General features: G+C 36.3%; 5 protein-coding genes across 6 annotated transcripts in view; all 5 read left to right on the forward strand.

Annotated features, from left to right (window-relative positions):
• Positions 1–11,700: 11,700 nt before the first annotated feature.
• Positions 11,701–18,844, forward strand: LOC110830752 (uridine diphosphate glucose pyrophosphatase NUDT14). 2 transcript variants are annotated; one of them, XM_022066021.2, is made up of 6 exons: positions 11,701–12,723; positions 13,402–13,445; positions 14,438–14,502; positions 15,418–15,625; positions 17,066–17,142; positions 17,234–18,844. In XM_022066021.2, the coding sequence occupies exons 1-6, from the start codon at positions 12,592–12,594 to the stop codon at positions 17,383–17,385; spliced, it is 678 nt and encodes a 225-aa protein (XP_021921713.1). In that variant the 5' UTR covers positions 11,701–12,591; the 3' UTR covers positions 17,386–18,844. The 2 variants fall into 2 exon arrangements, with proteins under 2 accessions (XP_021921713.1, XP_087204723.1); XM_087348597.1 differs by lacking the exons at positions 11,701–12,723; positions 13,402–13,445 and adding an exon at positions 12,730–12,973.
• A 698-nt stretch (positions 18,845–19,542) lies between these two features.
• On the forward strand, positions 19,543–28,858 carry Atg6 (Beclin-1-like Atg6). Its single transcript, XM_022066029.2, has 7 exons — positions 19,543–20,021; positions 20,962–21,274; positions 21,747–21,804; positions 23,982–24,169; positions 25,220–25,493; positions 26,257–26,471; positions 27,970–28,858. The coding sequence occupies exons 1-7, from the start codon at positions 19,910–19,912 to the stop codon at positions 28,094–28,096; spliced, it is 1,287 nt and encodes a 428-aa protein (XP_021921721.2). The 5' UTR covers positions 19,543–19,909; the 3' UTR covers positions 28,097–28,858.
• A 1,145-nt stretch (positions 28,859–30,003) lies between these two features.
• Positions 30,004–44,788, forward strand: LOC110830761 (tryptophan--tRNA ligase, cytoplasmic). The gene is made up of 7 exons (XM_087348596.1): positions 30,004–30,415; positions 31,622–31,850; positions 32,030–32,212; positions 33,974–34,184; positions 34,979–35,152; positions 36,045–36,185; positions 36,818–44,788. The coding sequence occupies exons 1-7, from the start codon at positions 30,265–30,267 to the stop codon at positions 36,974–36,976; spliced, it is 1,248 nt and encodes a 415-aa protein (XP_087204722.1). The 5' UTR covers positions 30,004–30,264; the 3' UTR covers positions 36,977–44,788.
• A 2,459-nt stretch (positions 44,789–47,247) lies between these two features.
• Positions 47,248–54,986, forward strand: LOC110830766 (pre-mRNA-processing factor 17-like). The gene is given in 11 exon segments (XM_087348595.1): positions 47,248–47,412; positions 48,474–48,690; positions 49,017–49,177; positions 49,180–49,221; positions 49,789–49,882; positions 50,133–50,347; positions 51,613–51,721; positions 52,261–52,415; positions 53,044–53,177; positions 53,795–54,016; positions 54,604–54,986. Coding segments are annotated over 11 exon segments (1,548 nt in total). The 5' UTR covers positions 47,248–47,391; the 3' UTR covers positions 54,782–54,986.
• An 11,038-nt stretch (positions 54,987–66,024) lies between these two features.
• LOC147873893 (uncharacterized) overlaps positions 66,025–66,435 on the forward strand; it is a 7,586-nt gene continuing 7,175 nt past the window's right edge. The window contains exon 1 of the mRNA XM_087348614.1: positions 66,025–66,182. The gene's annotated coding sequence lies outside the window, so the exon portion shown is untranslated. The remainder of the gene's footprint in view (positions 66,183–66,435) is intronic.

Genomic DNA, 66,435 nt, shown 5'->3' on the forward strand with positions numbered 1-66,435 from the left:
CAGAAAATTAACCTTCTTTTGAGGATTAATATTGTGTAGATACAAGGGAACTACTGGGCATGTAGCTATAATAAGATAAAGAATACATATAGAACTTGTTGAAAAAAAGTCCTCTTCGAATACCGAGAAGGAGATGAAAGGATATCATTAAGATGGATTACAGGAAAGTTTATTTAAGTGTCGAAAGCGAATCAACTGCCTTAAGATCAATTCAAGTTGTATTAGCGGTGACAAACCCTCGGATTTAGTTAGTAATGATTACTGCATTTATACAACTTCAGAAGTAATTATGAAAATGTTTCTGGGAAGAACAGTGCACACAGAACTTTATATTTTTAAATAATGTAGCTCTAGACCATTATCGGTCTTCCCACGGTGTGAAATGTAACAACCGATGGGGCAGGTTCTGCAAGGCGTGTAACATTCCAGCGTGGCTGACGTGTGTAATTTATGTGTATTTTAACAGATGCTACAATCATACAAAATATTTATTTTCCAAAACATTTTCCTCTTATCAGATCGTGTCCTTGTAAATCAGTCTTTATGAAATGTCCTCTCAGATATTTCATAGCCGGTATTAGCTGGCATTTGATATGACCAATTTTTGCCTCGTAAGCGGTTATCCTAGCTTGTTGAAATGTTATGAAATATTACCTATATAAAACTATAAGCTGTAGTCGTTTAAATTCTGAAGTTATCTTATAAGAAAGCTAAGTTTATGTTAGATACACATTTTATTGCGAGGAGTTACGTGAGAATCATGCTTAGATAAAAGAAAACTATTTTTATTGCCCCCAATCTACTGCTGCTTACACATTCGAGCAAATGATAGCTGCGAGAGAAATTATATACGATATTTTATTTCAGTTTGGTGATGCTGCTGATGTCCGGGGGTGCAATCTGTGCTCCCCCCTGTGTAACAAGGATCTTACGGTTCCTTCCAAGCTGGTGGAAGTATATAATTTACAACAAAAGTGATATATACCACCCTGCAGAACAAATTCTACAGTAGTTCTCAGACCGAAAGTTGTCTACCCTTATGTTTTAATGATTTATTATCTACCACACAAACGAGTTATTATCTATTGGACTGTATTGCAATTCTTTCATAATTTTTCAGCAGCAAGAGCTACATGCTGAGTTACATTTTTATGATTTTCTATCGAAATGGGCGCATTAATATGCCTTCATCCTTTGTCGAAAAACTATTCCCTTAAATGGCATTAAATATAATAAAATAACTATACCGATATTCTGGGTTGTTTCAGCAGAAATTTACGTCTGAGAGGTCCATGCTGCCTTCATCGTCATCTTCATATCCGGAGCCGTGAGAACCTCAATTCTCACATCATGGTGATAATAAGCTAAGTAGAGGAACAAAGTGTCTATGTAGGCCTACATTCTTTACGCTGAGGTACTCGATGAAGTGTCTCCGATATGCGGCCCAAAATATCCCAATTTTAATAAATCGTAAATTTTAAATGCATGTCAAATAGCTACTTGTTTTATTTTTCAACGTAACAGAATGGAAATGGGCTTGAGTAAATTCACACTTGTGGGTACTTTTGAGAAAATGGAAGAACAACAATTTTTCCAAACTTAAGCTTAGGCTTAGAATTAGTATAAGTAGGGGATATGATTTTCCCCACACATCTGATGACCCCTGGAAGTGTCCCTTTGTATTATTTACGTCCACTCTTTCTATATAAAATCATAAACGCAATTCTGAATATGTTATTCTGGGCATGTAAATTAGTTTTAATACATAATGGCATTAAACTTTTGATGACTCGTGACTAAAATCTGTTAATCTTGACTGAGGCATTACATCAGCATTCATTTTATCTCCCACATACAGTCAAGGACGGTACAGTTCTTTCAGATAAAAAAATAGAGAGACAATGCAAGTAATGACATTCTATGAGTTTGTGTTGTAACAGCAAGAACTAATGGAAATTCCTGAACAGTTTTGATAACAAGTTTCATGGTATTCTTCCCAATTAGCTATCCGCTTAAGAATTAGGATGGGCAACATATATATAAAAGTAAAAAAAGAGAACAGCTTTTTAGCTATAACTTTGTTCGCATAATTATTTAAAAGACTAATTCCCTTTGACTATATAAGTACAATTTTGCCTGAGTTTTCATGGCTTAAGCGCATTCCTTTCCTATGAAAGAAAACTGCTTTTTAATGCACGGAGTCGTCATAGCAACACACCCAATTAATACCTCTGTGATGAGTTTTACGTAAAATAAAAATTACCCTAGTATTGCTAAGTTTAATTACATCAGATTTATAAATTAGCACAAATTGATTTCACTGCTCTTCAGAAGTTAAAGAAGAACTTAGTGTGATCGAAGTCAGAAGCAGTTAATTTATGATTGATTCTTTGGTCACTTATTTAATTCAGAAGTTACGTAGACTACGGGCTCGATCCCCGACAGCAGCAGAGAACTTTTCCTCTAGCCTCTGCGTCCAGACCGGCTCTGGGGCCCACCCAGCCTCCTCTGCAATGGGTACCGGGGTCCTTTCCCGGGGGTAAAACCGGCTGGGGCGTGATGCTGACCACTCACCCCCATCTAGTGCCGAGGTCAAGAAAGAGAGGCGCTATACCTCCACTCACCCTAAGCGCCTACATGGCGTATAGTGGGACAAACTTTACCGTTGATTGAAATGGCAATATAATAGTGAATGCTGAAGCGATACGAATTTAAAAGGAGGCGGTGAACAATCTCGACATTTGCTTTGCAGTTTAGTCCCCTGCCAAATTTCAGATCTTTCGCGTAAATTTTATGTCATAATAAAAATTATAATTGACAATTTTTTGTACAAGTCGTTTTCTGCAATGAAATATTTATTTCGTTTGCTTTCTACGATGAGATAGCTATTTACTTTTGATTTTACATTTCATCAAATTGTGTTTCATGGTTCAGTGTGTAGGTCCACTTACTGCCTTCTTATTTCCATTTGGAGCTTGGTATTTAGTTAGCACAGGTGGGCAGGTGAACTTGATTTTCTTGTCTTGTGTCCTTGGCGCTTAACTGGCAATTAGAAAAGGATAATAAAGCACTTCACTTCTACATTTTTAAAGGAAATATTTTAATGAGCGCACATTTTCTGAATGGATTACTGGTTTTTAAAGAAGAAAAAAAATAAGTTTCTTTGAGAATGCGGGATTGGTACTGCTTGTAGGATTTTCCCAAAGAGTTTTCAGTAAATATGCTGAAACTGGTTCCCAAGTATTCTCTGAAGTCATAGTATGCTGTAGAAGATCCATTTATACATTATCCATTTAGTTTAAATTAGACATAATTTTAGCACAGTTTCACACATGAAGTAATGCCTGTTCAATATTTTAGATGGAAATTGTTTGGTGCAGGTCTGTGTTAAAAATGTAAATACAATTTGTCTATTTCTCTGGCTTCCTTTTAATTGCACACACAAACATATGAGACCAGTTTACTGTTCCAATTAGCAAGTGCGCATTTAGCATAGTTAGGCCCAAGCCTAGGCGTGTTTAAAATATGGGATATGTATAAAATTATTTTATCTCAACAGTACTCTGAGAGAAAAAGGTATGTGCTTCTATAATTTGTCGTAAAAGCCACGTTTTAAGTTTGTCGACCGAGGATTCGGATAGTCACTGACGTACAGATGACGTAGCAGAATATGTTTCTTTCACAATTATGAGATGTATAAGGAGTTTTACATGGATTTCTAATAAAAACACAACAATTTTTATTTGCGAATACGCATAGCTTGATCAGTATTGCTCTTTATGTGGTGCGTTGCTGACTAATTTATTTTATGTATAGTAATTATTTAGAATCTATTGAGACGAGAGGGTGATCATGGTTTGTCCTTTTAAAGAAATCTGCACAGTGCAGTCTTTAGTGCTAATGTCCTTGTATATCTATAAAAGCAAGAGCAACGTGTAAATTACACCATTAATCCTCCAGTTTTTTCACCGAATCTGATAAATGATATTTTCTGTTATCGAACTCAAAATCTGTTCATTCGACATTTCCCAACACTTTTATGGCGCAGCCTTAGACTGAAAAATATACACTCTACAAGGTCTTTGTAACTAGGTGTTTCGTGTTCATATTAAGGGAACTGATTGTTTTAGTCATCTGTATTTTTCCGATATATCAATACCATTGCAACATTCTATTCTCTTTCCTCGGTGATGTTATGTTGTAGCACATTCTTTCTCCGTTTTACGTCATGTCCCTATTTTACCCACTTCAACTTAAGCATGTTCAAGAATATATTGTTGCTCATTCTAATATATATTTCCCATTAGTTTAGTGTCTAGCATTATGCCTTATAACCTAACCTATCTAAGTATTGTGCCTGCTTGTCGCAAGATGTCTCACACGTTGGCCAGCCTGACTAGGCATGAGGAAGGGGGGGGGGGGAGCATTAGCGCATAAGGCTTCTTCCTATTTACATACTTATTTCCTTTCTTAATGTAACATAGGTTAGGTGGCAGATATTCTAACACAATATACGTACTACATGGTAGTTTATTAAATGTTTGTAGTCACACGTCTAGTCTGGAAATTCCTTATTACCGTGTTTACGAGATTCAGCCTCTGATTTAAAGCAAGAATTTGCCGAATTTAATCAGTTCTTAACTTCGTAAATGTAATTTTGACTTCTTCTTGTTATTTCCAAATAGATGACGTGATTCTGTCGTTTCCAAAAAAAATTACATGGAAATTGAACGCATTTTATGCTAACTCCCTGCATCAATATGACGTAGGTTTTTTAAGTCTGTAAATACTAACGTCACTCTTTCAATTGTGAATCAGTTTTCAGGGTAGAAAATTTAGACAGGTTGGTTGTTCCCGCATTCCACGAAACTTTGTTGGTTAATTGGGAAGACATCTGGCGGGATCTAAATCAAGTGTCAGAGTGTCCAGGTCACCTTGGGCCGGCCCACTCGTGTTATTACGTGAGGCATCGCTTCATTAGTTTACGGATCCCAATCATTTTTTGTAAAAATGCGGGACATTCTTCTTGCTGTGAAACAAATATAAAACCTGAGATGTAGAAAGGCGATATATCCCCACCAAACAGTTTGATATTTCACGTGAAGCAAGTTAAAGTGGATTAAAGCTGTTCCTGGCACTTATTTAAACATCGCACCATACAGAGGCATGGGGAGTGGAGGTTTAGCTCCGCGCATTCTTAACCTTGGCAACAGCTATTTTAACCCCGACGAAAGAACCCCTGTACCCATTCGATAGAAACCTGGATGGGCCTCAGTGTTGGTCTGGACGGTGTGGTAAAGCAAAAATGCTGCCCAGCCGAGCATCGAACCCCAAATTTCCAGCCCATGCAGCGGTAATTGACTAGAAGAATTCGACGTCACTGGTGTCATTCAAGAAAGCAAAATGAGAAATTCTGATAAAAGCGCCAAACTTGTTACACTACACGTATGTTTCCTAATTTGTTTTATATTGTGACTGTGGGTGATAAATTTGAAAACAGCTGAAAGGGAGCTGTCGTTGCCTGTCCGCGTGGATGAACACCACGAAATACCCCAGTGATTATAACCCGTTTTCCAGACTGAGATTCAAACCGGATCTTCCTAATTACGAAGTAGGAGTGCTTATAACTACCGTCTGTTGGTACCACTGCAACAATCTATTGTTTCCCTAGAAATACAAATTCAATTTTATTTTCATTTTTCGCGTTCACCCTAAATCAGCAAATGAGTTATAATTGACCTTGGCCGTACGTAGAACTTATCCTTGTCTTGAAAGAATATAGTAAATTTGTAGTATTTGTTGACATAAAACTGCATTTACAGATTCGTTAATTCTTTCGGGCTCTCAAAAGAACAAATAGCTCCGCTTTCATATTTTTAACCATCTGGCCTCAACAACCATCCAATTAACTTCTTGCGCAGCATTCTTGAAGAAAACATGGCATTTCTATTAAGAAAAATTGTGCCTATCCATTGAACTGGTTGTTATTCCTTTTGTTATGTTCGGGTTGTGGGTTGTTCGTTGTACGTATCTGAAGCAGAATGAGTCAAGATTTATACTACTTTAATATGTCCCTGCATAAAGGAGATACGTTGAAACAGAGCAAGAGAGCGGAATGTACACTCCAGTGGATTACGCGCATTTTTTAAATGTGTCCATAGTGATTTTACATACGACAGAAGTTTCTATATTGATTTATTGCAAATACAAACCTATTGTTGGTTTCATAATTACAGAGTACAAATATCACTGCGCAGAATGAGAAATATTTTGTCTTCTATTTTTAATATAGACATACATAATCAACATATCCAAAATGTTTCCAGAAAACCTATAGGCTATATACATGAATAAGACATATTTTTCATTAAGTGTCAGTATTTTAGAAACTTAATTTCAGGTTAATGTTCAACACTGGTTATATTTGACCAACACAAACCAAAATTAAACTCACTCTGCTACTTGTAGCATAAGAACCTTATTACCAAATTTATTCGAAAGTCCTTAGTAGTTTCGGAAATGAAACTTGCGGACGATGGACAAATATGACTTTTCCATTATGATTTAATTTTATGCATTTCATAGAAATAACGCATTAAGACATCAGATAAAAATCCATTTGTCCCACATATTGTACGTGTACCGCTGAAGACAAGCTGTAATGAGATTCCTCGAGTAAGAGTAATATTAAACCATAAACTGCAGATGCAGAAAAATAAGCTTTCAGGATGTTAATCGGATTCAACCGGCTAAGAGATCGCATTTATGAACTTTGAAGTCCCACTGAACAACGACCTATCTGGAACGAACAATTAAGTACCGAGAGATGAGTTTATTACAGATTACATGACGAAGCAACAAGCTTTTCCAATTGTACGTCGTTTGTACCCTTTTCATGTACATATCTTGATGTTATTTGATATTAGTAATTTATTTAAAACTGAATTTTAAAATTGTTAAGAGAAGTTAGTTTAATCTGGCGTTACTTTTTCAACGTCAGCACCAAAAGTGCTCAGTTAGTTGACAGCTATGATGTTGTACCTTTTAGTTTGGTAGATACTAACCGACGTTTCAGAGGATCTTACTGCCTCCATTATCAGAGCGATCAGTGTTGCTAAAATTATGCAAACAAAACAAAAGATGGCAAGCAGGCACTAAGTCTTGTCTCGATGAAACGTTTATATTTATGTGTCGGAGCTACGGAATTAAACCCCCATTGTAAGATAACAAGAAAATATGCTTCCTAGTTATGCAAGATTTTATTTTGTGAGGAAGATACCAGTTTTATTGTTGTTGTCATATACCGAAGCAAAAGTGTATTGTTAAGTATTCTAAAAAGACGTCGCTCATTATTACGCTTGGGGGTCATACAGAGCTATTTCGAAATAGGTCTTAACTGCGTGTTAGGGAGTTGAAAAATATTGTAACCATATATTTAAAAAATGCCAAGTAACTATAAATAATTCACACCGAAGCCTGTATCAGGAAACATAAATGCAGCAACATTAATAATTTATTTGGACAGGATTTCCTGAATTCTGATTGGTGTTCTCAAGCTTTCATGACACACACTAAATTGAATCTGAAGTGCACCACATTTCATTTTCTCAAATTCAGTTGGAGATGCAAAATAAATAATTCCCTGTTGAATTTTAACTTACACTTTCCACTACTAGAAAATAATATAGAAACAGTAAATACCCAAAAATTATAATATCAATACTACCTCTATTTTCTGTTTTTTAAATTTTTATTTATCTATATTTGGCGGTTGCAATTTTTTATATTATTATATATAAGAATACATATTTATTGTGTATCGTGTTAATATCTGAATAACGCCACGCACCAGATTGATTTTTCACGTCGTAAAATGCTTTCTACTTCTCTAGTGTACGTAAGTAACGAAACGAAACGAAACTTGGAGAAAGTTATATAAGTCCTTCATGCCGTGAGCACCGATTATTGTGATTAGGTTTGTGGGGCGGACAAGAGGGGATGACCAATTAAGGCATACCTGTCGATGTGTCCTGACATTCCATGACTGCAGTTGTCACAGATTTCAAGGGGATCGGCTACTCCTCAGGACACCCTCAGGGAAAATTCTCTGCGAAAGAGAACTCCTGTTCGCCCTGTGACTGCAGCGTGAAGTGAGGCCATCAATTAGACCTGGTATCAGAGCACACGTGAGTACGAGGGAGCGAGCGACACACGGTCAAATGTGTTTGTTTCTTTTTTCCCCCTACGATGTTGATACTTTCTAATTTCCATAGGCACATTTTTCAAACTTACACGAGCGCCTAAAAAAAATGACATCTGCTTCTCCTCATAAAATAAGTCCTCTGTACTTTAAAATGTGCTGATCACAACAAGCGTCAACATGGGATAGATTGTGGGTGGTACTATTATCCCCTGAACTTCTAGATACGGATTCGAACCGAGTACCTGACTTCAACATTTGGTCTTTTAAAACAACAGTGGACTGAACGAAGGATCTGTGATGAGAAAACGTAAAAGTAAGTGGGGGGGGGGGGGGGGGGGCAACGTGGCACTTAGTGTATGCAGTCTCCAATAGATGTCAGAAGCATACAGTCACCAGCGAAGCAAATATTTGCTGCTGGTTCGAATACTTAATCCAGTTATAAGCCTAAAAACTATCTGCCTCATTCACAATTTTTATTGAATCAGCAAGCAAATTGCCACAATCATCCTTTACCAAATTGGTCTGGGGTTCATATCCTTTCTTAAAGTTATTAATGCCTCTGTACAGGTCTCTGATATTTTTGCCTTATTATTTGTCTCAAGTTCAACAATTTTGCCCTTCAGGTATTCCCTTTTCTTATTCCTAAAGGTTCTACTAGCCTGACGTCTCACGTTACACAGATTATCCGCATTTGTTTTGTTTGGGTCCTGCAACCAATGAAATTTTGTTTGCTTCCTTCGATCTATTAATTTGGAACATTCGTCATCAAACCACGGTTTATTTTGTTTTCTCCTGTAGTATCCTAGTTTCTCTTTCGCTGAAATTTTGATGCAGTTTCTGACATTTTCCCACTCCCTGTTGATGTCCACACTTGCATTATCTTTATCCGTCTCTAAAATTTGAAACCTATTCGAAATTTGAACTTGATATTGTTCCTTCGCCTCTCCCTCACTTAATGTTTTCAAATTAAATCTTTCTGTGTCGAAATTCTGCTTAGTTCGTCTACTTACTGAAAGCCGCTCCCTCACTTTTGCTACCATCAGATAATGACCAGTGTCACAATCTGCTCCTCTGAAAGGCCTCACATCAATTACATTTGTCTGTCTTCTATTATCTACTAAAACATGATCTATTTGATTGTGTGTGTTCCCTTCTGGGGAAGTCCAAGTGTATTTATGAACATCACGGTGTGGAAATTTTGTACTTTTTACAATTAAATCTTTTGACGTAGCAAAGGTTACTGCTCTAACACCGTTATCATTACTAAGTGCATGGAGACTCTCGCTGCCTATTGTGGGTTTGAAGATATCCTCCCTCCCAATTTTTGCATTGAAATCTCCTAGCAGAATTTTCATGTGATACTTGCCAAATGTATCAAATACTGATTCCAATTCTTCATAAAAGCTATCCTTGATATCATCGCTTTTGTCCTCAGTTGGGGCATGGACAATGATGTCGCACCAACGTCCTTCCAAAATTACGTAAGACAACCGGTCACTAACAAATTCTACTCTCTTAACCGCTGCCCTAATTCTGCTATGAAAAAAAAACCGTCCCTAACTGATGATTGTCATTCCCCTTTCCATAGAAAAATGTAAAATTGTCCACTGGGATCGTGCCCTCTCCCTCACATCGCACTTCCTGCACTGCCACCAAGTCTAACTTATAATTCTCTAATTCCCTACTCACTGATTTCAGTGCCCCAGTCCTATAGAGGCTCCTAATGTTCCAAGTACCAAATCTCGTGTCCTTTTTCAATTGTCGTGGTCGTGCCAAAGAGTCCATCCTGATCCGAGGCTTGGTTAATGTGTTCGTAACAGCGCTCTTTTTTGCGGTGAAAGGTTGTTAGCCTTACTCCCAACCCCCAAGCTGGAAGACCACCCCTCGACCGCTGTCCACGACTGCGTATGCAATATATTCACAGCTAACCTCCTTATCTGGTGGCCGTCCGTCTATCCGCAACCTGTCGACGCACCATGCGGTGGTAGGAAGGGTCCCCCACCAAACGTAGTGGATAAGTGAACTGCCGCGCCATATATTAGCGGAGGCATGAACTAATGTAAAGATACGTGAACTGCCCCTATTAACTAATGGACCCGCGAACATTACAGAACATCAGGCTTCAAGAAACAGACACCTTGGTTAGCTTCGATGTAGTCTCCCTGTTCACCAAAGTCCAACTGGAGGATACGCTGCAGCTTTTAACACAGCATCTCGAAAGCTCTACCTTAGCACTCATTAGGCATTTTTTCTCCACCACATATTTTATGTACAATGGCTCCTGCTACGAGCGAAAGGACAGAGTGGCCATGGGGTCGCCATTCTCACCAGTGATAGCCAACCTATACATGAGTCCTTTGAACAACAGGCTTTAAACTCGGCAACCAAGAAACCAGCACACTGGTACAGATATGTAGACGACACCTTTGTGGTTTGGGAGCATGGAACAGAAGAGCTCCAGAGTTTCCTCGGACAACAACAAGATATGTGGACCGCAAAAGAAAAGAGGCTGTCGAGATCAAGCTCCACCCAAGCAACTTCAACGGAGAATGAGGCTTCAAGCTTGGGAGATCATGGGATCCGGTAATCAACTTAATCCGGCAGAATAGGGCTCCAGCAGCAGAAAGACAACACCCCCGGCACGCCACACATTCAAAACTCCCCCACCAAACGCCTCTCGGTGATCTGCACGAGCCCTGGACATTTAAACCAGTTCGCGTTATGAGCCACAGTCAACAACAACCTTGAAAATGAGGACAGAAATGGTCCTCGAAACGTCGGTGATTAATCAACATTTAACACGGCTGATAGCCCGAGCAGACTTTATCAATGTTCTAACCCGTTTACCCCCTTTGGTATCCTGTAACCCGGATAGAAACACCGAAAACTCAAAGGTAGGTGACATGCTTCGCCCTCTATTGGCAAAGACATGAACTGATATAAAGATAAGTGAATTGCCGCGCCATCTGTTGGGAAGATATTAACTAATATTCCCGCGAACATTTTCTGTCCCGTTTACTTCCTTGAGTATTCTACAACTAGGATAGAAATACCGAAAACTCAACGCTAGGTGACCTGCTTCACCCTCTATTGGCGAAGACATGAAGTATGAAACTTTTCTAGTATATTCGTAATTATAATTCTACCTGCTTTCCCGTTTCAAATTGCATATTACTAACCGTATTCTCCCATTTGCATCTAATTTTATACAAGTATTTTATTATATCTTCATTCTACAGCATTAGTAGAATTTATTATTCTCTTATAAGCTACCGCTTCATTAATAACCGAGCCATTTTGTACTCAAAAATTGTTTCCTCCACGTCCTCGTTTCCGCATAGTAGAAAATGGCTTTGTTATTAATAACGAGGTGACTTATAAGAAAGTAATAAGGTGTAATTATGCTATAGAGTGGCCGCACACGCTCCAGCTTGTCGGAAGGCCTGCCTTCCAAGTTAAAGCTGGAAGATAAGCCTCAAACCTCTGAGAGTCCACACACGTACAGACTTTGTGGTAGGTTTGTGCTCAAGTATTTTTATTCTTCAGTCGATGCTACAGCACGTTCAGTGAGGACGATGCGATTTTAATCGGTCTGGCTGTTACTTTAATGTTGAAAAAGGAAAGAAAGTTGAAACGTTTTAAGTGGGTCAGAAGTTGGTTAGATGGATCAAAACATTCTCACATAAATTTGTTGAATGAAATTCGATTAGAGCCGACGGACCGGCATAACCACCTGCGAATGGATGAGGACACATATTTGGAACTGTTAAACTACGAGGATTTTAAGTTCTCGGTGGCTGATTGAAATGATTAAATGCTACAAGACTTGCCTTTACCTTCGTCTCTGCCCACACACGTTACGACTTGTAAACATTCAGTAAACCTCGAAGCAAGAAATCAAGCGACTGCAGATTTATCGGAGGCTCGGTTTCCGGCCAAACCCTCCGACCAAATTCACTACACACGCTCCGGTTTGCCTTCAGAGACGTAAGCTTTCCGGTAAGCCGGAGCGTGTGGCCACCCATAGAAAAAGACAGAAAAATATGTGTATAAAATTAGATGCAAATGGGAGAATACAGTTCATAATATAAAAGCTGTCTTGCTGCATGTCATATAGACTCTTTAAGGGGGAGAAAAGGTATAGAAAATTATTAATATGCAATTTTGGAATGGGAAAACGGTGTAGAATTACAGATATAAGAATAGACTGCATATTTTAGGGGAGTGCCACTGTTGAGAGTTAGGCGACAGCAATTCTTTGTGTAGAGAACTTGACTTAAAGAATATAGTCAGATTCTTAGCCTTTCACAGTGATAAATACAAAGCAAAACAATGATCCATCAAGCAAAGTAACGCAGATCGTTGAGATGGTTATGTTGGTATAATGTATGCATATTATATTGTGTACTGTGCGCAAGAACCTTCCGAGCAGAGGAAAAATGGACAGGGTGCAAGAGATAACGTTGTCGTCACTCTGTGATTCAGATTTTGTAAAGCCGTTTAGAATGAATTACACACAGGTATGTAAAGCATCAACTGCACTTCAAAGTGGATTAACCACTTTCACTGTGAAGCATATTTACGAGGTTATGTTCATATTGCATTTTGGAATATATACCCCCACCCTGTAAATGTTTGAACGTTCAGAAGTTTTGTGATGCTTGTTATGCAGTCATTTTGTTGCTAGTTTATTGAAGTTTTAAGTTAGATGTCAGATTCTTTCGGCGGCAACTATGAAGATGACTGTCCCAAGGAATGTAGCGCCCTAACGTAAGTAGAAATTGACCGACGTTTCAGAGGTGGTTACGGCCTCAGTCATCAGGACGATGGGATGCCCCACGGCAACATTTCAGCAGACAGTCATCTCCATGCAGTTGTAGTTCATAACCATTTTGATATCTGATCATTTACAAATGGTGGTTGCAAGTAATTCAGCTCCATTATCAACATCAGGTGTGCCCAATGTAAGGTGGAAGAAATGCTTTTGCCTGATGACTGATATTGGACAAGTTCATCAGTTCAGTTTGTTATTATTTTTAAATATGCCAAAATATTTGCTATTCAACATGAGACAAATTTATTTTTGTCTTTTACAGAATAGCATTCAAAAAATTTTAGACTTGACAAAAATATACAACATGTAAGGAGTACCACTATTTCTCGTGCATGTTAGCTTATGATCTTTTAATTCTTTACAGAATGGCATTGAAAAAATATGGGACTTGATAAAAATACATAACAGGTAGGGGATGACTTATTTCTCTTATATATCAACGAGTGAAGTTACTGAAATTAATTCCATACTTCTCTTACTTATTGGCAGGTGTAGTTACTGAAATTAATAGTTTAATTTGTTTTAATTTAGTAAGATGTAGTACCTATTTATAAATTTGTTGTGGGCCATTGTCTTAGATACAGACTTCACTGAGGATGCTTCACTCAGAACTTTGGCACTTTCATATGGTGCTGAGGAACTCAGAAAGTAAAATTCAGAATAATTGTTATTTCATTCCCTGTAATCTTTGACTTGAGCTTTTGAGATTTTTATATTACAAGTGTGAGAAGACCAACTTTTATATTATTCCATATCTACATTTAGGCCTCCCATGTGACATATTTCCTTTAGAGTTTCTGATAAATGTTGTATGCATAAGAAATTAATATTTGCAGATATGTCAAATTATTTAATTTGGAAATACTGTTAAAATTTGAATATTTATTAGATGGTTTAGAGATGCCTTAACCATTACCAACACATACATTGTATTATTTATTTATAGTTTATTAAACACTTTCTCAGTAGCTCAGAACATTATTCTAAGTACATTCAGTACACTATAATTAATTTGTCATAGAATGTCACTTATGAGATACAGTCATTATAGGAATTACATATAAATTCATGATTGTCATTAAGCAGTGTTATTTTAAGCATCTGCTAATTTTTCTCAGGGAAGAAGTGTTGGGTTAGCTTCAGTTAACTGCAGGCTTCATCCCATGAAAATTCTTTCATTATGCCCAGTGATTATCAAGTTTGCTGGATTCTAGAATTGACCTGTTCATGTTGATGGTTGGATGTCCTCTGCTAGAATAATCCATAATCATCTTATGCCAAGTCAGTTGCCTTAACCCGTTAAAGCCTAGTTGTAAGTATGTACATCACCTGCTTTTAATAATGAGTAACTGATGTAAGTAATATCTTAGACCAGTTATTAATAACTCTTTCCTTTCCAGTGTTTCCATTTTTATATACAACACTACAAGAAACGTATTGGTATTTGTAAAACAGTTTCGACCAGGTATGTTAAAAAGCATGTATTTTATGAGGTTGTTTCTTTAGTTGCTCATAATGTATGGTACTTGAAGGGAATGTGGCTAATCTAGGAAATATTACCAAGCCACTGTAATGCTTGTACTTCCACAGATTGTCAACAGAAATCAACACCATTAGGTTACAAATATTGGCCGAGCTGTTTTAATGAGACGGTTGCGAACTGTGTAGCATTACATGTTATCAGAAACGTGTTAAGTGTCAGGATAACAAAAGAAAACAATGTGCATCAGACTTTCAGAATATAAGTAATGTTTCATTAAATGTATTCATTTACTTAGAGCTTAATTTAAAGGGAAATTTATTTGCTTGTATACAATATGACCAGATTTTATGTAATTCTTTAGATCTTCTGCCAGAGGTGAAAATAAATATATGAAGTGCAGGTTATATGGCAGTCTTACCCAAAAACTATACCTGTTTATCATGAAAGATTATTTTGCTTAACACAAATAATTACTAACGGGATTAGATATCATGGAGAACCTGGAATAGATTTACAATGTTAACAAAATAAGAATATAGGTTAAAATTCCTCAGTTTGTAACAAAGATTTGTCACTTCACTTTAAATTAAAAATAAGAATTGTCCTTTTGATGCTTTCAAGTTAAAAACATAAAATAAACCATAATAGTGTTTTAAAACTTAATGTCTTCATTTTTTTGAATTGTTTGAATTTACATATCTTTTATTTTTCTGTGGATCTCATGATAAAAAGCAAAGGTCATAGTATTTTTGTAACTAAATGTGTCCTGTTGTGGGTGCATATATTGCATTTGTTCTAAAACTTTTTTTAACATTGTGAAAGAAATAGAGAAGCTTAGCATGGCCTTATTCCCTTCAAGTACGCTATCTTTACTTCTGCTTTCCTTTGTCTCCACAGCAGTGTATCTTGCCAGCATTCCTGAACATGATCGAGGGATGAAAATTGATACAAGTAAATATCCACCAGAAAGTGGAATTACTCTTGAGCTATGTGCTGGTATTGTGGACAAGGACTTACCTCTTGAAGAAATAGCAAGAACTGAGGTGCTGGAAGAATGTGGTTATGATGTTCCAGTCTCAAAATTTGAGAGAATTATTGCATATAGGTTACTATTGTTACTATTATTACTATTATAATGAATTGAATTGAATTATTAGTTCAGGAAACCTAGCTATAAAGCCAAAATTCATATTCACACTACATATATAATCACTTAATCATTTATAAAAATTGGCCAAAATATCTAAAAGCATGTCTAAGTTTAACAGATTCATACCAATCCTCATGAAACCACAGACATTTATATTTGCAAATAATATCATTATAAACTTCTTTTCAATGAAAAAACTTCCATATAAGGGAATCTCCTGTAAGTATTCATGATTTAAAAAACAAGGTATATATTATTGTTAATTTATCATAAACATAACACAAATGAATATAAACACCCTTTCCAACCAGGCTTTCACATTCATCCTCTTGAGAATATATGCACTTCATGTACATCTAACTAAACTAACTTCATGGAGCAGAGTTCTTCTTGGGAAGCTAATAGTATGCTCAGAGAGTCAAGAAATTCCCTGCCTCTTACAGGTGCATTACTTGATGCAGAAGAATGCTACCACCCCTTATCCTGAGCCAGATTAATCTGATTCACACCTTCCAATCCAGTTCCATTAAATATCATCTTCCCATCTATGCGTAGGTTTTCCAAGTGGTACTTTGCAGTCAAAATTTGTTGGTAATGTCTTGTCTCCCCCATGCACAATACTTACCCTGCCCATTTCCTCATCTTCTATTTGATCATCCTAATATCAAATCATTTCATAAACAAATGGAGAGTGAGATTTTAAAGTGGTTAAGAAATCATTTAATGGATTAATGAAATGTAAAATCATTCATCAATCAAGTAACAGTCCATGTTGATATTAAATGAGAATCATATGAATTGGTCAGAACTTTGCACTGTATTCTCATCGTATATGATGGTCACTAGAAATGTTGTGAGTCATGGAGTTGGTCTGGCAAGAGATATGTAACTTCCCGTTACAGTTCCCTGCTGTTAGGCCAATACATGTCATCAGCTCACTAATCCTAGTGTTGCAGGCGCTCATTAGATATCATGTAGTTGGATAAGTGTGTCTTTTTCATTTCATCAGTTTTGTTTGACTTGAATTGAGAAAGTGTCTCAAATTTGTGAGGCAGGCTTTTCAGGACATGCTCCATTATGCTCCAAATTTGTCTTGTAATTTTGTAACTGAGTAAAGGGTAGAATGTCTGAAGGATGAAAACAGCATGGACTACTGACCGCAAACTCAAACCCTGAAAAGATAAATAAAAATAGGAACTTCCTCATGTACCTTGAAATAAACGGCATAATTTCTTCCTGAGATGGTGCAGGAGGTAGAATGATGGAATGAATCCATTACAGAAACTGAAGAGTTGTTACTGTTAGATTCCCCATGTCTTAAAAATTTTCTGGTTGTCTAATATATATATAATCAGGTAGAATGTGTTACTAAGCAAGATTCCTTTTGTTTTGTAGGTCAGGAATAGGTGTCTCTGGAGATAAGCAAACCATCTTCTATACTGAAGTGACTGATAACATGAAAGTTGGAGAGGGTAAGGAAAACAAATTAAAATTGCTGATGGATTCTGTACACTTTATGATATCTATATAAATGCATCTGAAACATTTTAATTAATTTTTCAGGGGGTGGAAATCTAGAAGAAGGTGAGTTTATTGAGGTGGTAGAAATGACCATTCCAGAAGCAAAGAAGTATGTGGACAAAGGCACAGTACAGAGCCCTGGTGCATTTATTTTTGCCTTATTTTGGTTTTTCCAAAATAAGTGTACTTCATAATGTGCAATATATAATGTTAATTACTATAAGTATAATTGTATTTTGTACACAGAAAAGCAACACTACAACCATAACAACAGAAGACGCAACAAAGTACCTTGCTCAAGCAATCCCTAAAACCTTTCCAAATTAAAGTCTTTTGCCCATGACAACAAATGAAATTAAAAGTATAATAAATTCCCTGAAAAAAATTCATGTGGTTATGATGAAGCCAATAAACTCATTAAATTTTGACAAAACAAATTTCATGAAATTTTGTACAAACAACAGAACTTGTGTAAATCTAAATATAGGGTATGATGATAAAATAATCAAGGAAATAGAAACAACTAAATTTCTTGGCCTACAAATTGACAACAAATTAAACTGGAAAATGCATATTCAATACATTATCCCTAAACTAAGCTAAGCATGTTTTGCTATGAGGGCAGTTGCAGCACTCATGAAAACAGAAACTTTAAAATTAGTTTATTTTGCTTACTTCCATTCCATCATGTAATATGGAATAATTTTCTGGGAAAATTCAATGGACAGCAAAAAGTATTTTACATTCAAAAGAGGATCATTAGAATAATGGCAGGCACTAAAAGGACAGACTCTTGTAGGGGATTATTTAAGAAGTTTAATATTCTTCCACTACCCAGCGAATTCTTGCTCTCACTCTTTTGTAGTGGATAACATGGAAAACTTTCAAACAAATACAGATATCCACAATATAAGAACAAGATACAGATACAACCTTCATGTGCCAGTTCCTAACCTCAGTAAATATCAAAAAAGGAGTTTGCCATACTGGAATTAAGTTATTCAATAATCTTCCACCTGCTATAAAAAGTTTAAACCAGATATAAAAATGTTTAAGCCAGCGTTAAAAGAGTATCTCCTATCTCACTCCTACTTAGTAGAAGAATTTATAAATACATGTAAGAAATAATGGCGATGGTTCTCATAATTATTTTGCTGTGATACTGAGGTTCCAAAAATCTGTCAATAGCTGTTATAAATATGTATTTATATTTGTACTAGAAACAAGTATTGTTTTTGTGCTGTGACCTGTTCTACATCCTTGGCTAAGGCCTAAGAAGGATCTATGGAATGTAAATAAATTGTATTCTATTCAACTCCTGTGAGAAGATGATATTTTATTGACAGTGCTTAAAATAGGGTTATGTATCTAGTGTGAGAGTAGTTATAAAGCAGTAATGTAACTAGAGCTGTGTAATAGGAGGAATTTTAAAAATATTTTAGTTGTCTAAACATGGAGAACTATTATTTTCATAAAATATCATGTAATCTGTGTTGTAATGATAAGTTAATTTTCCTTTCATCGCCTAAAATGTTGATTTCTCTACCTGCATGTGTGTTCTTCATTCAGTCGTCGTCGTGTTATTATAATTATACTGTTTTACTTTTATTATTATAATGAATTTATTTATATTATATTTTATTCTATACTGTTGTCAAGCATTTAAATAATTGAATTATTATTATCCCATCTATTCACCACTTTATAGGGTATTTACTTCCATGTACCTGAGACAAACCTTGTCCCTAAGGTACATAGTGCAGCAGCTATTTCCAAAATACATTTTGTTATAATAGGTGTTACATGCATCATCATCCTTCTTTCTTTCAGGTAAATTTAGTTCCAACTTGATTTGTGGTTGGCTGTAGGTGAACTTTCATAGTTTATCAAATTTTTCTAACTTTGGGTGTGTGCTAGAACATGATGAAACCTCATGATTTGTAAAGTAAAATATTTATTATTAATAAAAGTAATGGTAGGTGAATTAATTCAGCTTTGATTGCCTCATTCAGTTCAGAATGTATTTTTGTGGATACTTCTTAACCTTGAGCCTACCAGCACATGGTAATATTTATATTGTCCAATTCTAGACAGACGGTGAACTCAGCCCTTCCCTACCCAAGGCATTAACGTCCTTGTTACCCTGAATCCTACACCTAGATAACAGGAAGTTAGACCAGGATTTATGACTTAAATCTCCGATCTAGGTAATTGTGAGTGGTCAGCTTCACGCTTCGACTAGTTGCACTTTCGGAGAAGAGCCACCGGTACCCAATCAGTGATGCCTAGAGTCGATCTGAGCGTTGTGGAGCACGTAAAAAATCCCCACCCTGCCGTAGGGTAAATTCCTTGGGTTTCAGCAATAGTCAGTCACTGTACTGACTTTACAGTAATTTGTGCTAACAGTTATCCGTTTGATTAAGAAGTGGTGGATAAGTTCTTGTTGTGTGTTTGCAAATATTACAGAATGATATAGGGAATATTTAATTTCATTTGTGACATCCCTGTTTGCGTGACGTCAGACATCGGCTTTGTCAGCTGTTGCGAATTATAGTTGTGCTTTGAGGCCATAGGAGGCTGATACAAGCAGAATTCTAGTCAAAAGTTATATTTCTTTGATTTTTATACGTATAGCAGCAAGTTTCTAGTCTAAAATAAACACGTGTGATATAGTAATATAATAAGACTTTATAATGCGCATTACCAGTGTCCTGTAAAATGGCTGAATCAAAGACAAGTGTTTCATTTGTGTGCCAAAGATGCCTACAGCCACTAAAACTCGATTCATCCTTCGGAAACTTGAGAGAACACACACTGGCAGAATTATCTCGTATGTTATAAAATATATTACACGCGTGAATGTAATCTTCCATGTTGTTTTTGTTGACAACACGATGTATCTATGTATATCCTTTCAGCTGTCCTATTAGAAATTTGTTTATGTCAATGTTTCTGTGATTTTTTCAGTACATTACTCCATTAAGCGCTACAATGCCAAAAATTCGGTTCTACCAATCACCTGATGTGTGAGAAGTGTTTAGTTTTAAAAAGATCAACAGACAATGTTTATAAACTTAAGGTTTCAAGCCTCAACATTGTTTTATATATATAGACATTGTGTGTTGTCAGTTTAAGAAACAAGGCGCTCACACACTAGCTGGATGTTCTCTATCTTCGAATTTCATGACTTTAATAACTCTTCTATATGGTGACCTATAATTAAGGACTTTTTCCCATGTTGCTGAGATTGCCCATAATTCTTGGACTTCCTGTAAGTGCATTTTTGCAAGGGATAGCAGCAGTAAGTTGAGACAGCAATACAAATTTTATCATTGTTAGTTACTGTTCCGTGTTTCATTCAGAATTACTAAACCTCAGCAGTTTATTATTATTATTATTATTATTATTATTATTTAGTGTTCTGTCTGACGACAGGTCCATATGAACAGGATCCTTCCATCCTTTTCTCGGACTGGGACCTGTTCATATACGTTCTTGGCAGATGATCCAGAAGTGGTTTGCCATTGCCTTCTTCTGTGTGTGAATGGAGTAATTGTTGGGATGCCACGGAGGAAAACTCCGTGTTGCCTAGACCACAGCCTTGCTCAACACAAGTTATAAATTCGGGCACCGCCGGGAATCGAACCCGAGACCCCAGGATTACAAGGCCAGCGTTCTAACTGCTAGACCACCGTGGCTCTCAGCAGTTGATACAACAGTAAAATTATTGACTGAACATAGAAGTGCTTATTTACTTTTCATGCTTCCAGTTCCAATTCATGCAGCACCAGAAGTCGACTTAGAATCACAGGCTGGCAGCTTGGACCGATATGTCCCAGCTTTCCGTTTGACTGAGTCTGGAAATGGTGCCAATGGCTTTATGCTAGTTGATGATGAAGGTGAAACCAAGAGCTTGAGTCATCACATAGGGGTGACTGCAAGTTTGTTTGATATCCTCTCAAGCAACTCACATGTGGACCATCCTTTGTGTGAAGAATGCACTGATGCATTACTGGACCTTATGGATCAGCAGCTGAAACTTACGGAAGATGAATGGAATGATTACAACCAATTTCTGAAGAGGTTGTGCTTATGAATATTTTGAAAAAGTATTGACTATCTGCTAACTATTGCAATCAACTTCTTATGATGCTGTTAAACTCTGTTTTGATCAAATATTATGATCAAGTAGTTAGTACTCCTGATTCATATTTTAGAGGTTTCTTGGTCCAGAGACTGACAATGCTGGCTGAGATTTTTCATGGGTTTTTTTTCAGTCCCTCCAGGCAAATGCTCTGATAGTGCCCTAAATCAAGCAATGACTTTCCTTGTATATCCTTTCCCATTCAGTATTCATTAATCGTCCTATCATTGAACACTAAATAGTCTGGTAAAATATTTCTGCAGTAATTGAAAAGTTAAAATGTTTCCCTTATTATGTCATTACTTTCACATTTATGTAGTATAGTAACATGAAAGATTTTATTTTCAGTTTAAGTTATATAAACCCAAGGAAGTCATAATTAATCTTTTGTTTGTGTTTCTTATTTTGCAGATTAGAGGCTGAAGACGAAGATCAGGGTATTGAGTCCTTGGAAAAAGAGTTGGGAGATGTGAGTTGGAGTATTTTTATTTAAAGTCTGTATTTATAGTTTTGACCCTCTTCCAGAATTCTGTTACATGGGTACATTCCCTTGTACAATTTACTGCTAATACTTTTGAATGGATGACTTTTAGATCATTGAAACAAAAATTTATTAATATTTTTTCAATTGTACAATTATTTTATGAAATGTTATATATGTAAGATTTGAGGTTTTCACAACAGTGAGTATGAAGATTTCTGTCTTCTGGGTTGTTGCGCTGTGTAGTCTGGTCGATGTTAACCAACGTTTCAGAGGTCATACTACCTCCGTCATCAGGGCGATGAGTATGAAGATTTCTGTCTTCTGGCTTGTTGCGCTGTGTAGTCTGGTCGATGTTAACCAACGTTTCAGAGGTCATACTGCCTCCGTCATCAGGGCGAGGCAGTATGGCCTCTGAAACGTTTGTTAACATCGACCAGACTACACAGCGCAACAACCCAGAAGAGAGAAATCTTCAAATGTTATGTATTCTGAAATAATGTCACAAACAGTATTTTATAAATCCTAGGAACAACAGTAACAACTATACAGCATTAATTGATTTTAAGAATGTTTTCTGGCAATCTTGAATTTATAACGATAGTAGACATCAGAGTAAAGTTTGTCCCACTATACGCCATGTAGGCGTTTGGGGTGAGAGGAGGTATAGCTCCTCTCTTCCTTGACCCCGGCACTAGTAGACATCACATGTTGCAGTATTTCTTGCATTCAAATAGGTTATGAATCATTAAGTTTTCAGTAAACAGATAACACAAATTAATAAGTAATTCAAAGACAGTTGAAATTAACCTGTTGACGCGGAAGTTTAAATACCCAGCATATACCGCTGTTGTGCTGTTCCGGCGGTAGTATTTTTTAAATGCCCGTTTAAATTTTGCTGTAAAATACGTTTTTTTCCATAACTTTTGAACTATATGAGATATAATTATGAATTTTTCACTGAAATCCTCTTAAAAGATGGTTTTGTAATCTTACCTTATAAGATGAGCACTCTGTGTGTGACCAATGGGAGCAAGTGGATCAGAAGTTGAGTTTTGTGTGGTAGTCCTTGAAACAGCCATCCATACACAACCCTGCCTCACACTCACTACACCAATAAGTCGAATCTTTCCTTCTCCCGCGTTTCCTGCACACCACACATCTTCTTTGAGGTGTTGCCTTCCTTCCGGTGGCAGGAATACGCTCCGGAAAATGTCTTTCTATCAGTCTTTTAGGTGGCGACTCAATTGTCGGACGGCCGTGTACAGGACGAGGAACACCAGGACCGTGTTTTTCTACGAGGCCTTGGGCTAATGAAAGTCTGAATTTCAAGGTGTCTAAGGTTTTGGTATGTGGAACAGACCGGTACATGACCATTGCGTTATGTATCGATACATTCAGCAGTCTCTTGAACAATGTCATGTACCACTTTGTTCCTCGTTTTCGTTCCAGCAAGTACGGCTGGAGCATCTGATCTTTCAGATCAACTCCCAGCATGTGTTTATTGTAGTCAAGAACTACCAGAGGCTTTTTCTCTTCTCGCTTGGCTCTGTTGACAGTCACACACATATCATCCTTGTGGTATGTAGAAATCATCAGCATCAGATAACACACGGCTGCTTGAAGGGTTCTCCATTGCAAAACTGAGGCCAGTCGTTTATTTTTAGACTCCCAGGTAGTCGCTCAAGGGATACTCAACAGGGTTGCCGGATCTTCACACACAGAAAACTTTCCACAACAGAGTACTACAAACCTCATTGCGCTGGCATTAATCGTTACAAAGTTATGAGCTGAAGAAATTAGGCTTAAAGCCGGACGTAATATTACGCCCGGCCGCAATCCCGAGAATTTAAATGCCGGACGTAATTTTACGCCCCTCGACGGTGAGGAGTTAAGAAATAAATTGTGAAATGAGATTTCACCACCTGTAAAGGTCAATAGACTAAAAATTTAAGAATGTTGTATGTGTTTTGCCCTCAAGTTTGAATCAGTTATACAATGAAATCAACCTGTACCCATACATTAGTCATGATATTGTGTTTGAGTAAAAAAGAAAGCAACTAACTCGTTCTTGTAAACATTGTAGTGTTTTTTTCCAGGTTTGTTTTATTATTTTCTTATAGTTTGCAATATTTATATGTTAATACAAAATGGTTTTTTACCAGTTGAAGGCTGAAGAGCAACGCCTCCTGCAGGAGTTAGCAACACTTCAAGAAGCAGAATATGCTACCAAGAAAGCTATTGCAGAACAAAAAGCAGAACATGAAAGGTTGGATGGTGAGGAGGATCGTTATTTGCGTGAATACACCAGGCATCGACATGACCAGATGTTAACCGATGATGAGATTGTAAGGTCAGCACAAGTAAAAGAAAAATAGTGTATGTTTACACGTTGCATTTATGGAATACTTTTCTCTTCAGAATTCCCATTTATAATGCAAAATTAAAAGAAGACTTAGAGGCATATTAAAAAGTTAGACTGTGTAAACTGTTTTATGGTCTCTTCTGATTCAGTTGAACTATGTAATTAATTAATATATAGGCTAGATTGAAATTTATAATTAACTGACTAGTGTGAAAGGATTCATTTACAAATAATCTGATTACCTGTAAGTTAAAAAATTGCATATTTGGACTGAAATGTTTATAACTTGTATGATTGGTGATGCACTTGTGTCTACCAAGGGCTGTCTGTATTCACCTACTGTTTATTTAGGTTTTACCTTTTTCTCCCCAAATTGTAGGAAAAATTCCAGGGTGATTGACTGTGGACTAGATGACCAGGGTTCGATTTCTGACAGTAGCAGATGATTTTTGCTCTATCCTCTGTATCCAGACTGGTTCTGGGACCAACCCAGCCTCCTGTCTGATGGGTACTGGGGTCCTTTCCCAGGGGTAAAGCACAACCAGGGTGTAATGCTGACCACTCACTCCTATCTAGTGCCAAGGTTAAGAATGAGTGGGAGCTATGCCTTCTCCCCTCCACCCCTCCAAGTACCTACATGACATATAGTGGGACAGCTTAGCTTTTTAATTCAAAGGGTGTTTGTCTTTTCTACCTTAGTCATGATGGCCTTCAGCCAAAGCAATCCCAATCTTCCCGGGATCAGCTCCTAGACATCCATCCAACTGAAGTTCTCTTAGCAAAGGACAAATCATCCTCCCACCAGTAGCAGTAACCCATAGTTTGAATATGTCTCACTGTTTTCCAATTCCAGTTTGCTGTTCATGTTGTATGAGTGTTGTGTTGATAGCAGGACTGCATATCACCTTTTACATTAATTATTTTGGGTATAGCTACTTAAGAACAATCTTCACACATTTAATAAAATTTAGTGCCTTTTTGTGTCTTTTAATTTGAAGAACACCCAGTTCTGACATGAAATTCTGTATTTAATTACAGTTTGAAATGCCAGTTGCATTATGCCCAAGCTCAACTAGAGAAGCTGAAGAAGACAAATGTTTTTAATGCAACGTTTCACATCTGGCACAGTGGTCATTTTGGTACCATCAACAATTTTCGCTTAGGACGTCTGCCTAGTGCACCAGTGGACTGGAGTGAAATTAATGCAGCTTGGGGTCAGACAGCTCTTCTACTCACTGCTCTTGCTCGTAAAATGAATTTGACCTTTCAGCGGTTCCGTCTTGTGCCCTATGGAAACCACTCATATATTGAGGTATGATTAACCCTTTTGCTACACATTATTTCTTCAATTGTTTCCTGAAGGAATATAATTTTAAGACAAAAATTTGAACTCCTGATGAGTATTAGGTTATTATGTATGTATATAATAAAACTCACAAAAATTACCAACACTCTTATCTGTTATCAATTTCAAGGCACCTAATGTTATAGTTAAGCAATAAACAGGATGATTTTGAATAGGTTTAACAAATGTGATGCTGATGGTGTCCTGATAGAGGCCAAAATGCATTTGTTATGTTTTATTTTGACAGCCAATTTCATTGGAAGTTTGTTGGTATATCAAAAGAACATTTATACTAGCAGCCAGTGATTATTTTTATTCTTCCTTCTGTCTGCCTGAATGTGCTTTAAAAGAATTATGAGTACAATGAATGAAATACTTCTTGTTATTACCAAGTCTTCTGTCATTGTAGCAAGTGCTTCCTCCTATTTCAACTTTCCAGTCTTTATATTTTTATGCTGCCTCACCTGTCTTGTATAAAAATACTGGAACTTTATGGAAACCTCTGATCTAGTTAGAAAAGAATTATTATACGACACTTTAAAATTGCTGTCAGTAATGATGGGAAAAATCTGAAGATGAATAAAAATCACCAGCCGGCACACACATTTATGATTATTCTGTAAAATAAAGTCATGGCCTGTGAATCTGTGTTGTTCTCCAGAATTATGATTTCATAATAATATTAACTTTCTTTTTATATTAATCTTTCAGAGTTTACCTCTGTTACTAGGTACTGGCTGAACACCGTGAATTACCATTGTATGGCTCAGGTGGTTTTCGATTTTTGTGGGATACAAAATTTGATGCTGCCATGGTTGCATTCCTTGACTGTCTGCAGCAGTTTAAAGAGGAAGTTGAAAAGGGTGACTCTGGATTCTGTCTCCCATACCGCATGGAAAGAGGCAAGATTGAAGATTCTGCCACTGGAAATTCATACTCTATCAAGTATGTAATATTTAAGTAGGATTTGAGGTTTTCATGGCGGTAAGTCAGAAGATGGCTGTCTTCTGGGTTGTTGCACTGTGTAGTCTGGTAGAAGTTTACTAATATTTCAGTGGTCCTTGCTGCCTCAATTATCAGAGTGATGGTGGTGGCAGCAAGGACCTCTGAAACATTAGTAAACTTCTACCAGACTACACAGCGCAACAACCCAGAAGACAGCCATGTAAGTAATATTTACATAAGTTATGGATTTAGCAGAACAGAGGTAACATTGAAGACAAGCCTTATTGAGATGTTTGGGAAGTGAATGGTTGTAACATGTGATATTTATATACATAAATATGGTTGTGGTATTTATGTGATAGAACAATACACATATCAAAGTTGTTTTTATGTCTGAATGGGCAGAAGAGAAAAATTACACCCTGATAATTCCAACTAGAGGGTACAAATCTGAAGACTCATCAGCATCTTGTTAATAATAAATTGCATAGACCAGTTGAGTAATATTTTAATGACTTTTACATTGCACGTTTGTTAGTGGTACATTCTTGGAACCATGGAGTAAAAATAATAATATACCCTTAATTGTCTGATTTAACTTTAATTATATGGGTGCGGGGGATTTAAATCTCTAGACTACTAGACTGTTAGCTAGACTTAACCTCAGGGGTTAAAAGTTTATCAGTACGCTACTGTGCCAGCTGGATTGCATACAAACAGTGATGCATAGTTGATAAAGTTTAAAGTGCTCCTAGTAGGAAGGTTAAAAATACATGATAAAAACAGAAATTGATTAAAGGATGATATTATTGTAGTGTTTCGCACCTGACTTGCAGTTGGTATATCTGGATTTTGTACCATTCTAGACCATTTCTCCATAATTTATTAATGAGCTTTATATACCTATCAAAGAATTTATAATCTTCTAACTTTTAATGTTCTCTTGTGCCTGACACATAAATTCCATACATTAAAGTCTAAAAAGCTTATATATTGTTATTATCTGCATTTACACAACAAATTATCATTTAATGTCTTAGTATTCAGTTCACAACTTACAGCTTAGAATCTCTCACTGAACAAGTTAACACAATGACAGCATCTAAAAATTTACATCTACTGAGCACCTGCCTTTTCTTCACAACTTTGACAACGCATAACATGGATTTCTTCCCAAAGCACAAATATGGCAGTGATGGTGATCATCTGCCTTGATTTTATGCAGAGGGATCCTAACATTTTAAATATATTTTAACATTTTTAATCATAAATACTGCAGTGTATATTATTGAACCACACAGAATTTAACTAGTGATGATAGAAAATAGTGTATTCTTTCGTACCTTAGACCCTATTAACAGAAGATAACAGAATATTACTGTATCACTCTTGTAATCTTTTGTTGTCAACTGTAGAGCAAAATGACAAGTTCTTCCTGTGTTGCCTGCCTTCATGGATTCTTTGTTAAAACAGATTTATAAAAGTTATTTTGTTACAGGATCCAGTTCAATTCAGAGGAACAATGGACTAAAGCTCTTAAATTCCTCCTGACAAATCTCAAATGGGGACTTGCTTGGGTCAGTTCTCAATTCACCAAGGATGAGGCAGATACAGTACAACAATGAATTGTGTTTGTATTACCACAAAAAAAAGTTTAAAAATGCATAAGTACAGTGCATTCAGTGATACATATAATTGTCATTTCCCAGCACCTAGCAGGAACTCTCCGTTCCTGTTGGATCCTGGTGTTGGTGCTTTTCTTCAAGATTTACGAGATTTTCCTGACATGAGCCAAGTATCACAGCACAGAAACAACAAAATCATTTACCTATATTATGAGAGGTTCTGAAAATGATGTCCCTATACTCTCTGTACCATTTAAATAAGTTGAAATTCTTCTCAGGAACTTCCAAATTTCTTTATGTAGATTTTGTTCTTCAGTTTACATGATGAATAAAAGTTTTATGAGATAAGACAAGGTGAGCGTCATGGTTGTAAACCATAGTTTATTATATTTCCTCTAGTTTTACTTAAGTAAGCACACAGCATTTTCTTAGCATGTTGGTTGTCCAAAAATGACCCAGTAGACCTGACTTTATTAATAATATTATAAAGATTAAATTTTCTCCAATTCTTTGTAGTAGGACACTTCATATAGAAATCACACTGTCAACACACAACAAAAAACAGCACTTAACATGATGTTCAACACAGTTGCACTGTCTGTGAATAATTTTAGTGATGATTGTTGGTGTTTGTCAGTGAGTCATGCAGTTCCTGCCAGGAGCTGGGAAGTGATTGTTAAATTCTGATTTATTATCAAACACATCATAAAATTTTCAGTTTTATAAATTGTATATTAGTAAATAAAGTGTGTATTAATGTAACTAGAACCCTCTATTCTTTGAATTAAAGATGCTAAACATGTAATTGTATGAACATCAGTAAGTAGAATATGTTAGTCCATTTGAACCCTATTTATTTATTGGGAAGGGCAGAACATTTTTACATAATTTTCAAAATAATGGTTTCAACCCATATTTTAATTTACTCGTGCCCAGAATTTTATATTTAAAATGTACTGCAAATTGTGGCATGATGCTGAGAATCAAAACTAATTCATGGAGGTGCAGCATATGTAAGTGTAAAATGGCTTTGTAACAACAATAATAATAATCCGTGGCGTAACAGCCCTATGGCCTCGCGTTCACATGCATAAGCAGAGGTGAACGATCATCCAACCAGATACAGGGTGACGTGTGGTCAGCATGACGAACCCCCAGCCATTGCTAGTTTCCATGACCAGGGCTTTGTAACAGTTCATGCATAATGTAAAGTTTGGGCTCCATATGACTGGATGCCTCACTCCACATGCCATGGTAATGCAGACATGTGATTGCTGCATTATTAGGACATGTTTGCATTGCATGATCAGAGGTGAATTTGATCTTCAATTGCAGATCATGTTAAATGAGCATGTTTTGAGCATGAATAATAACTGCATATTGTGGACCTGCAGAGAGAAAATGCTGATCTGAACCCCTATCCCCCAATCCATTTAATTTCAGTCATACTTGTATGCTGCCAGAGATTCTACTTGATTCTGAATTGTGCCACTAGGACTTGTACTTCCTGTGGTGGGGTAGAACAATTGAGGACTCTATCAAATAATTACAGAACTAAAATTCCAGATGCTTGGCTGTGGAGCCTAGTTGTTACAACAGCATGCAAAATGTTAAGTACTACACCAAAGTTGGTGTTTGCAATGATATATATACCTATTTTCAATTTACGAACTTTATTTTGGCAACAATGAAAACCAACTTTCGTCCGAGGTTCGAGCATCCACTCTGATCAACATCATCTGCACTTTCTTGTCAAAACCGTAAATTTACCGTTATTAAATAAAACTGTTTTTTATTATCATTGATTGTTATGCGAGAGCTAATGGCCTCGAGTAACGGTCGGAGCGGGAGATGTTGGATGTTATCTATGGTCTTGAGTAATGCGCCAGTCGAATTGAAGAAGGTGTGAATGAGCGTAAATAAGATAGTTCGTGACCACAGATTATCGCTGCAATCAGCTGGGAAATTTCTTCGCGATACATTTGTATGAAAACAATTGAGAGTCTGATCGTGACATCTGAGTACAGATTTTAACAACGTAGCATCTGAGAATCATGTTGTTGTTACATAGAAGGTCTGATTGCTACTTGCGAATGGTGCTGGTGATACGTTTAACGTCATTTTGAATACGGAGTAGAAGCAGAAATATATTATTGTCTGCCCAGAATATGGCGAACGAGGTTGTTACAGAAGTTAAACGGTTAGATATAAATAATTTTAATATTAATGATAAAGGTGGAACAGAAGAGGAAGATATAGTGAATCCATGGAACGTGGTTAGCAAGTCTGAAACTGGAATAGATTATGATAAATTAATAAGTAAGTATCATAGTAAAATATGCACATATAGAAAGTAATATTATATGTATTGTCAATATGACTATGGATGTTGCGCCGTGTAGTCCGACAGAAGTTTACCGGCGTTTCAGAGATCAGTTGCCCTGATGATGCAGGCAGCAAATACCACTGAAACATTGGTAACCTTTAACAGACTACAAGGCGTAACATCTCAGAAGACCGTCATCTTCATAATTGCTGCTGTGAAAACCAGAAATCCCACAAATGTTGTATTATCTGGGAGTAAGGAATTGACATATGGTTGCGTCATTCCATGTTGCATTTCAATTCATTAGAACTTAACCTGTGTATACATTGAACGAAGTTTGACCAATGCACAGCCAATTTTCCATTATCTGCAGACCACCAATTTTTTTTTATTTATTTACATATTTTTCCTTTGTAGTGTAGATACCCTACTGGTATGCACATTTGCCTGATCTGAAATATTTTCACTGCCATCCACTGCAAATGAAGTATTAGACGTTCATTCAGCCTCCAAAAAAAACAAGAACTTTTTTGTGTGTGTGTGGTTTGTTGATTAAGTCAAATGAAACCCATTGCTGGGAGTGGAATCTCAAAGGACTACAACTTCCTATCTTTGAGCATTTAATTCTTGGGACCACAAAACAAATTTAAAATTCATGTCTAATTAATCCTGTAAAGCCCAATGGTAATTATATATACAGCCTGCTTTAATAATTGGTAACTCTGCATTTTGTGCAGAGTGTATGTATAGCTTTAGTATGATAGAGTTAAACAGTGATTATTCCCTTAAACAACATTAATCATTTGATCTTTGAAATATAAATAGGTTGTGTTTTCTTTGTTGTACATATTGGCTTTAAATGGTTAATTTGGTCTGTGTTTTAAACAGGTTTTATTGAACCCATATACTTTGAGACATATTTTTCAAAGCATTTTCCTGTTTTGGAAGAACATGGTTGTTACCATTTTTAAGAGAATTCTAACTGACTATAGAAGATAATTCATGGTGGCTATTTTAGTGTACCATTATGCAAATTATGCTAAATGTTATCTATCTCCATTATTTGGTTAAGGTGATGAGATATTTTGTCATATTGAAGGCAGACAGATACCAGTGTCTCAGAAAATATCCATTTTTATCTGTATCCATATAGAACTCAGCATTGTAAACAAACTTCTATACTTCTCTTCTGATTTCAGAAAGGTTTGGTAGTTCTAAGATTGATGATGAGTTATTGGATAGATTTGAGAAGGTGACAGGCCATCCTATTCATCATCTGCTACGACGCGGAATATTTTTCTCACATCGAGACATGCACAAAATTTTGACATTGTATGAACAGGGGAAGCCATTCTATTTATACACAGGACGTGGCCCTTCATCTAGCTCAATGCACGTTGGACATCTCATTCCCTTCATTATAACCAAGTAAGCTGTCAACTGATGATTAGTCTAATGCTGAAGTTTTACAGTCTTTGTAAGCATATTCATTAATGATGTTTGACCCATACAGACATTTCATTTGCTGAGAATTTTAATCCTAAATTAGAGTGGAAACATTATATCTTGACTCTTCTTTCTGAAAATTCATTGTTTTGTTGTTTTAGATGGCTGCAGGATGTATTTGATGTTCCTCTGGTCATTCAGTTAACTGATGATGAAAAATTCCTGTGGAAAGATATGAAATTAGATGATGCAAATCGGTTGGCTTTTGAAAATGCCAAAGATATTATTGCATGTGGGTTTGATGTTGAGAAAACATTCATCTTCTCTGATTTTGATTTTATTGGGTAAGCTACACATTCAGATAGCTACTTATGCTTTACAAATTTATTAAATATGTAAATAGTAATAGTAATAATAATAATAATAATACTTTATTTCCTGTATATTAAAAATACATTGATATAGGATATGTCAATCTATATTATACATTATCAAAATACAATAATGATTATGATATAATCCGATTGGAGATATAGCATTATACACATTAGATTATCAGTAGCCAATATTTGAAAATTCTTCATTAAGATAGTCTTCTAGAGATTAGTAACACCCCTTAATAAGAAAGTTCTTCAATTCCTTCTTAAACTGATTGTTATTTCTTATTTGTTTTATTATGGTAGGCAGTTTGTTATAGAAGAAACAAACTGCTACTGACAGTTTGCTATTATAAAGTTCTAACTTATGTACATATTTATGATAATCATTATTATTTCTTGTGTTATATGTATGTACTTGTTTGTTTACAGTGCAGACACACTTTTATTTTGCATATAAAATGGTTTCTTGAATGTATAACGAGCATACAGTTAATATCTTTAAATGCCTAAAACTATCTCTGCACGATTCAATTGGTTTTAAACCTGCTGTGTACCTTACTGCCCTCTTTTGAAGAGTAAAAATTCGTTGAGTGAGTACTTTAGCACTCCGTCCCCATACAACGATTCCGTAAGACAAAAAGGGATAAATCAAACCATAATACAACATTCTTCTTTCATTTAGACTAAGTATTTTGGAGAGTCTATTAATTATAAATAGGTTACGACCAATTCTACTACACATTCTTTCAATATGTACTTCCCAACTCAGGGTGCAATCAATCACAACTCCCAGGAAGTTAGTAATTTTTACTTTAATTATTTCCCTGTTCTTTATTAAAAAAATTTGATTACTTTCCTCCCTACATTGTTTTGTCTGGGAAAAAAATGTAATGTGTTTTAGTTGGGTTTATAAATAAATTATTTATCTAAAAATACTGCTTAGTGACTTAACCAACTTTTGGAAAATGAACTGTAAAGGGTTCAGACAAAGGTGTTTTACACTTAGGATTAATAAATTATATTAAGTTGGGCCCAATAGAAAGAGTTAACCTTAGTCACTGGAGATTAAATGCTATTTTTTAGCTGTTAACTCAGAGTTGAATTCCAGCCAATAAACCTGCAGTTTAGGGGTTCAAACCCTTTGTTCCCATTTGGTAAAGGTTAAGGTTATATTCTGACATTTATAATAAGGGTTATAAAAATCCAGTATATGAGTATGGACATGGTATTTGACTTAGTGAAATGCAAATAATGTATTACCATGAAGGAAACTTTCCCTTACTATCTGGTAATAATATATCACATTGAGACTCCAAACTGTAATTACTAATTTATTATTAGGGTTGTGGTAATTATTTCATTTGTTTAATTCTTAATCATTATTTCTTTTGTTAATTATGAGGTATTCATACAGCTTCAGAATGTTAAATATACTCTTAAGCATTAAGTGTCTTTAGATTCAGTGTAACATACATTCTGTTCACTTTGTAGTGCAAAGATAAAATTTTTTTCATTTATTAATTAAAATGACAAAGATTTTATTTGTTAAAATGTTAATCAGCATTTGTATTTATTGTGTCACGTAATTTTTATTTTGTGATAAAGGCTTTAAAATGTATCACTTTTTATACTGTCCAGGACTTTTATCCATAATTTTGTTTTGAACCACATGTAGGTGAACCAGTCTTCAATTCTATTGCAGAAATGTGTCGCTATTTGTTTCAGACAGTGTCCCGCCTTTTACCGTAACATGATTAAAATAGGCAAATGTGTCACCTTCAATCAAGTGAAGGGTATATTTGGGTTTGGTGACAGTGATGTAATTGGAAAGATTAGCTTTCCAGCAGTTCAGGCTGCACCTTCATTTTCGAGCTCATTTCCCTTCATTTTTGGAAAAGCAAATTTACCCTGTCTCGTTCCCTGTGCCATAGATCAGGTAAGTGTAAATGTGGGTTACATAATTTATAAGGGTCATTTCCAAATCTCTGAGTCTCAGATATTGTTAGAAATGTTAGGAGCAAACAGTTACAAGTTCAAAATGTGAATTAAGTTTTTTGCAAGTTCTGTGTTAAAAAATTGTGGTTGAATCAATTTTTGTGAAATTTAATATTGACTGCCCTTAATAAAGTAAGTGTTCTTTGTTGCATTATGGTTCGTTATGAACAACTCAAACTTTTAAATTTATACTTAAAGAAATGTTCTTGTTCTAGTTACATCTTCAGTGTTATCATGGTGTTTCCATAGAGGTTCAAGAATAATACTAGCCAATGAGAACTGCCACTTAATTGAAGGCTGAAACCTTTTTTTGTGCATATTTTATTCACTATTCACCAGCTATGAAAAATTTGACCCTTGTGAAATAAATGTATATTGTTTTTCTTTATTCATTGTGATGAGTCATATATTAAAATATGGCTGTTGAAATGAAAATTGATCTTAATGATATACCTTCTAAGTCCATCTAATAGCAGTATTAAGAAAAATACCTTGCTGTTGCTATCAGTAAGAATTAATTTTCTCATTCTTTGTTTATAAAATTAAGTGACATTTTGATGTTTCATTTCTAATGTTGAAGTTCAGATTTTTACACATCCCTCATTAGATCTTTCAGGTAAATGATGTGGAATGTTGCAGGATCAGACCATTTTCATTAAATTTTTGAATTTAGTTTCCAGGAAAACTGGTTATCCTTTTGACCATGGTACTTGTAAAAATGACTTTACTTTGCAGGATCCATATTTCCGGATGACACGTGATGTGGCCCCAAGGCTTGGCTATCATAAGCCAGCACTTCTGCATTCTTCATTTTTCCCAGCACTGCAGGGAGCACAGACAAAGATGTCTGCTAGTGATTCTAATACGTCAATCTTTCTTACAGACACACCAAAGCAAGTCAAGAACAAGGTATGCAGAAGGAGACAAATTTTTCAGGAATGAAGGCTGTAACATTGTACCACTTTTCTGCTTTTACTTCAGGATATTCTATATATTAGGCACTTATGACCTTACATTTTAAAATATGAAACCATTGTGTGTACCCCAGCTGAAATTAATATCTTTTGAAAGTTCTTTAAAATTAGTGGAAAGGGCCCATTAAAATAAGTGATTTTTTTCTTGTCCTCATCCCTCATGCACTTTATTTTCTTTATCCCTTTGTTTCTTTTTCCTTAACATCCTCCCTCCCTCCCTCCCTTTCACACTAACTTTCCTTTTTTCCATGTTACTTTCCCATGCCCTTTTTCTAAACAACAATGAAATTCTCATGCTACATGCTTTCATTACCTATATTATAAGTGACTTTAAAAGCTGCCTAATGGTAGAAGCACTTGTAAAATATAATTTTTGCGATATAATGTCATTCCATAAAACGTTTAGGCTCTTTTGAGTGCATCCAAATACACAGACTGGGTTTTCCATCATAAAAGTGCTTCTAAATGCTGCCTAATGGTGGTAGAACCTAGCATGATTGTTGTTCTTGTACTGTGATAAGATATCTCAGTGATACTACAACCTCTCACACGTTCATTGTTTATCCTCCAGATGGTACATGAATGAATATGGAGCAGTGGTGGAATGATATTGACAGGGAAAAACTGAAAACATGGACAAAGTGTTGTCCCAATGTCACAGATCCCACTGGACCAGCCTGGCACAAACCCAGGTTACTGTAGTGAGAAGTTGGCAACTAACTATGCAATGAAAATTTTCCACCGAGTTCTAAAGTTTTTGTCATAGACATGGTAAATTTTAATGAAATTAAGAAAGTATGCTAAGAGTACACTCACTTTGTCTGCAGGTAAATAAGCATGCTTTCTCTGGAGGTCAGGCAACAGTAGAGGAGCATCGAGAAAAAGGAGGAAATTGTGAAGTAGACATTTCGTATCAGTACCTACGATTCTTCCTTGAAGATGATGAAGAACTAAAAGCTATTGAAAAGGTCAGTTTTCTTGTTTTTGCATAAAATCTGCCCCCCCCCCCCCCCCCCCAATATTATTTGTTATATTTGATAAGTGTTGCTTTTCAGCGTGGTGTGACTTAAGTTTAATCAACAACTGGAGCATCTGTTTAATAGTTTAAAACTGAAAGTAATAAATACATAATTATATTTAAACTGCAGTTTAATTCTAGTTCTGGCAACCCAATTTTGCATAAGGAAAATACGGGTGGGTTTAGTGTTTGGTTTTCTAACGGATTCTTCTTAACTAACCAACACGCTTCTTTAATTTGCTACATCAAAATAACAGTTTTGCTTATGATGACTTTAAAGAACGTAATTGGTAAGAAGATTTTTGAAAAATATTTGCAGACTATACTTCAAGGCACTTAGGATTAAAATTTTATTACTGAAAAAGATATGATAATGGCTTGCATGACTTGTCATAAATGTTTGTGGTGAACACATCATGTTATGCCTGCTTGGTAAGTTAAGAAAACCATTTCTGAAGTGGTAGCACCTATAAGCAAGGTTCTGCTTTTCTGGCTGCTTGGATGATGGTTTGCATAAGTAAAACCAAAGAAAATTTCCCCAAATTGTTGTAATTTTTAGTGTAATATTTTTTTATTTTACAGAATTACACTAATGGGGATCTTCTTACTGGAGAAATAAAAAAGAAGCTAATTGAGGTTATTCAGCCTATAATTACTGCACATCAGGAACGTCGAGCAAAAGTTACAGATGATGTAGTGCATACTTTCATGACTCCTCGAAAAATGAAGTACAGTTATTGATAAATGGATAAATAACGAATGTCTTGTTCAACAAGGTACTCCGTACGTTTACCGTTAATGGAAGTAAATAGAGTACAGAGCACGAGAGAATGGAAGGAGATTTATTTTGCTTTCTTCCTTTAATTTTTGAGGATTTTATTTGATATAAGTCCTAAGAATTTATGACTGCGATTTTGCACTATCCATAGACTTGCCTACATAATCCTGTTTTCAAGGATATATTCAGGGATTGAGTGGGATGATAAGTTTATTGAATTTAACTTTACACATATTTTTTACAATGGTGTCTCAGTGGCCACTCAACCTCATCTGGTGTCAAGGTTCAGAATGAGTATGAACTGTACTACCTCTCCCCCCAAGTGACTACATGGAATATATTGGGACAGCTTTACTTTTACTTAGTGTCTCAGTGGATCATTGGTAGACGAATTAAATTTGAATGTAAAGTATGAAGACCTCACGATTACTGGTAAATCAAAAGAGATTCCAGTCAGACATCTCCCATGTACCGTGAGGCACACCAAGCCCAGAACCCTTTTATGACAAATCGTTTATTTTACAAACTATGAGTTACAACCTATGGATTACACAACAGTAAACAGTCATATGAATAAATACTGACAGTTAACAAAGAATGAAACACCGTCCAGTGCCGAGGACCTGTGCTGGTTCTCTGCCCCCAGTTTTCGATCCATAAATACAATTCCCAATTTGGTCCAAAATAAATGGAGGCGACGTGGAAAGTGCGACCATCAGGCAGAGAGTGACTGGGGCTGGTCCCCGTTTGATCCCCCCCCCCCCAAAAAAAAAAAAACAGCAGAAGACCTGGACACACTCTGGTGGAAATGTAATGAAGGTTGGGAACAGGTTGACAGAAAGGATGGTAGGTAAGGTACAGGGTGACAAGGAAGGAAACGTCTCAACAGGGTTAAGTCTTGCAGCAGTCTGCTCAGTAGCTGATGTGGACAAAATGCATATGACAACCGTTCTCATCAATAAGTGTTCTCTCTGTTTATCAATAAACATCTGGGAATTGTTAGGTCTTTAGTCTATAATTACTAATATGCAATAAATATTCCTCAGTCATTGACCTCTGAAACAAGTAGTTTTAAAAATATTTTTCTTTAGTTTTTATAACAGTGTGCTTTCCATTTTTTGCTCTTATAGCAGTACAATATGAAAACATTAAAATGATATGTGTTAAAATAAATTAAAAAGTACCATTCAAGATTAAACACGCTGTACAAAAGCACTACTATATTCAAAATATATGTATTTCACAGCAGTGCAAATTTCATTAGTCAATCAAAAATCAAAACCTTTCTTCTCTTTGCTGGGGTTTCCACATCTGAACTGACTTGATAAGAGTTTTAAAAAACCTATAAGTAGCTGCAGAATTAAAAATCAATGAACCATTACATTGGCAGCTACTTCTCAAACATTCCTGAGCATCCAAGGAAAAAGAAGAATTCAGCAGCTAAGTTTGAAGTTCCAGTGAAGTGTGAATTACATTTGTTGATTTCAGAAAAGTAGTTCAGATTTAACAAATTAAATGGTAATGGGAATAGTCACATCAAGAATGCTACATCAGGTATTCTGTTACAAACCAAAAGAGAGGTCACTTTGAGAGACATCTAACAGTGGTATGAGACAATTATGCAAAATGTGGCTGATTAACATTGTCAGTTTGGAATTTTCATTGAATGACTGAACAGCATGTCATATTTGTGTATTTTTTATGCATAGAACATTATAAAATATTACATGCTTGCCTACAAGACCGGCTAATAAATAGGACAGGTAATATTTAGAAACTATTAAACACATTGTAACAAAGACAAATGTGATTTACTTGTTTTGATACAAACTTCAGTTTAAACATACTAAAAACAGCTAACTGACCACATATATCCAATTTTTTCCTGACCCAGTCTTCAAGTTAATGTATTTCAGTTATTTTCAGATATGTGTACACATTAGAACAATCATAATCCCCAATTTTTTAAATTTTCATTATATTCAAGTTGCAGTATGCCTTAAAATAAGTCATTATCTATTTTTTACACCCCAATTCACCCTTCATAAAGATTTCTCAACCTCTCTAGTCACATCATCCTCAGGTAAAGCTTAAATCCAGGCTTGAGAACTGCGCTTCAGAATTTAATTTTGTGATTAATTTTGGGGGGAGCGGGAAGTGAGACAATATGGAACTGTTTTATACTGTAAAACTATGATAAATTAACTGATGTGAAAAATTAGAGATAAGAGAACCTGTGTCATCACCAAAACTTGATACTGCTTAAAATGTATCACACTGAAACATAATATCTGGATTTTCATTGCCCTGTACTCTTGAAAAAGTTTACAGTGGTGATAGTCAAGACAGTGGATTGGTAAATTACACTGCTGGACAGTGTACAGTTTGTGTTTTACTCCTTATGTTGTTTATGCTTTTAAGTCATAATTTTCTGTTACTAATTTGTGAAAGGTAGAAGAAAGTAAGAGTAAAGGGGCAAAGTCACAGGCAGTAATTTCAAGAACTGTGGAACTCAGTGGTAAGAATACGGCAAAATAATTCCTTTACATATTGTAAGAATATGACAGAATAATATTATTATAAATGGCGTTTAATTTACAAAGACATGCTGCTGAAGTTAGATTCAATATTAGTGCAAGCATCAACAACAGTTTTGACATGCAGTACAGAGCCTGCAATTAGCCATTCTCTGTTATTTTTTTTTTTGCCATTTTCAGAACTTCTCATAACACACATCATGTCAAGAATTGCTGATTTCTTCTTTAGGTACACCTTGCAAATCATCATCCTCTAGATCAGGAAGAACTTTCCTCCATGATCAGATCAGCATTACTGGATTCATGGAAGACCATGCCCAAGATATGCCATGTATAGCATTCAACACCATCATTTTCTTTCCAAAATGCAATTATGCTGTCATCTTCATTGGCAAGAGTTATGAGGTCAGTCCAATAGTGCTGTTTCAGGGATGCAATCACTCCTTGATCCATTGTCTGCATAATAGCTATGATATCGGGGGTCAAAAACTTTACAACAATGTGCCACTGTTGAAAGACAGTACACGCTCTCTAGCAGCAACCATGTTTACTGTGGTAATCCATTCTCTTTGAGGAAAGCCCAAACTTCTGTAACAAAGTGCTTGTGGAACCAATTTTCATAAATTTCCCTATCCATACTCCTTTCCAGTTGTAATAATGAGCAGGAATGCAGTTTGCTTTAGTACCCTAAAAAGTTTTGTGGGTTTTCAGCTTTCCAGTCACTATAAGTTTCAGATTGTGGTTTCTGGATGCATTTCTACAACACATGACCATAAATGTTCTTTAGATGCATCATGACACCTGGAACAAACTTCCTCTTCTTGCCCCAACACCAATACTGAACATAAATCACTGAGAAAAGGTACAGTTTGACTATATCTTCCGCAGACCCACCCAAAACCAACACCTTCGCCCGTTATGAAGCAAACAGTACAGCACAGAAAAACTTTGAATACCTATTTCACACATATCTGCATTTAACAATAAAAACTGTGCACAAATAATCAGGAAATTGCCTAAGAACAAATTCTCTCAGAATAAAACAAAACTGCAAATGACCATGATTCTTAAGTATGAAATCCTGCCTACCAACTAGAAAATGGTTGTAAACAGAATTGGGGATTCTAGTAGCAAGAGTACATGCAGTGAGAAGTAAAAAGACTTCTCTTCAATATGTAAATCAACTTAAAATTACTTGCAAATAGCAGCATAGAAGATAGAACCAGTTTTTACGAAACTGTGCAAATCCATCCATCCAGTGGCACTACACTCTGAGTCGGGCCTTGGCCTCCTCTTATGTGGGAGGTTTCCTAGTCCAAAGTGTGCATCTGTGAGTAGTGAGTGACAAGCCCACTGCCTCTGCACAATTTCTACTCAATTCTGATTTGTCTGCTAGAACCATCTAGTACAGAATCAGGAGGAAAATGGGTGAGAAATGGCCACTGATTTTGGTTACAAAACATCTCATTCATGCTCGTAAGGTTCTTTTACATCCCGTAAATCTATGACACGGGACTGCCAGCTTTACTTCCCCTCCAAAGGGATTTTTTACGCTTAAGAATCCATCACCTGCAAACCTTGGGTCCAGTGGTGAGCATACTAACAACTAGTCCACCAAGGGCAACAACTGTGTAAATCAGTTAATGTCTTTTTGAAAACATGTAAGAGACCTGGCTGTTAGACAACAAACATAAAACAAATGTCTTATGAAGGAAGTTAAAAACAATTACAAATGCAAAGCATTACATATAATTGACACAGACAGTGCTGACAGTTTCATAGTGACCAATATCTGTATTAGTAAGATGTTCCTGCAGTTCATGTCACTATGCATCAAGACATAGGCAGCTATTTACTGCTCCTGAAATAATTCAGGCATGATCATTTTAAGCAGTCAGGCCAATCAATGAGGTGCTGCATAGCCTAATATTACACAACCCAGAAGACAGCTATCTTTATGCTCACTGCCATGAGAACCTCAAACCACTAACAAGAAGACCCAGTTGATTGTTACCCTCCAACTTGGCTCTGGCTTTGCAGTATAGTGGTGAACCCACCTCTGACTTCCTGGCCAAAATTCTAGGTATAGACACTCCACCATCTTTTTGAAAAACATAGTTTCATTTTGTCTTTCTGTGCTGTTACTTCATACTCTCATAAAGTATAACATTTTTACAACATCAGCAATGGCTGAGATGGTAGCACGCTTGCTTCTGGTGCAGCCGACCCATGTTCCATTCCCCCCCCCCCTTTTTATTACTACCATATATAAATAAATAAATATATATATATCATGGCTATGGAGTCTGTCAGATTTCATTTATTTAAGGTCTTTGCATTTAGTTCTTTATTTCTTTCTTCCTTTATTCATGTCTGAAAATGACAGGAACCCAACTAGCTTCTGAACATGTTATGACTGACATTAAGTTATTACATAACACATTTTCAGAATGTCTCAATGACAATCTGACCAACAGCATTAATTACTCTTATGCAAAGGTTTGTTTTATTCTTCCATGGTGACAGACCAAACACACACGGAACTGATTGTATGTTTATTTCCTGTGCTAATGGAAATTTCCAATATTACTTACACACACACACAATGTGAAGGACCCTGCCTCCATGGAAGAATAAAACAAACGTTTGTGTAAGAATGTGGACGCTATTGATCAGACTGTGAATGAGACATTTTTAAAAGGTATTACATAATACATTTAATTTTTATCATTACACGTTGACAAATAAAGCTGCATTTTCCAAAAAAGGGTCAAGTGTGTACACCTAACATTATGGCCAGGAAGTCAGAGGAGGATCCACAGCAAGCTTGGAGCCAAACTGGAGGGTAACAATTGAGCGGGTCCCCCTGTAAGTGACTCTGGTATTTGGCGGTCAGTCCACAACTGTCAAACAAAGGGTTCTGCCGTACCTATTACAAATGGCATTGAAAAGTACAGTACAGTAAAGTAAAATAAAGCTGCCCTACTTCATGCCATGTTGGGAATTGGGGGGAGAGGCGGTATGGCTCCTACTCATTCTTAACCTCTGCATTATACAAACTTTTATATTTTAGCTTGGTATTCTTCCATTGCAAAGTTCATGTTAGTGTACATTCTCATTCTTGGAGCTCCATACCAAGTTCATACACAGGACATATCTCAAGTAAGCAAAGTATAAGCAGCAGTGCTTGTAATAATGGTAATCACAGTTATGAAGTATTACATAGTCAGGCTCAACAATAGTTTTCAGAATGTACAGTTTCTTCCAGAAGTTCATAGCTGAACAAAGCAGATTAATTTCTCAAAGTGTCAAGACAAAATAACCAAAGCAAGTGGCATGCATAAATCAAATAAAGATATGATGATACCCCTTTAGCTGTTCCCCTGGATTAAAACAAATTAAAATAGGAAGGTACGTTTTATAAGCCTTTAATATACATTCTTCTGACTGTTCTCCACACATACGAGTGCAGAGGAATGGCTACCAACATGGCATAGAACAAATACAAAAGATGTTTCTAATACAAATATAAATTACAAGGCTGCCACAGTAATTTGTAATTAACTATAGCATTACCGCAAAAATAATTATACAGGAAAGCAGAACCACTATTGCTTACATATTTATAATGGCTGAGAATTTTGGTTGAAGTAAATTCTTCTATGGGGTAGCAGGAATGAGACAGATATTCGATGACATTCGTTAATGTGAACAATTTCTAGTGGCTATACTTATTACAAAATATAAACGATACTAAACTTGTGTTTTCTGATTATTTGAGGGGGGTAGTATTTTGAGTATAAATCAGTGAGAGATGAGTAATATGATGTTTCCCATAACACTGTGTCACTCTTAAATCGGCAAATTGAATTTGTAGGTTTGTTGGTGTGGCTTGAATTTCCAGCGAGAAATGAGAAAAAACATTATAATGTTGTTTTTTGGGGGGTGGGAGGGGTTTGATTTTGAAGTCGGAAAAGTCTATAACTTAATTTCATAATCTACGTTCTGATACAATTACTATATTTCTCTAAATTATGCGCCGTAATTCAATTTTCCACAATTAATTAATTTTTTCTCAAACTGGAGAACAATAACACATGGAGTTCCCCAAGGGTCAGTTTTAGGGCCCTTGCTTTTTATAATATACATAAATGACCTTCCTCCAACAATAAAAACAAGAAATACTTTAACAGAACCCATAATATTTGCTGATGACACAAGTGTCATAATTTCTAATAAACATTTTGATGATTTCTGTTCAACATCAAACATAGTTCTGTCTCATATGAGTAAATGGTTTACTGCTAACAAGCTGGCCCTAAATCTAGATAAAACGAATATAATAAAATTTATAACAAATAACTCGCCACAATGTGCTTTAAGTATTGGTTATAATGGGAAGTATATACAAGAGTCAATAAACACAAAATTCTTGGGTTTGCAAATTGATAATCACCTAAATTGGACTAATCATATTGATAAACTGATACCTAAGTTAAGTGGCGCATGTTATGCAGTTAGATCTCTGTTGCATGTCAGCAACACTGACACACTCAGATCAGTATATTTTGCCTATTTCCACTCTTTAATGAAGTATGGAATAATTTTTGGGAGAAATTCATCAAACAGTAAAAAAATATTCACTTTACAAAAGAAAATTATTAGATTATTGGCTGGTGTAAAACCTAGAAATTCATGTAGAAGTCTGTTTAAGAGATTAGAGATCTTAGCTCTAGAATACATATTCTCGTTAATGAACTTTATTGTAAATAACCAAGAACTCTTTCAAACTAATTCTGCTGTACACAGTGTCAACACAAGGAATAAGAATGAGCTTCATAGACCAATTGCCAACCTCTCATGTTTTCAGAAGAGTGCATATTTTGCAGGGATCAAAATTTTCAAAAGTCTACCATCAAATCTCACAAGTCTTGTAAATAAAAAGGCACAATTTAAATTTGCACTAAAAAGATACTTAATTACACACTCCTTTTACTCTGTCGATGAATTTGTAATGTTTACAAGTAAGTCATAATTTATCTATTGTTTATAATGGATGGGTTTATTTGTAACTTATCTCAACTTTATGTGAACCCTTTGTTGGTATTTGTGACATTTATATAATAGTATGACTTGTATTTGTATAACATGTATTGTATTATTATGACTTATTCTACATCCTATTGTTATCTGACTAACTTATGGATCCATGGAATGTAATAAAGATGTATGTATGTATGAGGATGGTTGGTACTGGCTAGGGCCCGCAGCAGTTCCATCTGATTTATCTGATGATATCTGTCGTTTATCTTTTTGTGTTTTTTGCAAGGTATTTTGAATGTCAGTATTTTTTATTATATTGTTTGAAAAAAACGTCATTTTTATTGGTTTTTGCCTTTGACGATGCATAAAGTCCAAAAAATAGTTTGCTTCAACATCTTAAGAGAGACTAGAACCCTGGACTGTATTCGGGTCTGTGACCTTAGATCCTGCAATTTCCTCTCCGAAACGAAAGAATTTTTCCTTGGCGTCGTTCTTTTATCGCTGCTAATTTCCTGTCAACAGAAACCATTCTTCTTGTCAGGAGTCGAACCCAGTGTCGAGGCCTTCGTTTCCGTGATCTCCTCTCCGAAGCAGAGAAACTCTGATCCTGGCGCCGTTGTTCTGTCTCGCTTAGTTTCGGAGTTAAAGGAATCGCCCTTGAAGGAAATCGAACTCAGGACACTTTTTCGAGAGTTCCGACCTTCCTGCGTTCTCTCATTTGTCTTAAGGAATAATTACGCCATGTTTCTTCTTCACGAGCCACAAGCGAACGAGTAAAGAAATGTCAAACCCCATCTTCGAGTTTACACATGACCAGTAGATTGTGCGGTATTTACTAAGGGGAAATACGACATTTTCATACAAATTCATCTTCTGGGTCTGAGAGAGTTTTCGGGCTTGTGACCTTAGTCAGTCAAATCATTACCCAGAAAAAAAACAGAATTTGCCTTAGCGCTATTATTCCCTAGTGCTTGTTAAACCGAAAAACAGAAAACATCTTTGCCGGGGTTCGAACGAAGGAAACATTTTCTTTGGCCCAGCGCCGGGGACCCTCAAAAATCATCTTTAAAATTAATCAAGTATACTGAAACCGGGCGTTATTTTTAAATAAGGGCAATTGGAATTGTAGTTTTCTTCACCTGCAACAATGTTAGTTGAGCATGCCATAAGGCTCTTTATTAATTTCTTATACATGCAGTATAACTGCCTGAATAAACCGTAGTGCGCTCGATTCCTAATTGTTGCGTCACAGTTTTCGACGCTTGCGCTTGCGCAGGACTCCGCCCTCAGTTAGCTTTTTTGGTTGGGTGGTTGGTTGCTTTCGTCAGTGCGGAAAGACCTGAGGTGTGAATCGGTTGTAGTAGTAGTGCATCGTAGACTAGACAATTTTAGAATATCACAAGTACTTATCGTATATAAGAATTATTAAGAAATCTGTCATACTCTCTCCATTTTGGTTTTTATTAAATTCGTCATTGCGGCTGGACATCGTGGTCCCTTACAATTGAACAACGTTTGAGGTAAGGGATTCCTATTTATTATTATTGTTCATCACATTTACATGTTTTCATCTGCATCTTCACGGCATCATTGATAGTAAAATAATATTCCAGTAGGCAATTAACATTTTACAATTTTAAAGGAATAAAACGTGTTTAGTAGCCTAGAATCTTAATAAAAATATATGAATGCTAAGAAGTGGGGTATATATTCTGAATAATAATTCTAACACTTTACATCTCTTGATACATCGACATTATTAAAGTGTTTTAGGGAACTGTAAAGAATTTTTATTTCGGTTTTATAAGCCTAATTATCCATGACTCTACCTCTCATTATCTCCCCTACAACAGCAGATTAAAGCGGCCCCTAGACGATCAATATTATTGCACAATAATATTGCGAGGTGCTCCAGACCGTACAATATTATTGTCCAATATTTTAGCTGCCGATTTTCAGTTTACATTTGATTGTTGTGCAGTCAACATGTTAAGTGACACAGAAGCTGCGTGTGTGGCCATCCCTGTGGCTGTGTGTCTGAAGAAGAAGGAGAAAGCGAAGATGGATGAAGGAATGGTTCAAAAAAAGATATGAGTTAACTCATGAGAACTTATTAAATGACCTAAGAGTGAGTGAACCAGGCGACTTTCTGAATTTTCTGCGTCTAGATGGTGAATCTTTTGATGAACTGCTAAGAATGATCACCTCTCGAAATCAGAAAAGAAATACTACCTTGCGAGATGCTACCTCTCCATGTCAGCGTTTATCTATTACACTACGTTATTGCGCAAATTAGTGTGCAAAGAATTGATTTTTTTAATCACTTCTTGTTTTTCAGCTTCCGGATGTCTTTCTTTGTATTTGTCAACGAATAGGTCGTATTGTTCATTTTTTTTTTGTTTCGGTTGCTGTACTCCTTACTCTTAACATTCCACAAAGCCGACAACGAGTGATAAACCTCTATAAATTCCAAAATGAACTTTTGTTCGTCATCTTTCACTTTAGACGACATCATGTTCAGCGCGCACCGATGTTCACGCCACTACGTCTGGGACAGAACTGAATGATATTGCGCAATACTGCCTACAGATGATGCAACCTTTTCCACATTGTGCAATAAATATCAAACCATTTTTTATTGACACAATATATTGCACAACCTTTCAATTCGTAACATAGACGATCAATATTATTGTACAAAACTGAATATTGCACAATAATATTGACCGTGTAGGGGTCGCTTAAATCCGGGGAATGCTTGCTATCATTGAGAGCCAAATCGTTTGTCTACCGGTCTCATGCCGATAGAGGGTTCTTACGTAAGTAGAAGTAGCTCCGTAGTTTTCTACGTATTTCTTAAATCTTCAGCAGTTTATGTAATATTAGTGTCAGTAAATAAATAGTCAGTTTTATCCCTATATAATTTGCATTTACTTTATAGGCACGCAATATATAATAATTACTGATATTCTAAACTCCTAACTATGTTACACAATCCGCCATATTGATTTTGACGTGACTATTTCTTTCTTGCTTACCGATACAATATTATATTATTTATTTCCTAATTGATGTAATATTTTGTTTAACTTGCTTTTCTCAAAAATAGATAGTTAGGTGCTAACCTTTCTGTGTTTTAATAGAACATAAGTACAAAACCTTAGGCTTATGTAGTGCTGAGCAATTTCAAATACGTGTAAATTGAGGTTATAGTTTTGAATATTTTTAGTGTAGAAGTGTGTATTGTGAGTTGTGCCTTAAAATAAATAGATCTGTTTGTGGACTAAGTGATAATTTTTAAGTTAAATATTTTAGTGAATTCATCTCCTTTCCATTGATTTCTATCAAACCCAACAGAGTAGGTGCCTGTGCCCCATACACCTGAAGATGAAACTGGATCCGGTTTTCAAAATGTCATATACATTTTAACCTTGGACGATGGTCAAAGTCCAAAAACTCAATAAATCTGACTACTTATGTAATCTATGGTAGATTTAAGCAGTTCAGATGAAATTTCATCATAAAATGTTTTAACTTGAGAGAATTCATTATATTTTTAATTTCATCTGGTGTAATATGCATAAAATGGAAATGAGTTCAGAATTGCTTTAGTCAAGAACTTTGCATCTTTGGTTACTGGGGTTACAGTACCATTATTATTTCTACTATCATTAAAAAGTTGGTATTAAAAGAGTTAGCTTTTTCTTTATTGGTGGACTTTCATTGTCTGTAGATTCCTAACCAGTTTCCTTTTTTACAATTTTAGAAACAGTCTTTACTTTATTATGCAACTTGGTGTAATAGTTGCACTGAAACAATATTCTATGACTTATTTGAAGTTTTTGGTTTAGTCTGCACATGAACTTATTTTCTGTTACAGATGGCTGTAGAATATCTACATCACATTGATTCTGCAATGAAAGAGGTGCAGTATAATATGAAATACGAAGAGCTATTTGCACCTGACGTCGGACCAGAAAATCCCCTCCAAACAAGACATCAACAAACCCACAAAAACATGCTCTCTGGATTTGTGGAAGAAGCACACATAAATGACTTCCAGTTTGAAAATCAGCGCAGGATTTTCAATAGTTATGGTATGAAGAGTGTGTGTTGTTCAATAAGTTATTAAATATAAAAGTGCTGGCTATGGTAAATTAATGTTCATTCTGGGATCATTAAGCATTTAACTCATAAATTTATTTTTGCATCTTTTATGATGCTTTATATATAACGCCTCTTTGGGAATGGCAGTAACAAATAGAAATTAAATTCATGAAGATATTAAGAGATTTTAATTTGGGCAGCGCTTGTGTGCCTGTAGGCCCTTATTCAGCATATTGAAATCTATCCTCCATAAATGGAGGAATGTATGGAAGTATCAGCAATAAGTTTAAAAACAATCCACTGTTCTTTGTTAAAGGATATGCTCTGGATCCCACAGTTGGATGTTCTCCTGATGAAGCAGCAAAGAAAGCCGAAGGGAAAACGGTTTTTGAATCGACCAAGGAACGGCCCTCAGTCAAGAGGAAGCGTAGGAGAAAAGACAACCCATCGGATGTTGAAGGATTTCTGGGACCATGGGGGGGGGTTACATTGATGAGAAGAGGGTTATGAAACCTAGTGAAGTAAGTTGATGGTTTGGATATAGTAGAAAATAAAAAAGTCAGGTCCTTAATTTTCCTGAATTATCTTTTTGGCACAGTTTGAAACAAAAGTGGTGTGATGCATTTTAGGTTTGTGGTGTATGAGAGATATTTGTACTACTTCCTCATGATATATGTGTTTATAACATGTGAACATATTCAGGTTGTGATGAATCATTAGTTATCATCAAACCAACATTTTTGCGTGGTTGCCAAGATTGTATTTTCATTTTACTAAATAATTACTGAAACAGAAGTTGCGTAATAAGAAAATAAGTACACAAACAAGCTCGTTTTGTATTCATACAATCAACATTTAATGTGTTGAATTATGTATAATATACATATAATGCAGTGTAATGATTTAATGATTCTTGGCACTGCGGACAGTATCACTACAAGTTTGTAGGTCTAGGCATTGATATACAGTTGGAATAAAAATATGTGTTGTTGTTAAATGCACCTGCAAGTGCACATTTACTGAGCAAACACCCTTCTGTCGTGTTAGAAAATCGTGTTCTGAAGTTGGTATCTTCTTATAAATTATAGGAGGAAGCTGTTGAGTTGGAAGAAATTCTCGCAAAACGACAAAAGAGAGGAAAGCAGGTGGATAAACCTCTGGAGGAGAAGACAGTATTGCACAGTAAGAATAATATAATTGTTACACATGTAAATTTATGAGGTCTTGAGTGAAGCAGAGCAGACGTATAACTCACATGTTCTTATCATTAGACTAGATGGATGTCAGTGGGTAACGTCACTACAATTATTCAGCATACAGTTTGGATGTTTTTAAATGGAATAAATACTTTTCTAAACTTAATACATTATTTGTAATTGCTTTAGCCATAGTGTGTGTTGCATTGATATGTATTGTTTGCTTTCTTTTTCAGTCAAAGATACGGTGGATTACCAGGGTCGTTCGTTCCTCCACGCTCCACAAGATGTGGGCGTAAATCTGCGATCTGATTCACCTCCAGAGCGGTGCTTCCTTCCAAAAACACAAATTCATACTTGGCAAGGTCATACCAAGGGCATCTCCAATGTCCGTTGGTTTCCGAAGACAGCGCATCTGTTGTTGTCCTGCAGCATGGACTGCAGTGTTAAGGTACCATGGCGATAGCGATAATACCTTGATTTTGTTATACAGGATGCGGCAGAATACATTAGACGATTTAAATTTGTGAAATGGGTAATTTATTTTCAGTTAATATAATAAATACTTAGAGATTTGTGAAGTTTGTAGAATAGCGTGCTATGTGGTAACTACTTTTTAAAGACAACAACAGTCAGATGAGCACCATTGTTCTGCAAACAATCCTCTGTATGTCACCTGAGAGAGCCCGTTGTCTTCCTCAGCATTTCCACTGGAATTTGCATCATGGTAGTGCCGATGGCTTCCTCCAACTAGTCAATGGTGTGAGGTCGATTCTCGTAGAAATTGTACTTTAAATATCCCCATAAGAAGTAGTCACACGGGGATAAATCTGGCGATCGTGGAGGCCAAGCGACATCACCATATCTGGAGATGACACGTCCTGGGAACATTTCTCGAACTGTTTGCATTGAGATTCGTGCCATGTGAGATGTCGTGCCATCTTGTTGAAACCATACTAAGCGTATATCATTGTGGCGTCGGCGTAGTTCTGGCAGAAGAAATTCATTGAGCATGGCCGCACAACGCTCAACAGATACCGTAACTGCATGTCCGTTGTTGTCTTCAAAAGAGTATGGTCCTAAAATGCCAAATGAACTGAGTCCACACCATACTGTGACCTTCTGGCTATTCAAAGGTGATTGATGCAGTAAGCACGGGTTTTCTTCTGCCCAGTACCTGAAATTCTGCTTATTAACATACCCTCTTAGATGAATCATTACTTTTAAAAAAAGCTCTCCACAGCAAATACACGAAAATCACACGACCAATGCTACGTGGCGACTAATAGGCTTTGAACTGCTCTAGACACAGCCACAACAATCAGCGCGCTATCTACTGGCGTATGCATTTGACGCCAATTTCAAATCGTCTAATCAATTCTGCCGCAGCCTGTACATAACCATGTCTACTATTTTTGGATTTTAGTCATCATAGTTATGATGTTGTGTAGCCTTGTAGATGGCACCGCTTAGAAGGCCACTTCATGGAATCAGCAAATGTGATGTGTCTCCCATTTCTGTTCTCTGTCACATATTATTTTATGATTCTGCCTGTTCATTGCGAGCAGACTGATGAGGAAGGCTCTGCTGGGTGTGCCGTGAGTTGATATGCTTAGTCCTTGTAAGTTTCTTCTCTTTTCCCTGTGTAATGTGGTTTGGCACAAAAGTGGTTTGGAAATGAAGAAAATGCTATGTAGTGTTTGTGTATTGTTTCAGTTATGGGAAGTGTATAATGAGCGTCGTTGCATCAGAACGTATTATGGCCATCGGCAGGCAGTGAGAGATGTTTGTTTTAATAATGCTGGCACACAGTTCCTGTCAGCAGGTGAGTAATACTGGCAAACATATATCATATATTTATTATAGGAGTCATTAATAAGTTCTCAAAATTATGCACTTTTACAACATTAGAGTGTAAATAGTAACTTTGAGTAAGTTTGACTTTCTTTGCTATGAAACTTTGGTCAGAAATGTTTTTTTTATTGTCATTTAATGTTGCCGTCATTATTAGGAGCATTCAAAAATGCAAGGTTCAAATAATGCATGTGAAAACTGTGTACTTGGTGAAGTTTGCATCTTTTTTAGACTCATTTATTTGTGGTGAGACAGGGAACAACATGTTGTCTGTCTTATGAACCGCACATTGGCTAGTCTCTTGCAATTGTTATATTATCCTGTGTGTCTTGAGACTATGATTGAAAATTAGGTTTATGATTCTTAGGATTTTAGTATAACTGATCATCTGGAAAAGTCCTTTGGGTGAGTGTCAGAATGATCGCTGGTTAATATGATTCCAAGACCCATGTAAAGTACATTATAAATAATTACTTTGTACATATAATAGTAATCATTTTGTATGTTTAGGATATGACCGATACATCAAGCTGTGGGATACAGAAACTGGTGGGTGCATATCTCGCTTCACAAGCCGCAAAATTCCGTACTGCACAAAATTCCATCCAGATGAGGACAAACAACATCTGTTTGTTGCTGGAACATCAGACAAGAAAATCATCTGCGTAAGTCACTGAAATATTTATATTGTAACGTGGGTTGGTAGTTACGACCTTGATTGTCAACTCTTGATTTATTCACGTTAAATTAAATCAGATACAGAGGTCTACACTGACAGGCAACTCTCTACTATAACAACAGTATCTGAGTGTCTGTTCTCTGCTCTTAACGCGCGCGCCCACACTCGCACCGTCCTTCGAGCCTATCTGGTCCCCCGAACTCGGCGCTCTTCACATACGCAAACACATCGGCCCATAGCACCCCACTGGACACACGCTGGCTCATCGGCCGCCACGGTCCACGTACCCGGTGCTCTCGATACGCAGCCTCCTGCCCTCAGCATCCTCACTGGACACACGCTGGCTCCTCGGCCGCCACGGTCCACGAACCCAGTGCTCTCACACGCAGCCGACCTGTCCTTACCCAGCGCCACACCAGACCGCTCGTTGGCTTCTCTCTCTCTCTCTCTCTCTCTCTCTCTCTCTCTCTCTCTCTATATATATATATATATATATATATATATATATATATATATATATATCATATTGTTCGTTACAATATCATTACAAGATCCATAAATGTATTTGTCTGTAAAGCGTAATTTTTTCATAAAACTGTTCCATTCCTTTGTAGTGGGACGTGCGGTCAGGAGAAATTGTTCAAGAATATGACCAGCATCTTGGCGCAGTTAATACGATCACATTTGTAGATCAGAATCGGAGATTTGTTACAACTTCTGATGATAAAAGTCTTCGTGTGTGGGAGTGGTAAGTTCTTGAGTACAATGACTGTCTAACAGATCCTAAGGTTTCTTACTGTCGGCTAGACCCTAGGCATTGAGGTATTTGTATTTCTCAGACAATTTAAGCAATAACATTCTTGCATTTGCTTGTAGCTTATGCATAACTGACATAGCCTCCTTTGCCCCTTCATGGTAGGGATAATAAACACATTCAGAGTCTTGGTTCTAAAATATAAACAGAAGAGACCCACATGGAAATATAGGTGAAGATGGGAGGATAATATTAAAATGGTTAATTCATGAGGAAAGATGGTGAGACAGGATTATATAACTGATTTTACAGTGAGAGTGTTGCTGTTGAATTAACAACAGCAGTGCATCAATATTTGGCAAGTTCATTTTGACATTTTCCATTTCTCTCAAACACTAACAGTCTCTACTGGGGGTTTCACAGCATGCAACATCGACATTGTAGGGTGAGTCAGCAATAGGATCACGGCTTCTTTTCTTCAGAGAATCAAGTTTTTCTAAAAGAAATACACAATATTTCGTGTATAAAAAAACACCCCAATTTTGGATGGTAATTTTTATCGCAAATGCGGTATTTACTTGTATTTGTTTATTGTAAAATGTCTGTTCCAGGGACATTCCAGTGGATATGAAGTATATAGCCGACCCCACAATGCACTCAATGCCTGCAGTGACGCCATCACCAAACCAGAAGTGGCTGGCTTGTCAGAGTATGGACAACAAGATTGTAGTATATTCAGCTCAAAATCGCTTTAAGATGAATCGCAAGAAAACCTTCAGTGGACATATGGCAGCTGGTTACGCATGCACTGTTGACTTCTCACCTGATATGAGGTTTGTCTCATTGACTATATGTGATGGTACGGCATGAAAAGAAGTACATAACAGTAACAAGGATAAAAACATAGAGGACTAATATTTGGGAGCTGACTATATTGAAATTCTCATTTTGTGACTCTCTAGGAGTGGGGCAGCAAATTTAAACTTTAAATATCAATAATTGAAGACTAGTGTAATAGGAGTGGATTTCCAGAAATTAAACTGAAAATTAAGAAGAGGAATGTTATATGGGCACACTACTGTATTTGAAGCTTATTTAAAATATGTTACTAGTTTATACATATTAGAGTTTGGTTCTTGTGCTCTAAATCTGCTGAATTTGATTTAGCTGAAGAACCAACTTTGACTCCTTCATATTTAAATGATTATTTTATATTTATAGTTACTTGCTTAATCATTTATAGTTATTATAAAATAGTATGGACTGGATCTATAAAATAGAATTGAAACAAAATTTCAAGTTATTTATATGATCGTAAAACTTAATTTCAATCATAAATTAATACATTTCAGTGCTTGTTGAAATTAAATTATCTTTTAATCTTTATCATATCACCATTAACCTGTCTGTTTCATTGCAGCTACTTGGTGTCAGGAGACGCTGATGGAGAGTGCTACGTGTGGGACTGGAAGACGACAAGATTATACAAGAAGTGGAAGGCTCATGACAGTGTGTGTATTGGTGTGCTGTGGCATCCACATGAACCCAGTAAGCTTGTTACTGCTGGATGGGATGGTCTTATCAAGTACTGGGATTAAATTTTGATATATATATTGTATATTCCTGATCATTTGACATCATTCATTTGTAAATATATGCCAAGTGCCATGAATGATTATGTTGACAGAAAATTCACGTAAAGTGCTTGTATTATAACTGAAATGTCTAACATTTTTAATTGCTACATATTTATGTGTTCACTAGTCAGAGAAGTAATAAATCATGTTAGTGGTAACAGCAAAATTAAGTGTTTCATATCCAAAGACTACCAGTTGCTGCTGCAAATGCTTATGTTATGAGGTCTGACACAACAAATAAGAAGACTAATGCTGTGACTAGACTACTAGTAATAGTAAGGGGAAGTAGGCGTACCATAGTTGACCTTGATCTATCCTCCACCAGTGATGCAAGTTTCAACTTGATTGCTTCGTTCAGTAGCAGTGAACAAGAGTTTCTGTAGCTGTTTTTGAGTCATTTTGAATTCTTGTTGCAAAATTTACAGCATGTATCAAATTATATGTTGCTAGTAGTGAGTTTAAATGTTTTGTCCGGCAGTTTTCATTTAGATAGTCTACATTCATTTCGTCACAGATTAAAAATTGAGTTTTTGGATTATACAGATACTTTAGAGTAGCATCTAGTCCCCTTATAAATTGTTGAAAATTACCTGATAGAGCTCTGTACAGGCTTAATACAACTAAGTTAGGTGTAACAAGACCATGCGAAAAAATGAGCTATATAACCTATATTCTGCTACTGAAACCCAAAGAGAAGATCTACAAAATTGACCTCTTGGAAGAATACGGCCATACAGTTGTTAGACTACCTCCACAAACGTGCGATTTAAATCCCATAGAACTTGCATGGGCGAAAATAAAGAGAATCGTGCATGAAAACGACGTCACAGGAGATCTGAGTCTGCGAAAATTAACACGAGTGACGACGGAAGACTGGGAAGAGTTTTGTAGACGCACAGAAACAGTCGAAAGCCAATATTGGGAAAGAGACGGCGTCCTTCCAGATGTGATAGAGTCTATCACATCTGCTCTAATTAATTATTACCATCCCATTGACGTCCTGGTCTACCAAGAACCTTTAGTCTTTAAATATTCGATTTAAATTCTGTTCTGCACCATCCATTTTATCGCGCTACATCCCTTTTCGGGTCTTGACTTCCACTGACTGCACAATTCCTATTTGATCCCGATTTGACTGCCAGTGAATCAGGAGACTTGGGTAAGAAATGGCTGCTGAATTTTGCTTATGAAACATCTCATATGTTCGTAAGGTTCTTCTACATGTCGTAAATGTACGACATGGGACCGCCGGCTTTGCTTCCTCCTCCGAAGGAAACCGTGCTACGGATTTTTATCACCGAAAATCCATCGATCCATTGTAAATATAGAGTGCCCAAAAAACTGTTAACTAACAGTTTCACAAAAATATTTTGAGACATTTGTGATTGAATAATTGTTGCCATCTTATTGAATTGTGGGCACTGAAAACGCACAAAAAACAAAATATTTTTGAAAGAAATCACTTTCAAAATTTTTTTCAAAATTTTCAAATTTTTTGGTTTCGTGCTCTTTTTAGGCAACTAGAGCAGAGCGCTCCTTTCGGTAAAGTTTGTAAAATGCAGCAAACCTTGTGTAAGAAACTAAACTAACCCCCCTCAAATTGAGGCTTGGTTGCGTTTTAAAATCTTAAGTAACACGCTAAACTAACTCCCCTTCGGGGGGTTAGTTTAGTGTCTCATTCAAGTGTTTAAACCCCTGAGTAAAAAACTAAACTTTCTTACTCAGGGGTTAAAACACCAACCTTGTGTAAGAAACTAAACTAACCCCCGAATGGAGGGTTAAATCACTTGACCAACCCCCCTTCCTTCAAGGGGGTTAGTTTGGTGTTTCATTCAAGTGTTTTAACCTGTGAGTAAGAAACTAAACTAAAATGTATCACTTTTTATACTGTCCAGGACTTTTATCCATAATTTTGTTTTGAACCACATGTAGGTGAACCAGTCTTCAATTCTATTGCAGAAAATGTGTCGCTATTTGTTTTAGGCAGTGTCCCGCCTTTTACCGTAACATGATTAAAATAGGCAAATGTGTCACCTTCAATCAAGTGAAGGGTATATTTGAGTTTGGTGACAGTGATGTAATTGGAAAGATTAGCTTTCCAGCAGTTCAGGCTGCACCTTCATTTTCGAGCTCATTTCCCTTCATTTTTGGAAAAGCAAATTTACCCTGTCTCATTCCCTGTGTCATAGATCAGGTAAGTGTAAATGTGGGTTACATAATTTATAAGGGTCATTTCCAAATCTCTGAGTCTCAGATATTGTTAGAAATGTTAGGAGCAAACAGTTACAAGTTCAAAATGTGAATTAAGTTTTTTGCAAGTTCTGTGTTAAAAAATTGTGGTTGAATCAATTTTTGTGAAATTTAATATTGACTGCCCTTAATAAAGTAAGTGTTCTTTGTTGCATTATGGTTCGTTATGAACAACTCAAACTTCTAAGTTTATACTTAAAGAAATATTCTTGTTCTTGTTCTAGTTACATTATAAAAGTGCTTCTAAATGCTGCCTAATGGTGGTAGAACCTAGCATGATTATTGTTCTTGTGCTTTGATAAGATATCTCACAGGTTCATTGTTTATCCTCCAGATGGTACACGAATGAATATGGAGCAGTGGTGGAATGATATTGATGGAAAAATTGAAAACATGCACAAAGTGTTGTCCCAATGTCACAGATCCCACTGGACCAGCCTGGCACAAACCCAGGTTACTGTAGTGAGAAGTTGGCCAATAACTATGCAATGAAAATTTTCCACCGAGTTCAAAAGTCTTTGTCATAGACATGGTAAATTTTAATGAAATTAAGAAAGTACACTTACATTCAGTGGCGGCCCGTCCATCAGAGCTGCAGCACCCCCTATAATTTTTATTTCTTTGTGTTTATATAATTCGCAACACTTTATTTCCTCTATATCATTATTTTAATATTGCCCCTTACGTTGTCATTATTCACTAATCGGCTGAACTGACAGTAGGTCCGTGGGCGAAGAGTGCGAAGGATTTCAGCGCAGCTAGCCGATCAATTGTAGAGCGCGCGGCGGGCTGTGAATTGAGAGCAATTCAGTTTTATAGCCTACGTGTCTGTGCTTGCTAGTTGACAGCTCGGTGCGAGATGGAGTGAGGGGCAGTTCACTGGTACAGCGCGTATGTGGGCTGTAGTCACCACAGCCTTCTTATAGTAAACACGCTTGCCCGGAGCCACGTGTTTTAGGGTGGTTTCTGTATCGCAGTCTGTTTCGTGGTTATTGTTAATGTTTATATTGTTATGTGTTGAAAAACTATTCTAAATTTTCCCCCTTGCTCAGCACTACCACTGCTCAGACTCACGAGCCGCCACACTCAGAACAAGTTCAGAGGACTGAGAAGATTTGACTTAGATTATGTCTTTTATCAGAAGTATCCAGTTCATGCCTGGCCAGTTCATTATCTATCTTTGGAAGGTTTCTGTGTCTTTTTTTAAACATTCCCTGAAATTTGTCATTCATTATCATATTTATGAAATTATAGCAGCTTAAATGACTGTTATTAATTAACTAATCAGTTGAAGGGAGCACGTTACATGTGTGCAAATAGACCAAGAATATGAAGCTGAGAGCAGTCATTTGATGCTAAGTTCTGAAAATATTTTATGCTTTTCCTTCATGGTTACTAGATGCTGTTCTGACTTCCTCATCGTGAACATATGTAGTTGGTCATAAAATGAAAGATACTGAAATTTAAAAATATAGTTGTAGAGATTATTACATATAGGAAGAAATTGAAAGCCCATACAGATAAAGTGGGTGAAAGGTAGCATTCATCTGCTTTGCAAAGAATTAACGAGGAAATTATGTAAAGATGATTTTGAGGTCATTGCGGCCATACACCTAATCTGAGAAGACAACAAGCAAAGACATTCAAACTGTAACTTATGATGGTCCAAATAATGTATTAATGAACTGTGAAACACTTTTATTGAACGGAATAAATCTAGTTTCAATAACCTGAATGCCAACTACCCATTTCTGTTACAATATCAGTACACATTCGAAGCAAACAATTGTCAATGAAAACACAAATTTTATTTTACAGTGTAGGCCTATAGTCTTAATAATATAAATCACTGGATCATGCAATAAAATAAATTTAAGGCGTGGTGTACAGCGAACAAGTTTTTACAAGAATTGAACTGAATTGAAGACAGGTGGAAAACTTAGGATCTCTCAGCGGTGAAGATGACGATGTTCGTCTGGGATGTGGAGCTGTGGGGATTCTTACGTAGATAACCATCGTTTTGGAAGAACTTCCTGTTCTTATTTTCAAAGCTGAAGATTGTGCTTAATGACTTCTGCAAGCAGCCACAAGAATGTAATATGTAGCACAAGAGCTTTAGTAATGACATCATGAAAGCTTTGATGTTAGGGAGTCGAAACCATCTCGCTACGAAATCAAGAAGTTTCAGCAGGAATTGACAATATATAGACTTAGTAACTGGATAATTGGGGAAGAATAAAAGTTATTCATTGGAGGGTTACAGGATTTTAAGTTGAGGATTGCAAGGGTTCAGAGAGATTCCTGTACGATGGACCGGACGTACGCAGTAACTCAGGAGCGACGCATCACAGGATCGCACCAGAGGCAGCTGTGACTGTGATGACCGAAGAGCAACCACCTGGAAGAAGCCATGGGAGCGACTTATTGATTGTGCAACTTAAATCTGGTTCCCGACCAGTCAGTGTGTAATGATGTTAATGTTAAGGGAGCCTAACTGGATCGTTTAGATATTGGGTAACATCGTGAGGAGCGAGCCACGCTGCACCCACAGTAGAGGTGTGGGATGTTGATTTTTTAAAAAAGTTACCGTTAATGTTTCTGAGAAGGCAGGCGTTTCACCTCCAGAGACGCCCAGTTACCGAATGTAAGCGTTTCTTTCATCAGTTTCCCCCTCCATAAGGGTAAATATGGGTTGTGGCAGCGCTACCCGGAGCCTATGTTAACGGGGTTACATCGTTCGATCTGATGGTTTATTCCCCCAACTGGCCGAGAGATTTTTTGTTTAAAATATAATTATTTTTGATAACTTGAGTTACGTTATTCAAACATCTCTTGCAATTTCGGATTGAGGTTAGCGATTCCAATCTGTAACAGCTTCGCATTTCGAAGGATACCTGCTGCTTTGACTATTTTGTGATCTTCTCAGTCTTTCTACGAAAACTGCAGTGCGGTTCGTTATCATAATTGCCAAATTTCTAATTTCCCCACTATCACTGATAATCATCCGTTCTATCGCCGCATAAGAGCCACAGCGTAGGAAAGAACATGCAAAACCCAGTAAATTTTCACAAGGCGACGTAAAAAACTAAACATGTTTATCGTTACTTTTATTACTGTGCGTTGGTTTCGACGAATGGACATTTAACATACAAATTGCTAATGCTGCAAAAGTTGGTCGGGGAAGGGGACTTAATTTTGTTTACTCAGACACGATATTTCCTAAGGCCGGTCCTTGTGTTCACACAGTCTCATTACACTTGTATTTTGCGGGGGAGGGGATAGAAATTTGGAGTTTTGAAACGGATAATATGTGCACCTCAAAGTTGGCTTCCTATAGCAGTACAAAAGGAATGGTATTGAAGCTACGGCTACCCAGAATACATAAGAACACATGGGAACACTGAATTACGTTCTACATGTATGTCAAACTGCAGATTATGCTGATCAAAATAATGAGCCCGAAATAAAAATAGTGTATTCTGTTACTTGTAATTCACAATTCGTTTTGTTCGTTCACATATAGTAGCGCAGATATTTAAATTTGAAATATCGACATTATTTTATGAATACCCTGTATGACACTCGTTTTCAGGCACCTGTTTGCTTTGTGTAGTGTGTGACGTGCAATATGAGCAGGTGAGAGAAGATACACAATAATAGAATACAGCCGTTTTAATTAAACGCTCGTAAGTCAATATAGGATGTACATGTGTTGCGTGAAAAAATACTTCGCGTGAGGAAAACGAGAAGAGAGGACAATTAAACCGGATACAGAGGCTGCAGTACAAACAAGACGAGGGGCTGGGACCTTAGGACTTGAGGAAATTTGTGTTTTAATATGTACCAGAGGAAAAACTAAATGTTGACACCTGTACAGATATAATCACGTTTAAAATGTTTTTAGATCGGGTTCAGTGAAGTAACCTAGCATATACCGTGTAGTAACTTGTAGTTTTTCATTCCCTGGGGTGATATCGTGCAAGCCTAAAATTTGACCGGTTTTAATGGTGTATTTTTCAGTGGATTATGTGAACTGTAATTTTAATACGCATTACTTTTTATGGCTGATTTGTTACAAAATAAAACGACTTATAAAATGCACAAATTTTGTACCCCTTAAATAGGATATATCCGATCACGTATACATTTTAATGAACAATAAATATCCTTATCAGTTGGGATGAGTACTGACTGATATTGGGATGGATTACGAGCTTCCCAAGTGTGTTGCTTACTTCACGATTAATGTCACTTAAAACATAATTTAAACCTTTTTATTCGTTATCTGCCCCAAATCAAGAATACATTCCATTTTGTATGTGTATAAATAAGTAAAAAGTAGTTTATTTTGAAAATATTTAAGTAGACATATGAGGTAGGCTAACTAAGAACATACTGAAACTTTCTTGCCAAAAGTATTTTGCTTTGTTGAGGGACATTTTTATGAAACAGGGGTCAGGGGAGGTATTAGGCACTGTTACCAATATTTTGCCTACCTATGTGTCGATGGTGCCTATTAAGAAACATCAAATATGTAATAGAGTGTTCCGCTCGTGAGCTGATAAACTCAAATTTAGAAAATACGACGTGTCTGATCTCATTAACATCTTCGGAAAAATTAAGGTTTACTTTTCTGTACGTAAAGCTTCACGCTTTTATCCACGTATTCAGATTTCGCTGTCCTATTTAAAAATAAAATATTTTAAAACGTTATAGTAATGGAACTGATGGTGGGGGTATTACATTAATTAGCCAATTTTTTTCTGTAGAATGTCGATCACATGCTTAATTTCCATGTTGGCAGCACAAATCAGTTATAGTCAATGGCCTAAATTTTGAGACCGTGGTTGTCCTCACGAAGTAAAAATATGATATTATGCTTCCGAAGCTAACGAAATGCATAACATGAATCACATTGCACCGTTTTGCAAATGATCACAATAAACAGCAACATTGTGTCGTCGGCTTATGTGTCACAGGGTCAGTAGCTAAGCAATTTTCCAATAAATATTTGTCTTAACTTTATTTCGTTTAGAATGTGTGGATCACGGTTTGCCTAATGCGTCGTATGTTGATTGTTTATTCTTGTCTTTTGTAAAATTAGCCGATTTACATTAAATTAATTATGATTGTAACGCTATTTGTCCATAAGCTCTTTGCACGAAATATAAGAAATTAATGAAACGTATAAAAGTACTCCCTGAATTTCAATAAAACTTGATATTTGCAACTCTACTTGAGGTGCTGGGCGAGTACCGTATCTGCATTCTACACTTACATTTCATACTACTGGCGACACTAGGGACACGTGAAGATGGCAAATTATAAAATTTATGATTATGAAATTTTCTCTATTCCTCTATTCAAAAACAAAATGGTCCTGCTTCGTATTCAGGAGATTCCTGGTTGAAATTATCTGCCCAGAGACGGGCTGTTCTCATTAATTTCTTGTGGGTTTTTTAACTCTCTGATTGCAAATGCTGGGATAGTACCTTAAATTAGGCCACGATTGCATCCTTCTACGGTCTTTTAATATTATTGTTCATTAATAATCTCATCATTCAACGCTATATATAATCTAGGATATTTATAGGAAGTTAAATAACCGATAAATAAATAAAAGTCTCTGTTTTCTCTTTAGATCACTGTTCTTCTCAGCACTGATTTCAAACACCATCTTTACCTCAAATTTCATTTTACTTATAGAATAATTTTTCGAATTGTTTTCCTGACAAGTGTAACGCTCGCCAAATCTTCGGACACGTGTAAATAAGCAGCGTGGATCAAGCCAGGTAATAAATATGTTATTTACCTTCGTATTCGCATTCAGAAGGAACGTTCCCAAATCTCTTAGGGGAAATCTGAAGAAATAGTTTAAAATTCATCATAGACACTGACAAAACACGATTCATAATCATTCTGTCATTCCCTTCAAACGATACGTAATACCGACACGTGACGTGGTACCTTATCGAACACGGAGTGCTAAGGATGGGTGCAGCTCTAACGTCAATTACAGCTTTTTCCTTAAGTCGAAAATAATTCTACGTAGTTCTACAACCTAGCGCGGGGTTCGGCAAGTGTCGATAGGAGATTCTAATGTTGCCTGCACTTTTTACTGTTGCGTTTTATTCTGGTGATTTAAGATATGAAGTTAATAAGAATTTCCATTTTCAGTATCTTAAAAACAGACATGTATAGTCATTAGGTATTCCTAGTGGTTCCATCTGAATTGGCTCTGGTACAAACCATATTTTCACCAAAGTCTGGTTCCGAAACATTTCGCTCTGTTCAGAAAACTGTACAATGGACGATGAACAATGTCCAGAAATCCACTCATACACATCGTAATGTGAATGTTATGTCTTCTGGTGTTGATTAGATGTTTAAAGACGTGGTTATTAGTCTCATTTCAAATAGTGACACGCACCAAACCCAGGTCACTGTTGGAGCGATAATTCGGAAGGAATTTGGTTCGAATCTATGCCGTGTTAGCTGCTGTACCCACTGAGATTTTTTTATGATATTTTTTTCTGTCCCGGCGAATGCTCAAACGTAGTGGACTACCACGTACCTTCAAATACATACCCACTGTACCTCCTTATTCGATCTAACTTCACGACCGAGTGGTTGGCATTCTTACTTCGTACATTATTCGGGACATATCTTACTCAAATCTCTCGCCGGAGACCTGCTACCCTGACTGGGGTTTACGTGTCTTTCCTTAGTCCTTCCAGGCAATTTATGGGTTAATAGACCTGCCCGTACTTTAAAGAATGACACTACAACTTCATTCCACATCCTTCCCAATTCGTTACTCATTAATCGCCTGACAACTTCTTTAAATAATCTAACTAGATAGCTTACCAAACCCGAAGGTTCATCGCCGAACTAACCAAAGCCCTCCACCGGACCCTGTCCTGGGCCAACAACGTTAAATAAACTACAAATAAATAATCAAGCAGTAGGATTTGAGGTTTTCACTGCGGTGAGTCTGAAGATGGCTGTCTTCTGGGTTCATGCACCGACCTTGCTGCCTCCATCATTAGGGCGATCAGTAAACTTCTACCAGACTACACGGCGCAACAACCCAGAAGACAGCCATCTTCTAATAATCAAACAAATCATCATTCGGCACTACTTATAATCCCCATAGTTGATATATCATCATTGAATATTCAAAACATGCAGTGGGGTACTAAGTGTTTATAAATGAACTTCCGTATTGTTTTTGCAAACGAATTTGCGCAGTAGCAATTTATCCTGCACGAAATCCTACTCGATAGCGAGCTACAGTTAATGAGACAAATTTGATACCCGTTAGTCGAGTTAACAGTAATTTGCAGGATGTATGTAATGCTGATATTGGATACTTACACTTACGAGAACAATGCCTTTTTCTTAGAGCCCACTACCCCACTCCAATTTTCTAAGAACTCATGCCAAGAAATTGTAACCAACACCATGCAGCAGAGTCCTTGAGAAGTACGGAAAAGATAATGTGATGGATTTTTTTTTCTGCCGTAGATGCAAAAGAAGTATAGACATATAGATTAAAACGAAAATTCTATTGTCTATATTTATTTATAAATTCAGCCAGAAATACAAAGAAACCACAGCACTTCACCATCACAAAATCCAGCTGTCAATCCTGTTTAAAGAAATAATCGCTATTTACTTTGAGAATCACACGAAACCCATAACTAGGCTATGTAATATGGTCAGAATGATAATTTGTTGATTATTAAAATTGGTTGTGGTACTACATTTAATTATTACTGAGCTTTTACGTGTTGATATTGAAGCTTGTTTGCTTCAATATAGGCTGTAGACGTACTTCTGTTTTTATTCGGTATCATATTGCTACAATAACTCTCAAAATTAAATTTCAATCTAAAGCTTTCACGGCGACTAACTGGTATCCCCAGAAGATTTTATTAATGAAGGTACTTCTGTTTTAAAAGACTCGCAGCTTACATCTGGAAGTACTTTTTTAAGGTGTTACGGATGTAAGGAAATGCACTCAATTTCTTGTATCGATGCTTGCGAACGTTCTAATATGTAGTAATACAATGGATGGATCTATAACTTCCTGATATAGGCTAGTTCAACTGAAATTCCAATGCCCGTGGCATCACTTCCAGGATTTTCTGTTGGAATGAAACGCGAGGCAGTTCAAACCAGTTAAACCTAACACAATTTCAGTTATTCTTGTCATTTTATAGCCTATATTTCATTGTCTTCCAAGTTTACCGTTTCTATTAATTAACCCTAACGAAATGTAGGCTATTTATTTCGTATTTTATCATTATGTAAAATTTCCTAGTGTATCTTTGTCTTTCAATCACCAGTAATTATACACTTTTTTTCTTTTTCCCCAGTTTATTTGTCGTAGGACTAAATACTCGCTCCAGCATTCTCTTCAAACGTCCTTCCTGCTACGGAGAATTAAGTTTCAATTAATAATGGACTGTACCATTTATGTCAACAGCATTGTTTGTTTGTGAATCTGAGTGAAAAATATTTTTTAGTTAATGTTTCAAGAAACAAATTTAAATTTTAGATATGTCTGCGCCACGTATTTGAAGTTTCACACATCTTCAAACAAGTTATTGTATTTTCTGTCTTTAATAAATGAACAGGTGGTCCGAACAACCGGGGTTTGATTCCCATGAGGTCAGTTTCTGTTCCTCAACATCAAGACCATTCCATGACAACCTAATTTAAGATCTATTTCAACATTATCCTCCCAAATGTATTATACGTAGATATTCCATTTAATTAAATTAATATATCGATAACTATTTAGGACTCAGCACCTATCCGGGTGTTATGTTTGAGAGAAATATTCAGGAACAGACTGTGTGGAAAATAAAACGTAGGTCAGGTGGCTGTGTGTGTCCTGGGACTAATACTACCCTCCCCATGCCTCCCGCCACGTCCTAGACTTTTCTGTAATCCACCGCGAGGTCTGCTACACATCAGTTTCCATCTCGTCACCATCTAATGAAGCATCGAAACAATTAATTAGGCCAACATACGATGATGATGTTCTACGAAACTTCGTTTCACATTTCACGGAATAAGTTCTAACAATAGACCATCACTACAGGTAAGCTTTAACATTAATGATTGCCATAAATTTCAGATTTAAAACAGTAAATGAAAGTCTTCATGTGCAAATTTTCAGTTGCATTATAATACTGATTAGAGGCATGTGTTACGTTGCAGATAATAGATGCCTGTTTAATTGTCATAAAGTTAATTTAATTTATTTTCATGTTGCAACGATTTCAAAACTGGAGAATTCGGTTTTTTTTTTATAAATTTGTAACAACGAAACGAAAAATTTTGTTTTACTGATC

Source organism: Zootermopsis nevadensis, unplaced genomic scaffold, assembly GCF_977971745.1.
Source record: "Zootermopsis nevadensis isolate Lab colony 2312 unplaced genomic scaffold, Znev_1.0 Znev_ptg000013l, whole genome shotgun sequence".
Lineage (NCBI taxonomy): Eukaryota > Metazoa > Arthropoda > Insecta > Blattodea > Termopsidae > Zootermopsis > Zootermopsis nevadensis.

Coding starts and splice junctions, on each gene's coding strand:
- LOC110830761 (XM_087348596.1), top strand. CDS start 30,265: ATGGCGAACGAGGTTGTTACAGAAGTTAAACGGTTAGATATAAATAAT. Junction 32,213..33,973: donor TCTGATTTTGATTTTATTGG/GTAAGCTACACA, acceptor TATTTGTTTCAG/ACAGTGTCCCGCCTTTTACC. Junction 35,153..36,044: donor CAAAGCAAGTCAAGAACAAG/GTATGCAGAAGG, acceptor CTTTGTCTGCAG/GTAAATAAGCATGCTTTCTC.
- LOC110830752 (XM_022066021.2), top strand. CDS start 12,592: ATGCATATTATATTGTGTACTGTGCGCAAGAACCTTCCGAGCAGAGGA. Junction 12,724..13,401: donor TTAGAATGAATTACACACAG/GTATGTAAAGCA, acceptor AATTCTTTACAG/AATGGCATTGAAAAAATATG. Junction 14,503..15,417: donor TGTAAAACAGTTTCGACCAG/GTATGTTAAAAA, acceptor TTGTCTCCACAG/CAGTGTATCTTGCCAGCATT.
- Atg6 (XM_022066029.2), top strand. CDS start 19,910: ATGGCTGAATCAAAGACAAGTGTTTCATTTGTGTGCCAAAGATGCCTA. Junction 21,275..21,746: donor TACAACCAATTTCTGAAGAG/GTTGTGCTTATG, acceptor CTTATTTTGCAG/ATTAGAGGCTGAAGACGAAG. Junction 24,170..25,219: donor ACCGATGATGAGATTGTAAG/GTCAGCACAAGT, acceptor ATTTAATTACAG/TTTGAAATGCCAGTTGCATT.